The following is a 57,500-nucleotide window of genomic DNA, read 5'->3' on the forward strand; positions in this document are numbered from 1 at the left end:
TCTGGTCCCAATTTTTGGGTACCTAAAATATTTTAGTCTCTAGTGTCGGAAATATTGGCCAAAATTAGGAACGGGATGCGGCCCTGTATTCCCCCTTGACTTACTTCTTAGACGATAGCATCAAAATGGCAATCGCGAACACTTTCTGAATTTCGAGAAAAGAGGGGTAGGGTTTAAACCACTATTCCGCTGGCATTCTAGCCGCCATAACTCCGCAGGACGTATAGTTACAACAAAGCCGAAGAGTTCATTGAATACAACTCGTCGAACTCTATCTTCAGTATTAAGGACAACACTCCATACCCGCGCGTTTGGATGGGAGAGGCAGGAAAATTGGCAAAAAATTGTTTTTTTGAACTTCCAAATCAGACTTTTTTCTACACAAGGGGAACGAAGCGGCTCAGAGGCGCGCCCTTTTAACTGTAGCATCCCTGTATCTTCCCCAGGAATCACCGCAAATATCTAGCAAATGCGCCGCACTTTCTTCTAGACCCAAATTTTGGGTTCCAAAAATATATGTGTCTCTAATTCCGGAAACAATGGCCATACCGAGGAACGGGATACGGCCCTGTATTCCCCCTTGCCTTACTATTTACACGATAGTATCAAAATGGCAATCGCGAACACTATCTGAATTTCGAGAAAAAAAGGGATGGGTTTAAACCACTATTCCGCCGACATTCTAGCCGCTATAACTCCGCAGTACGTATAGTTACAACAAAGTCGATGAGAGCGTTGAATACAGCTGGTCAAACAATATCTTCAGTATTAAGGACAACTCTCTAACCCCGCACGTTTGGACGCGAGAGGCAGGCAAATTTGCAAAAAATTTGACATTTTGAGCTTCCAAGACAGACTTTTTTCTACACAAGGAGAACGAAGCGGCTCAGAGGCCTGCCCTTTTAACTGTAGCATCCCAGCATCTTCCCCAGTAATCACCGCAAAAATCCAGCAAATCCGTCCCACTTTTTTCTAGTCCAAATTTTTGGGTTCCTAAAATATTTGAGTTTCTAATCCCGGAAATAATGGAACGGGATGCGGCCCTGTATTCCCCCTTAACTTACTTCTTACACGATAGTATCAAAATGGCAATCGCAAACACTTTCTGAATTTCGAGAAAAAAGGGATAGGCACTATTCCGCCGGCATTCTAACCGCCATATCTCCGCAGTACGTATAGTTACAACAAAGCCGAAGAGTGCGTTGAATACAGCTCGTCGAACTCTATCTTTAGTATTACCGACAACTCTCTAATCCCGAGCGTTTGGACGGGAGAGGCAGGCAAAATTGCAAAAAATTGTCATTTTTACCTTCCAAAACAGACTTTTTTGTACACAAGGGGAATGAAACGGCTCAGAGGCACGCCTTTTAACTGTAGCATTCCAGCATCTTCTCCAGTTATCACCGCAAAAATCCAGCAAGTCCGTCCCACTTTTTTCTAGCCCCAATTTTTGGGTACCTGAAATATTTGAGCCTCTAATTCCGGAAATAACGGCCACACCGAGGAACGGGATGCGGCACTGTATTCCCCCTTGACTTACTTCTTAGACGATAGCATCAAAATGGCAATCGCGAACACTTTCTGATTTTCGAGAAAAAAAGGGGAAGGGTCTATTCCGCTGACATTCTAGCCGCCATAACTCCGCAGTACTTATAGTTACAACAACGCCGATCAGTGCGTTGAATACAGCTCTTTGAACACTTTCTTCAGTATTAAGGACAACTCTATAACCCCGGGCGTTTGGATGGGAGAGGAAGGAAAATTTGCAAAAAATTGTCATTTTGACCTTCCAAATCAGACTTTTTTCTACACAAGGGGAACGAAGCGGTTCAGAGGCGCGCCCTTTTCACTGTAGCATCCCTGCATCTTCCCCAGTAATCACGGCAAATATCAAGCAAATCCGCCGCACTTTTTTCTAGACCCAATTTTTGGGTTCCTAAAATATTTGAGTCTCTAATTACGGAAATAATGGCCATACCGAGGAACGGGATGCGGCCCTGTATTTCCCCTTAACTTACTTCTTACACGATAGCATCAAAATGGCAATCGCGAACACTTACTCAATTTCGAGAAAAAAAGGGATAGGGTTTAAACCACTATTCCGCCGGCATTCTAACCGCCATATCTCCGACGTACATAAGTTACAACAAAGCCGAAGAGTGCGTTGCATACAGCTCGTCGAACTCTATCTTCAGTATTACGGACAACTCTCTAACCCCTAGCGTTTGGACGGGAGAGTTAGGCAAAATTGCAAAAAATTGTCATTTTGACTCTCCAAAACAGCCTTTTTTCTATACAAGTAGAATGAATCGGCACAGAGGCCCGCCCTTTTAACTGTAGCATTCCAGCATCTTCCCAATTCATCACGGCAAAAATCCAGCAAGTCCGTCCCACTTTTTTCTAGTCCCAATTTTTGGGTTCCTATAATATTTGAGTTTCTAGTCCCGGAAATAATGGCCACACCGAGGGACGGGATGCGGCCCTGTATTCCCCCTTGACTTACATCTTACACGATAGAATGAAAATGGCAATCGCGAACACTTTCTGATTTTCGAGAAAAAAAGGGGAAGGGTTTAACCCACTCTTCTGCCGGCATTGTAACCGCCATGACTCCGCATTACGTATAGTTACAACAAAGCCGATGAGTGCGTTGAATACAGCTCGTCGAACTCTTTCTTCAGTATTAAGGACAACCCTTCTAACCCCGCGCGTTTGGACGGGAGAGGCAGGAAAATGTGCAAAAAATGGCAATTTTGACCTTCCAAAACAGTCTTCTTTCTACATAAGGAGAACGAAGCGGCTCAGAGGCCCGCCCTTTTAACTGCAGCATCCCGTCGCACTTTTTTCTGGTCCCAATTTTTGGGTACCTAAAATATTTGTGTCTCTAGTGCCGGAAATAATGGCCAAAATTAGGAACGGGATGCGGCCCTGTATTCCCCCTTGACTTACTTCTTACACGATAGCATCAAAAAGGCAATCGCGAACACTTTCTAATTTTCAAGAAAAAAAGGGGAAGGGTGACATTCTAGCCGCCATAACTCCGCAGTACGTACAGTTACAACAAAGCCGATGAGTGCGTTGAATACAGCTCGTCGAACTCTTTCTTCAGTATTAAGGACAACTCTCTAACCCCGCGCGTTTGGACGGGAGAGGCAGGAAAATTGCAAAAAATTGTCATTTTGACCTTCCAAATCAGCCGTTTTTCTACACAAGGGAAACGATGCGGCTCAGAGGCGCGCCCTTTTCACTGTAGCATCCCAGCATCTTCCCCAGTAATCACCGCAAAAATCCAGCAAATCCGTCGCTCTTTTTTCTAGACCCAATTTTTGAGTTCCTAAAATATTTGAGTCTCTAATTCCGGAATTAATGGCCAAACCGAGGAACGGGATGCGGCCCTGTATTCTTCCTTGACTTACTTCTTAGACGATAGCATCAAAATGGCAATCGCGAACACTTTCTGATTTTCGAGAAAAAAAAGGGGAAAGGTCTAAACCACTATTCCGCTGACATTCTAGCCGCCATAACTCCGCAGTACATTATAGTTACAGCAACGCCGATGAGTGCGTTGAATACAGCTCGTCGAACTCTTTCTTCAGTATTAAGGACAACTCTCTAACCCCGCGCGTTTCGACGGGAGAGGCAGAAAAAATTGCAAAAATTGTCATTTTGACCTTCCAAACCAGACTTTTTTCTACACAAGGGGAACGAAGCGGATCAGAGGCGCGCCCTTTTAACTGTAGCATCCCAGCATCTTCCCCAGTAATCTCCGCAAAAATCCAGCAAATCCGCCGCAATTTTTATCTAGACCCAATTTTGGTGTTCCTAAATAATTTGAGTCTCCAATTCCGGAAATAATGGCCACACCGAGGAACGGGATGCGGCCCTGTATTCCCCTTTGACTTACTTCTTAGACGATAGCATCAAAATGGCAATCCCGAAAACTTTCTGATTTTCGAGAAAAAAGGGGGAAGGGTCTATTCCGCTGACATTCTAGCCGCCATAACTGCGCAGTACTTATAGTTAAAACAACGCCGATGAGTGCGTTGAATACAGCTCGTCGAACTCTTTCTTCAGTATTAAGGACAACTCTCTAACCCCGCGCGTTTGGACGGGAGAGGCAGGGAACATTGCAAAAAATTATCATTTTGACCTTCCAAATCAGATTTTTTTCTACACAAGGAGACCAAGCGGCTCAGAGACCCGCCCTTTTAACTGTAGCATCCCAGCATCTTCCCCAGTTATCACCGCAAAAATCCAGCAAATCCGTCGCACTTTTTGCTATACCCAATCTTTGGTTTCCTAAAATATTTGAGTCTCTAATTCCGGAAATAATGGCCATACCGAGGAACGGGATGCGGCCCGGTATTCCCCCTTGACTTACTTCTTATACTATAGCATCAAAATGGCAATCGCGAACACTTTCTGATTTTCGAGAAAAAAAGGGGAAGGGTCTATTCCGCTGACATTCTAGCCGCCATAACTCCGCAGTACTTATAGTTACAACAACGCCGATCAGTGCATTGAATACAGCTCGTCGAACTCTTTCTTCAGTATTAAGGACAACTCTCTAACCCCGCGCGTTTGGATGGGAGAGGCAGGAAAATTTGCAAAAAATTGTCATTTTTACCTTCCAAATCAGACTTTTTTCTACACACGGAGAACGAAGCGGCTCAGTGGCCCGCCCTTTTAACTGTAGCATTCCAGCATCTTCCCCAGTAATCACCGCAAAAATCCAGCAAATCCGTCGCACTTTTTTCTAGCTCCAATTGTTGGGTACCTAAAATATTTGAGTCTCTAATTCCGGAAATAATGGCCACACCGAGGAACGGGATGCGGCCCTGTATTCCCCCTTGACTTACTTGTTACACGATGGCATCAAAGTGGCAATCGTTAACACTTTCTGATTTTCGAGAAAAATTCCGCCGACTTTCTAGCCGCCATAACTCCGCAGTACGTATAGTTACAACAATGTCGATGAGTGCGTTGAAAACAGCTCTTCGAACTCTATCTTCTTTATAAAGGACAACTCTGTAACCCCGCGCGTGTGGACAGGAGAGGCAGGCAAATTTGCAAAAAATTGTCATCTTGACCTTCCAAAACATACTTTTTTCTACACAAGGAGAACGAAGCGGCTCAGAGGCCCGCCCTTTTAACTGTAGCATCCCAGCAGCTTCCCCAGTAATCGCCGCAAAAATCCAGCAAATCCGTCGCACTTTTTTCTAGCTCCAATTGTTGGGTACCTAAAATATTTGAGTCTGTAATTCCGGAAATAATGGCCACACCGAGGAACGGGATGCGGCCCTGTATTCCCCCTTGACTTACTTCTTACACGATAGCATCAAAATGGCAATCGCGAACACTTTCTAATTTTCGAGAAAAAAAGGGGAAGGGTCTAAACCACTAATCCGGTGACATTCTAGCCGCCATAACTCCGCAGTACTTGTAGTTACAACAAAGCCGATGAGTCCGTTGAATACAGTTCGTCGAACTCTTTCTTCAGTATTAGGGACAACTCTCTAACCCCGCGCGTTTGGACGGGAGAGGCAGGAAAAATTGCAAAAAATTGTCATTTTGACCTTCCAAAACAGACTTTTTTCTACACAAGGAGACCCAAGCGGCTCAGAGACCCGCCCTTTTAACTGTAGCATCCCTTCATCTTCCCCAGTAATCACCGCAAAAATCCAGCAAATCCGTGGCACTTTTTTCTATACCCAATTTTTGGGGTCCTAAAATATTTGAGTCTCTAATTCCGGAAATAATGGCCATACCGAGGAACGGGATGCGGCCCTGTATTCCCCCTTGACTTACTTCTTACACGATAGCATCAAAGTGGCAATCGTTAACACTTTCTGATTTTCGAGAATAAAAGGGGAAGGGTTTAAACCACCATTCCGCCGACTTTCTTGCCGCAGTACGGTAATCAATGTTATGTTTTATTTAATGACGCTCGCAACTGCAGAGGTTATATCAGCATCGCCAGATGTGCCGGAATTTTGTTCCGCATGAGTTTTTTTACATGCCAGTAAATCTACTGACATGAACCTGTCGCCATTAAGCACACTTAAATGCCATCGATCTGGGCCGGGATCGAACGCGCAACCTTGGGCATAGAAGACCAGAGGTATACCAACTCGCCATTTAGGTCGGCCAACAGTACGTGAAGTGAGAACAAAGCTGATATGTGCGTCGAATTGAGCTCCTCGAACTGTATCTTTAATGTAAAGGACAACTCTCTGTCCCCGTGCGTTTGGACGGTAGGGGCTGGCAAAATGAAAAAAAAAATGGTCATTTTGACCTTCCATAATTTAATTTTCCCTACACCAGAAGAACAAAGCGGCTCAGATATACGCCCTTTTCACAGTATCATCCCCACATGTTTACTAATAATCACAAACAAAATCGAGCAAATCCGTTGGCCTTTTTTGTAGACTCATTTTTTCCATACATAAAATATTTCAGTCTCTAATCTCTGGAAATAATGCCCATATCGAGAATCGATTGCAAAACTAACGTACTATCACTGCATACTAAATGAATACACTCGGGTTGCCCGTTAATTCTCTGAGATGTAAATGAATATGGTACATAAACATTATTTTAAGAATTACAGGAAATGAATATACAGAATAGCCTATCAAGTTTTCTGTGCATAAGAAGCTAATTTAATGTTACCTGTCCTCGATTCACTCAGAAGTTACTGTAATAATATAGCATTTTGAAGAGCTAAAGAAACTACACTTTTCAATGGTGAAATTATAATTATGCAAATCGGTTAATTAGGTTCAGAGATTACTTCATACAAACACAGAAATATTATTTATATGTTAATAGCTTCCGTTTGTTGTTGTCCAAGGCTCCTTATAGACGAAGTCATTTGTTTTTATTTCATTGCAGCCCGTTAGGTGGCGATAATAAAACGCAGTGTTATTTTAAAACTCATTTATCTCATTAAATATTAGTACTATCAAAATTATGCATAGAATAAAACTTATCAGAAATCATTTTTAAAGAAACTTTTGTTATGTAACATTTTTCATGAAAATCAATAGGGGAGATATTTCGATTTATTTAACCTAATTAAGGCCCCCTTATAGCACCCCTTTTAAATAACGTATTTTAAATGCCATAAAGCTTAAAATCTAAGTTAGAACGAACTTAATTTATATTCCAATTTTCATATAAAGCGGTTCAGCCATTACTGCGTGAAAAGGTAACAAACATCCAGACAGACAGACAGACAGACGACAGACATACAAACAAAAATTTCAAAAAAGCGATTTTTGGTTTCGGGATGATTAATTATACATGTTGACACCAATTATTTTTGGAAAAGCGAAAATTACAAGAAAAATTTCGGTTACAAATTCAGGGGCGATTTCTCAGGGCATGCTATGCTTACTCAGCAAGCCCAATATTTTCTTAGAATGTGTATTTCTCAAAATGAGATTACGTATATTAAAATTTATTTTGATTTTTGGAACATTGTATAGGCGTAATACCATCCGCAGGTTGCACACCGCAAGTATCGCAATGCTTGCTCGTTTCTCGGAGCTACAGGCAAGATGTAGAAATAGCGAGAATATGATGCGCGCGCAAGTGCCTTCCCCCTTGGTCCGTTCAAGGCACACATGCTTCTGTTGTGTGTTGTTTGAAGCTCTGGTCCGAGAGCTACACCAACGACTATTTAACGTTACACAGACCGGTATTGACAGAGGGAATGTGCTGTGATTTGCGAGTGCAATGTAATTGTATGAGCGGAATGCATATGTTAGCTCCTGCATGTAGTATTAATTCTTAAACATTAATTTGAAGTATTGCAATGAGTTCGGAATTGTGTGTTATTGAAACCTTGTTATTAAATCCATTTTCCCGAAGGACTATTCAAGAGAAGACAGACATTATAGAGAATATGTGCGCTCGTTCAGTGCAGCTCAATACAGCCATATGCATTGATTTTCAGGGTCGAAAAAACTAAATAAACTGTTTTGTTGGGCATGTTTGTTATATTATATCGAACTTCTACATCTGATAAGCGAATATGATCCATGACTCACAATGATTTCATAATTATAAAATAAATTATTTAGGCTATGTGGGTCTGATTATTTTTATTAATTGTGAATTATTATATCCTCCCATCTTCCCCTATGAATAAAAGAGAAAGCCTAACTTTTGTGACTAACATTCGCCCCTGTACAGGTTTATTATTAGTATAAATAATAATAATAATAATAATAATAATAATAATAATAACAATAAAAGCAAAACAAAGAAAATCAGACTGCCAACTACTACAGCACAGCAAAGGACACAATATAAAGTCTAGTTTGACAAAGTTGCGTCAATTGAAAATTCCATTCAACGAGCTAGAATAAAATTTATTCTACCGTAGTGTGTGTTGATCCTGTTGCAGTCATTTCTTCATTAGCTCCTGAGAGGACCGGCGATGCTCCAGAGATGGGCGCAGAGTAAGGCAGTCCTGCACCCAGAAGTTCGGTCGCTCCAACATGTGCTGCCAGAGAGTTACTTCTTGGCCTGAAGCATCCATCCAGTCTACAGCCTTGCCATAGTGTTTTCCTGTAGTAGAAGAGTCGTATAAAAATGAAATTCAAAGAATATATATATATATATATATATATATATATATATATATATATATATATATATACACACACAGGGCGTTTCAAAAATACGGGGCATAATTTCAGGTATGTATTTCCCACATGTAGACAATCAAAATAGTTCATTACAACATGTGTCCGGAAATGCTTTATTTCCGAGTTATGGCCTTCACAACATTGAAATTCACTGGAACGTTTTTCTTTCCGCAGGTCGTTGGCGTCAAAGGAGACATTAAGAGGGCACTCTGACAGTTCATTCCGAGGCGAAGGTTACATTCAGTGTTGTGTAGGCGTTAGACTGTGCGACATGTATTCAAATCAAGAGCTGGCAGAGATACACTTCATGTACGGTAAGGCGGACGGCAATGCTGCGCTGGCTCGTCGTTTGTACCAGGAGAGGTACCCACAGCGACAATGTCCAGATCGGAAGACATTTATACGTCTCCATTACCGTCTGTGCGAGTATGGAAAATTTAACTCTCCTCGTTTGGAATCGAATTGTGGCATGTTCTGAGGACGTACGCAATACTCCTGGAGTTTGGGATCGTGTTCGCAGGTCAATGAGACATCGATGTGAGGTCTGTATTCAAGCAGGAGGTGGACATTTTGAACATCTTCTGTAATGACAACGACCTGCGGAAAGAAAAACGTTCCGGTGAATTTCAATGTTGTGAAGGCCGTAACTCGGAAATGAAGCATTTCCGGACACATGTTGTAATGAACTATTTTGTTTGTCTACATGTGGGAAATACATACCTGAAATTATGCCCCGTATTTTTTAAACACCTGTGTGTGTGTGTATATATATATATATATATATATATATATATATATATATATATAGAGAGAGAGAGAGAGAGAGAGAGAGAGACTTAGTTGGAAAAGAACTTTTACAGGAATTCGCCTGATCTTTTATATATCGCAAAATGGACTCGTAATGCGTGTCAGGTGGAATTCTCATGTTTCTGACATGCATAATACTTTTATTCTCCGGAACGATATTCATGTCCAACTAAACCACTGAACCACTAGTTATATATGTAATATATATGGGTGGAAGTTATCAGTCCCCTAACTGCCCATTGTGCAACTCAAACCAAGAAATGGATTCGGAACACCTCAAAATCTGTGCTTCAGTGGCCGACCATGATAATGTCTTTGAAAAATATTGGAGTGCAAGAGGTCAAATGACTTTATTGTCAAACGCCTGGCATTAGAAAACAACAACGACTTATATGGGTGGAAGTGAAATAACCCTGCAGATTTTCAGAGCGAGTAGCTCATGTTGTATGTTACAAAAAAGTGTAATACCATATTGGTGGAAAGTTCATAGTTTTGTCAGAACTACTCGGTAACTATTGCTGGGATAGTGATTTTTGTCCATAGCGATAGAAAATCTAATAAAGAATCATTTATCTCTCTGGCGTATTTCAGTAGCGTGGACGGTTTTCGTGTAAATTTAATTTAAAAACCAATAATTTCAAGCCACTAAACAATGTGAAGAGATTACAACGTTGTAGTCAGTGAGCTAGGGGGAGGTAGCTTCTTGGAGACACAGAACTGAGTTTGTTTACCTCTTACATCTGAATTACGAGAAGAGAGGAGAGCGTGTTAGCAGCGAAACTTCCAACTTAATATTCTATTCGGAATATGTATGATAAGTCTTTCTTGTGTTAAATTTTAACGTACCTTGTTAACATGTTTCGACCTATTTTGGGTCATCTTCAGAACTGGTCGTTGTTGGTCTTGGCGCCTCTTGTTTCCTGTGTGGGTGCGTTCGTAGTGTAGAGTCAAAGAGTGTATGTGTTTTGAAATTGAGTTGTGTGTTGAGAATATCGTTGGGGTGTGTTTTCGTGTGTATGTATATTTCATATTGTTCTAGTGTGTTGAGTTTCTGGCTTTTTGGTTGGATGTGCAGTATTTCCATGTCTGTGTTGATGTCTGTGTAGGTGTGGTTGGCATTTGTGATGTGTTCTGCATATGTGGAGGTGTTAATTTTCTAATTAACTGTGCATTTAATCACAAAACATAATATAGGTTTTCTATTAATTTCAGTGTACCCTATCATTCCTTTCAATCTGCAAGGTTATTTCACTTCCATGTGTATATATATATATATATATATCGATCGATCGATCGATTGTCTAGTTCAAAAGTGCAACAACTAAAAAAAAAAAAAAAAAACAAGTTTTGAGGTATCTTCAGTTGAAAGTTTCAAATAAATCACTTAGAAAGGAACAGAGTTCTGGTTCGTAACCACGACAATTAGAAATGAGTCAATATTCAGGACGAGTTTATCACAATCTTCCAGTTCATTATTAGTAGATTTCGAAATGTACTAATAATGAATTAGTAAAGTCCATAGTTATAATTATTTCTAAAGCAGTTTATTTAGTTTTTTTTTCTATATGGTTGTAAATATGACTTATCTCAATACTGAATCCGAAAGGGGCTTTCAGTAGCAGGGGCGAATACTAGTCACGAAAGTTAGGCTTGCTCTTTTATTCATGGGGGAAGATGAGAGGATATAATAATTCATAATTAATAAAAATAATCAGACCCACATAAATAATTTATTTTATAATTATGAAATCATTAAGAGTCATGGATCATATTCGCTTGAATAATCCTTCGGGAAAATGGATTTAATAATGTTTCAATGACACACAATTCCGAAATCATTGCAATACTTCAAATTAATGTTTAAGAATTAATAATACATGCAGCAGCTAACATATGCATTCCGCTCATACAATTACATTGCAAAGCACATTCCCGCTGTCAATACTGCTCTGTGTAACGTTAAATAGTCGTTGGTGTAGCTCTCGGACCAGAGCTTCAAACAACACATAACAGAAGCTTGTGCGCCTGGGACGGACCAAGGAGGAAGGCACTTGCGCGCGCATCATATTCTCGCTATTTCTACGTCTTTCCTGTAGCTCCGAGAAACGAGCAAGCATTGCGATACTTGGGGTGTGCAACCTGCGGATGCTATTACGCCCTTACAGTATTCCAAAAATAAAAATAAATTTTAATGTACGTAACGCCATTTTGAGAAATACACATTCTACGAAAATATTGGGCTTGCGCAGCAAGCATAGCATGCCCTGAGAAATCGCCCCTGTTCAGTAGTATAAATAACTAAAAAATGGCAATTTTTGAGTTGTCGCACTTTTGAACCAGACGATCGATATATATATATATATATATATATATATATATATATATATATATATATATATATATACATATATATAGGGTCATTCACGAGGATTTACCGTCACGGAGCTTATTTTCAAAGTTACATTAATTTGAAGTTGTTAGTAAACTACTTTTTTTCTTTAGTTTTGAGGGTAAAAAATATTACAAATAGAGAATGAACTATTCAGAAGTATCATTTCTTTAATTGGCTAGTATTCTGAAGCTAAAAATGTGTTGTGAATTCCATAGTTGATCATACAGATTTTTTATATTTTTTTAGATTTTTAACTACAAGATTATATTTTTCTTACGCACTTATCACAATTGTTACAAATCACGCCACTCTTGTGAAGTCTTTTAAGACTGTACAATAGGATTCATGCAGTTATAATGTCAGACTCCAAAGCAGCTAATCTATCAATCGTCTCTGAACACACACCTTCATCTCAGACAGCAGAAATAACTAAAATGATCTCTCAATTAATATCACTCAATAAAAGAATTGTATTCCAATGGATACCATCCCATTGTGGAATCCTGGGAAACGAGAATGCGGATGCTTTAGCAAAGAAGGGCAGGACTGCTACTTACAGACCTGTTACTAAATCTACGTATTACTCTGTGAAGAGATTTATTAAATCTACATACTTAGACTTCAACAAACAAAATTTGATAACACAATCCCAAGGGAAAAAATGGAACTCTCTGCATCAAAATCCACAGTTAATTCCCGATTTACCACGAAAATCGTCTGTAGCTGCATTTAGATTGGCAACAGCCCATGATTGTTTGGCTAAACACCTGCATAGAATTGGAATATATCAGTCCCCTAACTGCCCATTGTGCAACTCAAACCAAGAAATGGATTCGGAACACCTCAAAATCTGTGCTTCATTGGCTGGTCATGATAATATCTTTGAAAAATATTGGAGTGCAAGAGGTCAAATGACTTTATTGTCAAACGCCTGGCATTAGAAAACAACAACAACAATAGGATTCAAAACTGAACTGTAAAGAATCAAGTTGCTAGAAGTCGTGAGATTTATAACAATTGTTGTCCTAAGTGTGTAAGAATAATGTAATTTTTAATTTAAAATTAAAAAAAAAAAAATCTTAAGTGTAGTGTATGTAATGGGTGATGATGATAAAGCTAAGGAAGGGAGAAGGGAAAACCCAATACTGGCACATAGCGTACTCCTGTCGAATAGCACCAAGGAGGCCGCCATGCTTAACATCCCCTTCCGACGGACGAATTACTATCAACAGTGACATATGTCTTCTCATCATATGCACTGTGGAGAGATTTGGGATTTAACCCAGGCATATTGGTACAAAATCTAGTGAATAGAATTTGTGCACCGCCAACTCTCCTAGCCCTGAAGTAGAAATTTTACAGGAAAATCTCTGACCTTGCCAGGGATCGAAGCCGGACCGGCTAGCCTGAAGGCAAACGCACTACCACAGAGGTAACTTGGCGGACTAACCTAAATTACTAACTGTGATATTAATATCCAAATCAATACAATCCTTTGCAATTACATTATTTTTATTCATTAAAATTTCAAATAACTTATTGACGTCATGTTGATGTGTGAATCGATTCAATTGTCAATTGCATTGTTGTTTTGAGAGTAGGCTTTATGTAGTGAGGAATGCAGTGTTGCCAATCCTAGGGATTTATCCTTAGCTCTAGGGAATTTGAGTCCTATCTGAGGATACAGGGATAATTTATCCTAAATCCATTGTTTTATTTTCTCTTTAAAACTATTTCTTTTCTTTAATTTCTCCTATTTCAGATTTTAACGATGTAAAATTGGAGTTATTTATTGTCTTATAATCATATTTCCTAAACATGAATAAAAATAATGATAAATATATGACACAGGAGTTATTGCAGGAACAACGACAATGGCTATAATGAAATATAAATATAAATAAAGTTAGCTTCCCTAATGAAAAGGTTGCCAGATTTGACAAAGCGTATTACATACAATTTGGAAACACACCTAAAAGGTAAAATGATATACATTTGAAACGGTTAGGGAATCGAATATACAAAATGTCAGAAAAATTTACACCTATGTAGCGTTTGTGCTCATTTACAGTTAAGAAAGGGAGAAAAAAAAAATCATATATACCGCGAGAAAAATAATAATACGGATTTATTGGGATTGATATCTAAACCAATTAACAGCCATCAGTTAAAATAACTTGAAATTTCCATTATCACTCCCATACAAATGATTTCTCAATATCTGAACCAATCCTTTGACGCCACTAATGGCTATTTTTTTTTTCACAATGCTGTATGTTAGCCCCAGGTTTTTACATTTGTTGGCAAAGAAGGAGGGTATGGTACCATGTGCTCCCACCATCAGACCTATTACATCAATGTGGGACAGGCTATATTTATCTTTATGGAACGGGATTGTTGGTTCATAGATCCGTTTCTTTTCACTGTCCACCACATGCGGTTGATCTGCATGTGTCTCAAATCTGATGGTGGGATCAAGAATGTATGCTGAGTTATTCTTAATGCAATGATATCAATTCGCCGAACACTTCCTTGTGTGGCTAGTCCCTGCACCTCTTGATGGACTGTAAACCCTACTTCCTCCAGTGCCTCGGCCATGATGTTTATCAATATTAATATAAGTACAGAGAATGGAAGTAATCTCAGAAGCTAATTAACCGATTTGGATAATTCCTTCACTATTTGAAATTTGTAGTTTCTCTAGATGAATACTACGTATGAGGACTGAGGTAAGATTAAAATAGATCTTTAAGCAGAGAAAACTTGACATTCTGTCGAAATATTGTATAACGTGATTATTGCAACTTTATTTGGTCCACATAAAATACTCTAATTTTATACACTTAAGTTTCTTTTTGTTCACAGAACGTAATAGTATTTTTAAGAGTTTTGTCGTAAAGATGAGTATTTTTACTGGATCAAAAATACAGCCCATAATAAATAAGCATTTTACCATAGAGCTCACTCGAGCTCAGTTATTTTAAAAGGTGTCACGAAATGGAGGTCCTGCGCTCATAATTGACCCTTATTCGTTTTCTGTATTTCTTAAAATAATATTTATGTACATTAATTTTCATTTTTTTTTATTTACATAAACAATGATGCACAACCAAGGGAATTGGCTCAGACGGTAGAATTTGAGACTTGCATTCGGGAGGTCACAGGTTCAAACTCTGTGGCCGACCAATCTGACTGGAGTTTTTCATGGTTTCCCTTAGTCATAAAGGCAAATGTCAGATTGAAAATTTACATGCCATGATTCATTACCGCCTGAATTACAGGTACGATACACAATCAAAATCTATAATCAGTTACGTGAACACAAGCCATCAAAAACACTCTACAGAAACAAGAGTAAAAACGGCCTACTGGTATACCCACACATTCTAAACACGCGACATGACCATATGTATTAAGGCGTGTCTAAATAAACTTATCAAACAAAAAAAAGCAACAAAAACAAAAAAAAAAAAAAAGGCAGAGTAAGGTTAACATAAAAATTTTCTTCGTACACAATCCACTGTACATTGACATTAATTTGGAGTGATTTATTATTACAGGATGAAGTCAAGACTAATTTAGAAGAATGTTAAACGAATTATCCTTGCACCAAAAATGGATGTTCTCTGAATCAAATGATCATATTTCAATTATTTGCATCTAATAAAAATTAAGAAACATGTTAAAAGAATTACCCTCGTAGGAAATCAGTGCTCTCTGGACCAAAATTATGGTATTTTAATTATTTAAATACAATCTTAATTAAGTAACATATTAAACGACTTATCCTTCTATCAAACACGGATGTTTCCTGGACCAAATGTTCTATTTTAATTACAGTATGTAATTACTTTATATTTATTTCTAACAAGTGCTGCGAAACGCACGGGTATGGCTAGTCACCAATAAAATAGAGCAAATACATTGCAATTTTTCCTAGCCTTATTTTTTTTTGCCTACGCAAAATGTTTCAGTCTGTAATCTCCAGAAATAATGGGGATATCGAGAAAAGGGATAGGGTGGTGTATTCCCCATTGATATACTTCGGACACGATAGAATCAAAATGGAAATCTTGAACACAAGCTGATTTTCGAGAAAAAAAATACTAAGGTTTTAATTAAACTTCTTTTCCGCCAACATTTCCACCGCCATAATTCTGCTGTGTATGTAGTGAGAACAAAGCTCATAAGTGCTGCGAATAGAGCTCCAAGAACTCTATTTGTAGTGTAAAATTCAACCATATGCGCCAAGGCATATGGACGGTAGAGGACGGCAAAGTTTCAAAAAATGGCTTTTTTGACTTTCCAAAACAGTCTTTTCTCTACACAAGGAAAACGAAGGGTCTCAGAGATTCGCCCTTTTCACTGTAGTATCTCCGCATGTTTACTAATAATCTATACTAATAATAAATCTGTAGCCGAAATTTTTCTGGTAATTTTCGATTTTCCAAAAATAATTGGTCCTAACATATATAATTAACCGCCCTGAAACCGAAAATCGCTTCTTTGAAATTTTTGTTTGTATGTCGGTCTGTCTGTCTTGTCTGTCTGTCTGTCTGGATGTTTGTTACCTTTTCACGTGATAATGGCTGAATCGATTTATATGAAAATTGGAATATAAATTAAGTTCGTTGTAACTTAGAATTTAGGCTATATGGCATTCAAAATATTTTATTTAAAAGGGGGTTATAAGGGGGCTTGAATTAAATAAATCGAAATATCTCCTTTATTATTAATTTTCATGAAAAATATTACATAACAAAAGTTTCTTTAAAAATAATTTCCGATAAGTTTTATTCCATACAAAATTTTGATAGGACTGATATTTAATGAGATAAATGAGTTTCAAAATTACAATAACGCCATCTAACGCGTTGTAATGAAATAAAAAACAAATGACTTCGTCTATAAGGGGCCTTGGACAACAACAATCGAAAGCTATGAAACATAGCCTACAGAGAATGTTTCTGTTTTTGTATGAAGTAATATCGGAAGCTAAATTAACAGATTTATATAATTAATTATTAATTCACCATTGGAAAGTGTAGTTTCTCCAGATGGACACAATGCTATAATGCTATTACAGTACCTAACTTCTGAGTGAATCTAGGACGGGTAAGATTAAAATAGCTTCTTATGCACAGAAAACTTGATAGGCATTCGTTTCCTGTATTTCCTAAAATAATTTTTATGACTGGATCAAAATGTTCGCATTTTAATTTTTTTAATATACCCTATTTTAAATTAAGTAACATAATAAACGATTTATCCTTCTATCAAACACGAATGTTCCCTGGATCAAATGTCCTATTTTAATTATGTAATTACTTTATATTTATTTCTAATGGGTGCAGCGGAGCGCACAGGTATGGCTAGTCACCAATAAAATCGAGCAAATCCATCTACCTAAAATGTTGAAGTCTGTAAACAAAGGAAATAATGGCAATATCGAGGAATGGGTTGGGGTGTTGTATTCTCCTTGACTCGCTTCGGACACGGTAACATCAGAATGGGAATCCCGAACACAAACTGATTTTTGAGGAAAAATTATTAACTTCTATTCTGTGAACATAATCGCCACCGTAACTCAACCATATGTGTCGTGAAAACAAAGTTGATAAGTGCGGCGAAAATATCTCCTCGAACTCTATGTGTAGTGTAAATGTAAAGGACAACCATCTACTCCCAGGCATATGGACGGTAGAAGCTGGCAAAATTTCAAAAAATGTTTTTCTTGACTTTTCAAAACAGACTTTTCTCTACATAAGGAAAACGAAGGGACTCGGAGATCCGTGCTTTTCACTGTAGCATCCCCGCATGTTTACTAATAATCACCAATAAAATCGAGAAAATCCGTTGCACTTTTATCTAGCCCATTTTTTTTTTGCCTACCTAAAATGTGTTGTTGTTGTTGTTGTTGTTATCTAATGCCGGGCTTTGGCAACGAAGCCATTAGCGTTCTTGCTCTCCAATATTTCTCTGTGGTGGATCCATCAGGTAGAACTTCACAGGTTATGAGATGATCTTCAGTCATTTCTTCTTCTTTGTTGCATAGAGTGCAATTTGGATTTGTGTAAATTCCTATTTTATTCAAGTGTTTGGCCAAATAATCGTGTTCTGTAAGCAGTCTGAATTTTGCTACTGCAGATTTACGTGGGATTTCTGGAATAATTTATGGTTTCTTTATTAAAATGCTCCATTTTTTATCTTTGGCTTTGGTACATAATGCTTGGTTTTGCTTGATTTTATATTTATTTTTAATTAGTCTTTTGATGGATGTAAAAGGTAGGCTTGTATTTGTATTCTGAATTAAATTGGATCCTTTTTTGGCAAGAAAGTCAGCAGTTTCATTTCCAGCAATTCCGCAATGTGCAGGTATCCATTGCAATTGAATTCTTTTCTGTAGTTTTTGAAGTTGTTGGATCATTTTGTGACATTCTTTAATTTGGATTGACATCATTTTATATGAATTTATTGCATATAATGATGCTTTAGAATCAGTGAGAATGACAGCATTTTGAATGACCTAAAATGTTGCTGACTGTAATCTCCGGAAATAATGGCGATATCGATGAACGGGATGGGTTGTTGTATACTCCCTTGACTCACTTGGGACACGGTAGCAACAAAATGGGAAACCCGAACAGAAGCTGATTTTCGAGAAAAAATACCAAGGCTTAATCGTATGAGTGTTTTTGTATGTGGAAGCTTGCCTTTTCTACTGAAACTGCTTATGAGGAAACTGTATTGGTTCAGTTCAGACATTCAGGTGAAGTGGACTGAGGTTGTGGTGAAGTGATTCTGTGATTTGTGACTTGGGCAAATAATATATTTAATATTAAACCCGAGTCACACGGGGATAGTTTACAGTAGTCAAGTGCTTGAAGCCTCTAAACTTGATGCTATATTTGTGATCACACGGAGACATTAAACTTGAAACCATGCTTGAAAAAAAGCGCGCGCTGAATGTTGTATTCGTAGTGGTGTTAATTCTTGTATTCTGTTATAGTTAATAAAAATCAATAGTGAACTGGTATTTTTAGTTTGGTGAAACTGAAGATGCCACCGGCACATATTCAAGCATGTGTGCAGCTAATTGGCGCCTTGTTATTGTATGAATTACAAAATATTCTTGAAAAAAAGGAAAAGAGAACATGGGTTAAGAAATGGATTCGTAGAAGAATTATGCACAGTGCATCTAATACCTTGTTGAAAGAATTAGCTGAAGAAGGTCCTGCAGAATACAGGAAGTATCTCAGAATGAGTCCTGTTTTAAGGGTTTTTAACTTTTTTCGAACCACTTCTACGTCTATGTTTTCGAAACCTTGTTCCATGAGTTCACTGACTAGTTTCTGGAATAATAATTCCCGTTTGTTTTTATTGAGGTATTCTTTGTCACGTATATTCCATAGAAGTTCATACTTCTCATACACTTCCAAAAACTTTATGATATCGTTTGAATTCGACTTAGAGGCGCTCATTATTAATAGTTATTAATTTACTTCGACAATAGGCCTAAACTTACAAACTTTCTACTTGCCAAGTTGCTACAAGTTCGCATTCACACGCGGGAAGTGGTGGAGTCAAGTTGGTCACGTGACGGGAAAGTGGACACAAAAGTTGACGGGTCGTCAACTCAAATTCTGTTTTACCGCCAAGTCACAACTTGACTGTCTCGACCATATCACACGGGGAAAGTTGAAGGAAAATCGACTTGCTCCAAGCACTTAACTCCTGTAAACCATCCCCGTGTGAATTAGCCTTTAAGTAAGAAAATTGTATACTTGTGTGCAATAGTAGGTCAACTGGGAAGCTGCAGACAAATCAAATCACCCTTTAAAACTAAAGCATATAAACCTCCTTATGAAAAGTTTTCTGTCCATGAGAAGTTATTAAGCCTATGGCCGGTTTTTCCATGTATTGTTAGAAAATTTAACGACTGTTAAACTCTAAACAGTTTGTTAATTAATAAAAATTGTATGTTTTCAACACCAGTTTGGTTTAACAGATTGTTAACAGTCTGTTAATTTTAAATGTAGGATTTCGGGCAGTTAACTCGTTTAACAGTTAGTTAAATATGGCCGATGTCTCCACAGCTGTTCGAACAGAAGTTGCGAAATTAATATTTTGTGTCTCTCTGTAGGGAATGTTTAGCATATGACTGGTAATATAACATTTAAAAAATACTTTGGACTGTTTAAATTTAGCAGTGTTATTTTATTTCTTTCGTATTTCGTATCCATAATAGCAATGAGGAAATATAACCTTACTTTGTAATTATTATTCAGCACGTCACCTACAACTTTCACTTGTCAACTGTTTGTTTATGGAGCGTGGTCTACTATAACAGGTTGTCATTTTATGCAAGTTTCATGACTCACTCTATAATATAGAATTTAAAGATTAATTTTAGCCAATAAAAAATTGTCTTACATGTGTAGAATCATTACCAACTGCTGTTGAGTAGTTAAAATAGTGCTAACAGACGTTATAATTAAGTGTTGGTTATCTTAAACAAAATTATGTTTAACAAATGGAAAATACATTAACAAAGCGTTAAAAATAAACAGACTGTTAATTTAACATTCGTTAAGCAAAATTAAACATTACTTGGACAAACTAACCACTAATGTGTCATCATTCTGGAACTGTAAGGGAGATAGAAGATTAGGGATACTAAAGAAATAACAACTTACAAGTTGGTTGATTGTCTTTTATATGAACTAATGAGTGCAAAAATGGTATATGAAATGCTATAACTGACTGTTTAATTGTGTTGTAGTTGTTATTATAAGTTCTGTTAATAAAGATTACTATCCAATTTTAATCTGGAATTATAAGTTGTAATTAGGAATTTTTATTGGAATGTAGAGAAAAAAAATAGGACCTACTTTAGGGGTTTTTAATCTAAACAGGTTGGCAATACTGGAGGAAGCAATATTATGAATTAGTTAATGAGAAGGCTCCTCCTTGTTAAATTTGAATGAGAGAGATATGAAAAGAGAAATGAAAATAAATATCCAACTTACAATGTCAACCATCCTCACAATACAATCACAAACAGCATAAATGTTCACGCAATTACAGAGATCCGATAAATTCCCTACCACTTGTTACTCAAAGTTTGTTCTAACTTATTTTCGACTTTCCCTAAAGTCCATACGGATTTTCCGAGGCACACCAGTTGAAAATGGGCGAGTTAAACTGTATGTAATTCAATCAGTATGAGGAGACATGTCTGTTTCACGCACCTGTGCCCAGGTTGAAGCGTAGGCCTCCCAGAAAGTCGTTGCTGCCCAGCCGATCATGGTCCCATACTGTGAGCTCCAGGCCACGTTCTGACAACTCCTGCAGACTCACGTCCTCATACACGAAAGTATAATTCCACACGGGGTTGCAGGTCCGCTTCAGGACTGGCGTCTTCTGCTTGGAGCTGCGTCCTTTGTCAGGTAGCAAGTAGCTGCAATTCACACATTCCTCAGTTTACAGTTTATTATACTTTATTTTCTCCTTATACGATGTACGTATACGGGAATGTATTATGAAAGTCTTCAAGAAACATAAGGTTAATAATAATAATAATAATAATAATAATAATAATAATAATAATAATAATGATGTTGTTATTGTTATTATTATTATTATTATTATTATTACTACTACTATTATTATTATTATTATTATTATTATTATTATGATTATTATTATTATTACTATTATTGTTACTGTTATTATTACTATTACTCTTATTATTACTATTACTATTATTATTATTATTATTATTATTATTATTATTACTATTATTACTATTATTATTATTACTATTATTATTACTATTATCATCATTATTATTACTATTATTATCATTATTATTATTACTATTATTATTATTACTATTATTACTATTATTATTATTATTATTACTATTATTATTATTATTACTATTATTATTATTATTATTATTATTATTATTACTAATATTACTACTACTACTACTACTATTATTATTATTACTATTATTATTATTATTATTATTATTATTATTATTATTATTATTATTATTATTATTATTATTATTATGTGTATACATATTTACCATTTACAGAATGGATCAGATGTTCCGTCAGCCTTCATAGCTGTCAGATTCTTGGCTTCAGTAACCAGTACATATAAGGAACCTTGTGATTGTCGTTTTCCTTTCTTTTGAACAGGCGATGTGACATTAGGAGGATCAAACTTGAGTGCTATCAGCAGATCACCTTTGTAGCTCAGTAATTCGTCCAACTGTTCGGCCTGGAAATTGTAAAAAACTTAAATGCTTACTATAAAGAGTTGGAGAACCTGAATAAGTGGAAGTTTTCAGGTTTTGGAGGAATAAACTATGAGGAGGTGGACAAGATGGTAGGAGAAGGAATGCATTATCTCTGTTTTGTGTTATGTACTTTGAATAAAAACATATTGCTTTTTAATAAAATGTTTGTGGTTTGCATCTTTCTTCTTTGTTGAACTGAGTTACATACATAATTACACTGAATATAAAGAAACGAAATCCAATAATTTAGGAAAATTACACCGACAGATATACCGTATATTATTCTCAGATGAGTGCAAACTTTTGTAATATCACAATAAAGTTTTTTAATCTCAATATCTTGTCTTTAAATTTCGTAAATAACAAAGTTATACATGTTTTTTGAGTACCTTCTATTGGCAGCAAATTTTTTTATATATTCCATCGATGTCTTAGTTTTTAATATATGCTTCTTTGAAACAACATCTCACAATATAACAATTAATCTAACTCTACATAAAAGCAGGAGAATGCATGAATTACCCTCTCTTGTAGAGGAAACCAATGTGGCGAGGGATCGTCGAATCCCTTGTTCTCTAAAGCCAGTGTCACTTCTCCGAGAAAATCATTGCGGCCGAACATGTCTGAATGCCAAACAGAGAGCCAGAGAGTCCTCGTTTGTAGCCCGTGAAGTGTTATTTGGAACTGAAAATAAGTAAGACGTTTAAATGCAAAATATAGGACTAATAAATGTAAATATAAATATCATTACTATCACAATTATTATGTTATCACATCTGTTGATTCGAAATTCCAGCAGGAGGAGAATCCATTAGCTTTGAGAGAAATAAAGTACAGGAGCGTGCAAATTAATCCGAACACGACATACTTTACATTTTCTGTCATTGTTAGCCTCACAGCTGCTCATACCGCTTTAATTGACATCTGTAGTACGTGTAATTCCATTGTTGAAGGTCTGTCATTATTTTTTTTATAATACGTGACATTTTGTCTGTCGATTTGTACTTACAAGCATTTCAGTTGTGTTGAAGGCTTAATACTGCAATCCTGTGTACATTCTGTCGTCTTCACAAATGGATACAACTCCACGAAAACGGTCTAAAATTATAACATTAGCAGAGCATTCTTCTATGACACAGAGGCAAATTGCTGCAGAATTTCACATCGGTTTGGCTACTGTTAATTCGACATAAAAAGATACAGGGAGACTGGATCCATCACACCCCAGAAAAAAGGAAACTGTGGCCGGAAAAGGAAGACTTCACCTGCAGATGATCGTTTAATTGTCAGGAAAAGTAAATTAAATCCTAGACTAACTGCTCTCGACTTAACCCGCGAGTTAATGGCTACCACTGGGGCAAATATTCACGTCACAGCAGTGCGGTGTAGGCTTTTGGAAGCTGGACGAAGGGCTCGTAAGCCTATTAAGAAGCAACTGCTAACCCCTGTTATGTGCAAAACACGCTTAATGTGGGAAAAATTACATCAATACTGGACAGTGAATGACTGGAAGAATGTACTTATTTCCGATGAGTCTCATTTTGAGGTCCACGGCCACCGTGTTTCTTACGTACGGGAAGGATCCGAAAAAGTAACAACAGCTCATCTCCAACAAGCACCCAAATACCCCCCTAAAGTAATGTTTTGGGGTTGTTTTACACATGAAGGGCCTGGAGCATTAATACCTATCAAGGGAATGATGAATTCTGACAAATATATTCACTTATTGGAAACCAGAATCGTACCCCAGCTGCAAAAATCATTTCCGGATGGCAGAGGTGTGTTCCAACAAGACCAGGCACCATGCCATACATCTCGAAAAACTACAGAATTCTTCAACAAGAAGAATATTCAGGTACTCCCCTGGCCAGGCAACTCACCCGACATCAACCTCGTGGTCAATTTGCAAAGAAGAATGCAAAAAATGGATTGTTCTACAAAGGAGAAGATGATTTCTGCCCTCATTGGTGTATGGTTTCGCGATGAAGAAATGAAGAATATTTGTGAGAAATTAGTGGAATCCATGCCAAATCGTCTCAGAGCTGTTATTAGGAACAAGGGAGGCCACATAGATTACTGAGGTATGTCTTAGATCCTTTTTTTTTAATCCAGTTTGAGTGTTTTTGCATAAGTAATTACGTTGTTCGGATTAATTTGCACGCTACTGTATGAGGAGCAGGACAATATGAGAAAGAGGAGGAATATATTTCGTAAAGTGTAAACTATGATGACATGGGGAGATGAATGGAATGAGAAGTGTCCTAGGATTGGGAGGAATAAACTTTAAGGAGATGGATAGTATGTGTAGAAGGGGAAAAGTAGTAAGGGTTCGAAGGAACAAACTACGAAGATTTATTTGAAAGAGGTATGTCAAAGGATACATATTAAGATTGAGAAGAATAAATTGTGAGTAGGAGAGAGAGAATGACTTTCAGGGAAAATCTGTTAAGGTTGGGAAGAACAAAGCATGAGGCATTTAAAAAGATGACTAGAAGTAAAAGTAGAAGGAGAATATACACACTTAGAAGAACAAAATGGTTTTAGACCTGGGAGATCGTGCATTGATGGGATATTCACGTTGAAACAATTGATGGATAAGAATGTAGAGAGGGACAGAGAGGTCCATTTTACATTTATAGATCTGCAGAAAGCGTATGATACTCTACCTTTAGGTAAACTTTGGGAAACTTTGGAAGCAATGAACATAAAGAAAACCTATATAAGGGCGGTTAAAAAATTATATTGGGGATGTTGTTGTTGTTGTTGTTTTCTAATGCCAGGCGTTTGACAATAAAGTCATTTGACCTCTTGCACACCAATATTTTTCAAAGATATTATCATGACCAGCCACTGAAGCACAGATTTTGAGGTGTTCCGAATCCATTTCTTGGTTTGAGTTGCACAATGGACAGTTAGGGGACTGATATATTCCAATTCTATGCAGGTGTTTGGCCAAACAATCATGGCCTGTTGCCAATCTAAATGCAGCTACAGACGATTTTCGTGGTAAATCAGGAATTAACTGTGGATTTTGATGCAGAGAGTTCCATTTTTTCCCTTGGGATTGTGTTATCAAATCTTGTTTATTGAAGTCTAAGTATGTATATTTAATAAATCTTTTCACAGAGTAATACGTAGATTTAGTAACAGGTCTGTAAGTAGCAGTGCTGCCCTTCTTTGCTAAAGCATCCGCATTCTCGTTTCCCAGGATTCCACAATGGGATGGTATCCATTGGAATACAATTCTTTTATTGAGTGATATTGTGGATGTAGTAATGTTGTAAAGGTAGGAAGCCACTATCAGAAGACTTTGCAGTTACAAAAGGGCTACGCCAAGGATGCTCACTTGCTCCAACTCTTTTCAAGATTTATCTCCAAGCAATTTTGGAACAGTGGAGGAAGAAATGTGGTCAGATGGGTGTACCAGTTGGGGAAGATACGTTATATAGCCTACATTTCTTTGATGATCAAGTGCTGATAGCGGCAGATGAAGAAGATTCCAGCTATATGTTTCGTAAATTGAATGAGGCTTATAAGGAAGGGGGCCTATCAATTAATTTCAAGAAAACAAAATACATGGTTGTGGGTAGTCGCAGCAAGGTAAATTTAAATACCGGGGATACACAAATAAAAAATTCTGAGTCATTCAAATATTTGGGTGTTACCCTCAACAGTCAGGCCAAAAGTGATGAAGATATTAATAATAAGATTGGTCAAGGAAAGCAGGCCATAAGACAATTAAATACACTCCTGTGGAATGACAAGGTAACAAGGAAAACTAAGACAAGTATATATAAAACTATAATAGAACGTATATGTACCTATGGATCTGAAACTTTGGAAATGAGAGACAGGATGAAGAAGAAATTGTTGGCTCTAGAAATGGATTACTGGCGCCGTAGTTGTCAAATTTCGAGGATGGACCACATTAGGAATCAGGATGTCTGTAAGATAATGTAGGTATCAGGAGATATCTTACAATCAGTGGAAACTAAACGCCTGATATGGTATGGGCATCTCCAGAGAATGTCAGCCGACCGCTGGCCTAATAAGGTCTTCAACTGGACTCCCCTGGAAAAAAAGAGAAGAGGAAGGCCAATGGAAAAATGGAGCAAGGAGGTTCAGGAGGATATGGTCTGCAGGGGTCTACAAATGGGCGATTGGCAAAACTGGAGTACCTGGAAGTTGAGAAGCGGGAGACGGCGACAGCCGTAAAATTACTCGCAATACATACATACATAGAAGTAAAAGTTACAATTGTTAGAAGAAATATAATGAGAGGAATTCTGAAGATGAGTAGTAGGAAAAATCTATGAGAGTTGGGAATTGTAAAGTATGAGGATATGGAGAAGATGAGTAGGTTGAGAAATCTATTTGTGATGGAAGCAATAAACATTAAGGAAATGGCGGAGTTGAGTAGGAGAAGAAATGTATTGCGATTGAAAGGAAGATGCCATGAGGCTAATGCTATGTTTCATTTAACAACGCTCACAACTGCAGAGGTTATATCAGCGTCGCCGGATGTGCTGCAGGAGTTTTGTCCTGCAGGAGTTCTTTTACATACCAGTAAATCTACTGATATAAGCCTCTCGCATTTAAGTACATTTAAATACCATCGACCTGGCCTGGAATCGAACCCGCAACCTTGGGCATAGAAGGCCAGCGCTATACCAACTCGTCAACCAAGTCGACGCCATGAGGCCCTGGAGAAGATGAGTAAGAGAAGAAATCTATTATGATGGCGAGGAATAATCCATTAGGAGGTGAAAAAATGAGGAAGAGAAATATATTAGGTTTGGGAGGTATGAAATATGAATCGGTGCAGAAAATGAGTAGGAAAAAAAATATATTAGTTTCAGGAGGAATTGTGTATGAGATGAATGGAAAAACCTGGAAGATGAGGCAAAAGGGAGAAAAGTAAGTCAGTAGCAGTGGCGGCTGGTGAAGTTTGGGTCTAGGTGTTACACTTTCTGTGATGAGAGGGGTAGAATTAGTTACCTTTATCAGTACATGGTCATGAACATTATTACCAGGTAACAATTGGCATTCATACAGTCCTCTTTGTAGATTGAAAACTCAAAAAAGTTTCATATCCATTGTTCAAGAATTAAAACAGAAAATCAATATCCCGAATTTAAAAGAAAACTTACAAATTAAACCAAACCCTTTAACTCTATTAAATATAGAATATAATCTAAATTTAACAGAAGAAATACTGAAATCAGAAGTAAACACTGAAATGCTGAAACAATTGTCTTTAGAGACAATTAATATTAGGTACCCTTCACAAAACTGGCTTCATTTATACACCGACAGATCCTTGATCTCCAGAGAACAAGGTGCCGATGCAGGTGTTACGTGCTGTCTCTTTTCACTTTATAGATCTCTTGGATATGGAACAACAAGTTTTGATGGTGAAATCATTGCAATAAGTGAATGTCTCAGGAATCTTCTATGCCACATCAATAAATTTAGGAATGCAGTTATATTGTCGGACTCCAAAGCAGCTATTCTATCAATCGTCTCTAAACACACACCTTCATCTCAAACAGCAGAAATAACTAAAATGCTCTCTCAATTATTATCACTCAATAAAAGAATTGTATTCCAATGGATATCATCCCATTGTGGAATCCTGGGAAACGAGAATGCGGATGCTTTAGCAAAGAAGGGCAGCACTGCTACTTACAGACCTGTTACTAAATTTACGTATTACTCTATAAGAGATTTATTAAATCTACATACTTAGACTTCAACAAGCAAAATTTGATAACTCAATCCCAAGGGAAAAAATGGAACTCTCTGCATCAAAATCCACAGTTAATTCCCGATTTACCACGAAAATCGTCTGTAGCTGCATTTAGATTGGCAACAGGCCATGATTGTTTGGCCAAACACCTGGATAGAATTGGAATATATCAGTCCCCTAACTGCCCATTGTGCAACTCAAACCAAGAAATGGATTCGGAACACCTCAAATTCTGTGCTTCAGTGGCTGACCATGATAATATCTTTGAAAAATATTGGAGTGCAAGAGGTCAAATGACTTTATTGTCAAATGCCTGGCATTAGAAAACAACAACAACATTTTAATCCAATGCTGATACTTAAATGATTAATATCAGTAATGTCCATTCTTGTCCACGACTGTTCTCCATGAAACAAAATACACGGAAAACAAAACAGTGCGTTTTTCACTTCACAACCACAAAGCCAGTCATGATTATTGTAAATTTCCTTTCTAAAAATTCTCTTGAACTGTCTTTTCCCCGTAGTACTTGTCTGGACAATATTTAGCTCAGCCAATGGTCTACCAAGTTTTTTAATTTTTTATTTTTCTTCGTCAGAAAGTACAGAGAAGTTCTTGTTTTGTAAACTATTTACAGAATTCATAATGGTAAACGCATGTATATCACAAACTTGAAGAAAACATCACTGCACTATAAAAATTGTGATAACTACCACAATTCACATAAAACTCATTAAACTCCAGAAAAGTTCCTGTTTTTTAAACAACTTACAAAATTCATAATGTTATATGCCTATGTACCTATGTCACAAACTTGACGGAAATATCACATCCAATAAAAAAAAATTGTATTATGCAGCACAATTCACATAAAAATACTTAAATTCCAACAAAAACTAAATATTTAAAAGAGGATTAAATTAATTTCACACGATTATAAAACGACTGGACCACGTGCTCACCTAGCTACACGTTGGTCAGGAAACAGGAAGTCAGGAAGTGAGAAACCACGTGAGAAACGAAGACTCGGAAAAAATCTGAGAATTTCGTCTCAAGTCACGAGTCATCCAGCAAATGTGTCCGTTCGGAATGGTCACTTCTGCAATCTACATGGCAAATACAAGAACTATTTGCTTCCGGTTGTTGCAAGAGCTGTGCCGCGACCAGCTGTGTTAACTGCTGGGATAGGGAACTCTGAGCTGAGCCTACCTTCAATACCAGCTGCTACACGAATCTGGCTGTTGCTGGAGCCACACAACGACCACTTCTGAAGTATTCACAATTTGATGAATTTTATAAACGCTGATTATTTTATACTCGAATTCTTGAATGATCTATAAATAAAAAATTTATATATTTAAATTCGACGAGAAGGAAACTTAAAATTTGTTTAGTTATTTAATATAAACATTTTTTTTTAATGTGCGGGAAAAATCTGGTCGTTGTGCAACGCTGCAACATGATCAGTAGCCGCCACTGGTCAGTAGCAGGAGAAAGTTATGAGAAAATGAAAAAAGGCGATTTGGGGAGAGAAGAGAAGATGAGGGAAAGAACAGCAATATGACTACATTAGGGGGAAAGGAACTGGCCACCCTACCCCATTATCTCCTAGCCTAGTTGCCTCATGAGAGATGCCTTATTGGTGTTACTTATGAGGTTCAAACCTGTCTTAGGACAGTTGACTAAACAACAACAACATGACTATATTCTAATTTTATTGTACACTGAGATTACTATGATCTTTGTTCCTCACCTTCAATAGCTCATCGAAGACGGGGTTAAGCGTGTTTTTCTTCACCTTTGTCTTGCGTTTCCCACTCTTGGATTTATCTGGCAGCAAGTACACTTTCACGTACCTAAGGGACAAAATAATGTTGTCTTTGAAATAATAACTTATTACAAAATAATTTTAAATGTTGAAATATATATTAATACTGAATACCTACCTCTTTTGATTGTTAAAACAATCTTTGCACTTAAAAAGAAACAGTACCTATTGTTTGACAGTGAATGATTTTAGTAGAGATTAGCCTACATTTTCACTTGATATTTAAAAAAATGGGAGGAGTAATAGCAGGAGGAAGAAGAATAAAGTACATAAGATTTGCTGATGATATGACGTTGTTAGTAGAAGAGGAGTTGATACTAAGGGCTATGCTACTGAAGCTAAATGACAGCTGTGAGCAGTATGGGATGAAGATAAATGCCAACAAGACGAAGACCATGGCCATAGGAAGAAAAGTAAAAAAAAGGTAAACTTGCGAATTCTAAATGAGGCAGTAGAGCAAGTGGACAGCTTCAAATACTTGAGATGTACTATAAGCAGTAACATGAGCTTCTGCCAGGAAGTCAAAAGGAGAATAGCAATGACAAAGGAAGCCTTTAATAGAAAAAAGAAGCATTTCTGCGGTCCTCTGGAGAAAGAACTAAGGAAGAAACTGATAAAGTGCTTTTTGTGGAGTGTAGCATTGTATGGGGGCAGAAGCATGAACATTACGACGAAGTGAAGAGAAGTGACTAGAAGGATTTGAAATGTGGATATGGAGAAGGATGAGCATGTGAAGTGGACAGACAGAATAAGAAACGAAGCTGTGTTGGAAAGAGTGGGTGAAAAAAGAGTGATGCTGAAACTGATCAGGAAGAGGAAAAGGAATTGGCGGGTTACTGGTTGAGAATAAACTGTCTTCTGAAGAGTGCTCTGAAAGGAATGGTGAATGGGAGAAGAGTTCGGGGCAGAAGAAGATATCAGATGATAGACGACATTAAGATATATGGATCATATGCGGAGAGTAAGAGGAAGACAGAAATTATAGGAAAGACTGGAGAATGCTGGGTTTGCAGTGAAAGATCTGCCCTTGGGCAGAACACTATAAATTAATGAATTAGTATAATGAGAATTAATGTCTGAAAAAAATAGAATAACAATCATGTTCTCTCTTTACAAGAATGAGACAGACGTCATTCTGCAATATACTAAGTAATAACAGAGAATAATTACAAGTAAACAAAGCAAAATATTTAGATATTACTTTTAATATAAATTAATGTGGGGAATATAACACAAATCGCATACGTGATAAAGCAGAAAAATGTCTCTCTCTTCTCAGAATGTTAGCTGAAAAGAATGTGGATGTTAATTGGAAAACTGTGTCACTTCTTCTCTCGTTATGTACATAGGTTGGATAAAAAGTAATGGCAACACTGCTGTCACGTGACGATGGTGCGTTCGAGAGTTGCCAGCTGTGTAGACATGAACAAGGACTGTTAGATGAGTTAGTGCAGCCAGCGGCGACAGTAATCCATCAATCTACTGCAGTGTGTAGAACGTTCACTTTCATAGGGATAGTGCGAGCGTCCTAAGACCATCCTTACAAAACTAGAGCAACGTTCCTGGATCAAAATTGAAATGGCACGAGGTCATAGTGCACAAGAATGTTTTCAGGGACTGCGTGAAGCATGTGGCGATGCAGCGTTGCCATATCGCACAGTTGCACGATGGGTTAAAGCGTTCCGGGAAGGCCTTGTTGCACCGGTACCAAAGGGAAGGTGACGACTTTCTTGGACGAATCGTCGCTATGGACGAAACCTGGACTCGCTCGTATGAACCAAACTTGAAACGCCAATCAAATGAATGGAAGCATCCCGGTTCTCCTCATCCAAAGAAAGTGCGCCCTACACAAAGTGCTGTGAAGGAGATGTTCATTGTGGCGTATGGCATTGATGGGGTAATACTGCACCACGCTGTACCTCCAAGGCAGACGGAAAACGCGGACTACTGGAACATCCACCGTACTCACCCGATATGATCCATGCGATTACGATCTTTTCACCAAAGTGAAAGAACCCCTGCGAGGGACCCGGTACAATACCAGAGATGAACTTATCCGTGCTTTAGGGTGGTCAATACGGAACATCAACAAAGATGGACGCGCTGATGGTGTACGCCGACTTCCAAACATTTGGCAAAAGGTAATAAATAAGGGGGGCGACTATATAGAAGGTACGTAAATGTTTTACCCCTCTGAATAAAGCCATGTCAGAAATATCGAACTGTTGCCATTACTTTTTATCCAACCCAAGTACATACAGAATAAGCAGAACTACAGTCTCTGTTGTGAGGGTAGTTGAATGCAAGCAGCACAACTCGGAGAATGTCGCAGTTCGAGCAACGGGTAAACGTCAAGTTATGCCAAAAATTAGGCAAATCCATTAGTGAAACATTTCAAACAATCAAGTATGTCCACGGTGAAGAAGTCTTGGGCTGCAGTGCTGTTTGGAGGATGATGAGCATTCTGGTAGACCAAAAACGGTCCAAGCTGAAGGCAAGTTCGAAGAAGTTGCAATGCTGGTGCGTACCAACCGCTCCCAGTCGGTAGACGATCTTGCAGCAGCAGTAGGGATTAGCCATGGTATGTGCCATAAAATTCTGTCTGATGACCTGAACATGTCGCATGTTATCCAGCACAGTGTTCCATGCGTCCTGACGCAAGACAAACGTAATGATAGCATGATCATTTGTGGTGACCTGATCAGTAGTGCTGACGATGAGGTGACATTTCTCAGGAGAACCTTCTTTGTCTACGTCAGGCATCTCAAGACCAATGCACAAAAGTTGTTACAGAGCGCAAATGTAGATAGCGTAGTCAGCTGAAGAAATAAGTGCAATACCCGAAGATAGCCGATCACTGATTCATGTCACACACATGAGTGACCTAAGTTATAACTGTTGCGGGAGAAATTCCACAAAGCTGCACATTTGAGTTGTACTGTCACAATAGACGGTTGTTTTCGGAAGGAATAAAATCTCGTAAATAGTTTGCGGTAGTAGTAGTAGTAATAATAATAATAATAATAATAATAATAATAATAATAATAATAATAATAATAAATTTATTTTTAGTTATGTATTAATGAGTAAAAAGAAGACATCTGAAGCATGAAGAACCATACATGTTACATAATTATTTAAGCATAAGGAACTGGCCACCCTATCCCATTATCGCCTGGTCTAGTTGCCTCATAAGTGGTGCCTTGTTGGTATCATTTGTGAGGTTCAGATCTGTCTTCGGACAGTTGAGTAGACGACAACAATATTTCATTTCTAGTAAATGGTTTTTGGTATCTCTCTTTGTTTTAAGTTTATACAATATTTAATAAAATAAAATTCAATTAAATAATAATAATTAAATTGCAATTAAACTTGTTTGTTGTTAAGGTACGTATTCTTACGATACGTCGATATTAATATATTAATTACAATAATAGTTAAATAATATGTTTCGTAATGTTTTCAATAATTAACAATAACCAAAACATCTTAGAAATTCACAATTATTTTAAATTAGAATTATTCGAGTCTTAAATCTGGTCTCAAATTCTTTTCTCAAGTCCTTCAGTACTTTATTATATTTGTTACACTGGTCTTGATTCAAATTAGGTAACAATTTTAGATTAATAAAGTGGTAACAGTTATCCACTGAAACTTGCGATTCCCACTTTCCCTATGAAAGCTTTTATTTCTTCATACATATGCAGTAATAAGGACATTCTTTCCTCAAAGATGGAGACAACATTGCATCGGTTGCAGATGTCTATTCAAACGACGCGATCAATGACGTCATCCGGAGATACACGAACTGCTCCCGCATCTTGTTCCACGCTTACATAAGAAATAGAGAGAGGAGGAAGTGCTCCGAGAAGACCCTATTGAAACGTCTGGTCTACGTGATTCGATTCGTTGTAAGCGTCCTGAGCTTTGGCATAGAAAGTACTGGCTGTTGCTACACGACAAAGTTCCTGCACATCGATCTGTGCTTGTCCAAGAATAGCAAGGCATCAGGTCACCGTTTTGCCACATCCTCCATAATCGCCTGATCTCGCATCATGCAATTTTTTTCTCCTTCTCGTTTGAAAGCAAAGTTCCTGTTAATATTTTTCAGCTGTTTCAGCAGCTGTACCAACGTTGACGGTGTGCATAGCGGCCAATGGCGACTACTTTGAAGGACGATGTGGATCTGTGTGTGTGTGTGTGTGTGTGTGTGTGTGTGTGTGTGTGTGTGTGTGTGTGTGTGTGTGAGGAGATCTTGTAACTTGATGCGACCAAACAACAGTCCACGAATTTATTGACTGTACCTAGTATATGTATGTTTGTATGTATTTCCGCACGTACATAGTACGAAAAGTCACTAATTCTGAAGTCTATAAGGACATCCTACAGACAGTGAATTCCCCAGACGCTGATAACAATGTCTTGTCAGTTTGGCTTGGGCTGTAACACTTACGGATCGGATCTGTTCCTCTTGGTGTCGATAGGCGCGAGATCCCGGCACTGTTTCACGTGGATCTCCAGCGCCTCTGCCTTGTAGTTGTACTCCAGGCCAAACTCTATTTCGCCCTGAACCTCCACAGTACCATACCTGGCACTAGAGTACACACTTGCCAGAGAGTCGCTACGATGCTGAAAAAAAAAAATAATAGAATTGCTGTTCAGAATCATCTGTTAAATGAAGAAATTAGTTACGGGAAAATTTCAGTATATGAATTTCTCACTGACAATTATATCTTAAAATACTAAAAAGAGCAGATTTGTCTGCGTTTGTCGAATGCGCATCATCATGCTTACGAAAAGTCACTTTTCACTGCCAATAATTTATTTTGTGTGCACAAGGTTGGAATTTTGAAGTAAGAGGGAAAGGAAGGAATCCGTGTTCTGAAATTTATGCACTTGACATAACCTCCAAGTCCAATCGAAGTTTCGGTTAAATGATACTGTCCACGGTAATTGCAAATATTACCTAGAAATAATTTAACAACCGGTTCTTCCGAACCGGCCGAATATCACCACTGCCTTTTTTTTACGTCATGCAAAGCTTCCTTGTTTACCCATTTTAAATATACACCACACAATAACACACTTTCAAAGAACGTGGGAACATATACAAACAAAAGTAACACAAACACAGTATACCAACGTATGAACTTCAATTCCATGTTTACTAGAGTATCTCCATGGCGTCTAGATCATAGCGAACAGCCCATTTTCACGTATACTACATAACGTCTTTGCATTTTTTAGTGTCATAACAGCTAAGAATTACTCATAAAATCTTTAGAACACCAAACTACTGATTTGACAGCTGACGCCACGCCCATCTGACGCACGTATTGGCATTTAAACTTCTATATCTCCAATAAGTGACCAAATTTAAATATAACATTTTAGGGGTATGTTCAGAAAAGTGTATTCTTTAATATGAGACCCTAGATCATACTTTTCGATTGCAGCGATATTTTACTACTTAATTAACTTATTATTCCCAGAACATGAATTTTACCAGCAATCGAAAAGTATTTGGGAATAAATTTGAATAAAGAACAAAAAAAAGTTTCCTTTCCAGGCAGGATTCGAACCACGAAAGTCTTAGTTACCAGTCTATCGTGTTCTGGATTGAACAAGGGTCGGTCCGGCTTTTTTTTTTTTTTGCCACTACTGTATATACCAGACTGTGGTATTATAGTATTATATACAGTGGCGGTGCGTCAATAAGAGCACAAGAGCACGTGAACACCTTGTTTACATTTATGCACGACTAGGTTTATTATTTGATACCGTATTGACGTAGTGGGGATGTATAATATCAGAGTCGAGTATTTTAAACTTCCCGCATCTTGCATAAACTTCTTATGTAAACTTGGCAACATCCGTTCACGTAAAAGCCGTGCTCTTTTCGAGTTGGTTACAGGAATTTCACGCATGCGCGGGAGAAAATTGTCTTTAGCTGGCCGCTTATGACTCGTCAAGAGCACAAAGCGTTAAGTGAACATGATGAGTATCTATCCTACAGATGTCAGGTCCATCGATGCCTATCGTTCAAGTGCTATATCTCGAGGAGGAAATTTAATAGACTGTAGATGTCAGCATCTGACTATAGGAACGTTTACTTACGTGTACAGTGCTGCTACGAGAGTGTAGTTTGTGAATTACTATACTTCAGTGTCGGCATAATAGCATAGTTTGGCTTTCAAACACGTGCTGGCTGACTGTGGCGGTGGTATGAATTTAAGTATCTGTATGGCAGTGTATAATATTTAAGAATAATATTTACTGGCATGTATTTATAGTAATCTATGCGAGTGGGATTACAGTACTGGTATAGGCTATAGTGTATCAGTGTGTTGTGAATCAAAATATATTACTGAACACACGCGTTTGTAAATAACGAGACCGTGGTATGCATTCATTTTTAACAAACGTAAACAATGAACTCTGTTCAAGTAATTTTGAACAGTAAAGAACTGGGTAAACTGGCTTACCAAGAAAAATTGGAAATAAAAAGACTGAGTTTCATTATTATTATTATTATTATTATTATTATTATTATTATTATTATTATTATTATTATTATTATTATTATTATATGTTGTTTTGAATTTATATACGGTTTTTTTTCGATAGTGAAACATTGGAATCATGACATTTCATATGAGACTAAACGTACGATTTCAAATTCTCTTCGATTTTGGAACCACAAAATTGTGAACACACATAATATTTTATCACGAGCCGCCACTGATTATATATGATCTAGGATGAGACTAAAAAGAAAAAATCGAAACTGGTTGGTGTATGAGCCCCCTTAACTTACTGAACTTCCCACGTAATACTCACCACTGGACTAAGAAGATTATCACTAGGTGACAGCGACCATTCCCCAGAACTGGATCTGCTTGGGGCTTTTCGCCTGCCTGCTCCCTCGACGGAAGGAAGATCCTCTAAGATGCTGGCGTCATCTGTGGTGAAAAGAAAACCAGACTTAAGGGCATGCACCACTGAGTTTTGAAGCTTCCACAATTTTTATCTGATTTCAATTCAGTTCCAATCACTAAATCCTCTCATTAAGATTAGATAATATTGAAATTGTCAGATTGTTTGCTTTGTAAATTTGGCTCATAAAAAATTATATATAAAAAAGCATATCTTACTAGTAAATCAGACTGTACATGATTTTTTCATAGTTTCATAGCTTAATATTTAATAGAATAATTGAGTAATGAAACTGTGTATTTGTTTTTGTTATAATTTGTGGCTTAGAATAAAAAAGTGTTGTAAGGTCTTACATAAGAAATCATACTGGGTGTATTTTCCAAGTGACATAAAAGATAATACACATTTCCGTACAGTACAGTGTTTAAAATATGTGGTAAAAATATCATTACAGTATCTTGCTTAATTTTTTTTAGAAATCTGATTTCCTAGATTGAAAAATGTAAAATTCAATTTTGAAACCACTAACATGTGAAGAGTTCGCGGGAAAAACGATTAATGTCACATTTCTGTTATGGATTAGATAATGATCTAATTGAGTCTATAACTGCAAGATGTAGTGCTGTTTCTACAGAAAATGAAGGAAAGAATTACTGTATTCGTGGTAATAATTCTCCTTTTTACCATTTTTCATAAGTTTTTTTTTTTTTTTTTTGAGATTATAAGAAATTAGATTTATCAGCATATCAATAACAACCTCATAAAATTACTTACAAAAACACTCCCAAAAATAATATACACGTATGAAAAAAAAAACAAATAAAAAATTATTTGATTAACAATATTTTCACTGTTACAATTACACATATATAAAAATTAATATAAACATTTACATAAAGATAAAAAATTTTACAGGAGAAAAAGTTCATCCAAAGGGCTGGACTCTGGAAGAGTACCCAAAACGCTCATTGCATTTCCGCTTTGACGCAAATAAGTAGTGCAACGGCGATCACCAGTAATGGAGATCAAAATTTGGCCGATTTGAGATACCAAAACTTTAGCGTCATGACTCCAAGGACCGAAGGTCTTCACAGAAAATGGGACAAAGATATAATTGTCTAAAAGATGAGCATATTTATTGACTTTCTTCTTCACGGCCAATTCAGCAGCAGATGCATAAAACAACATTAAATTTCGTAGTGATCCATTGAATTAGATAATGACATCAACCTTACAAAACTGTGACATTCATCGATTTCCCGCGAACTCTTCATGTTTTAATTGCATATACAGATGGAAGTTGTTCCAAGACAGTAACACGTAATAAATCATTAAGGAACAGAATTTTCCTTTGATATTTTTCGTCATTTATTTTTATTTAGTGGGAAATCGACTTCATTTCTAGAAATAATTGCAACATCGCAGTAAATTCAGTAGCACTTGTCAACGTATGGAAACACTTCTCCGCAGCAATGAGGTGAAAAGGAAAAGATGCTGCTGCATATTCCAATCTAAAAACGCTCTATGCCCCACAATAATTTGACCTTAGGGCAGTGATCGGCATTGATGACGTCATATAAAATACAGTTCGCAAAGCACAGCAAATGGGGATGGTAGGAGGGAGTTATAAGGCGGGGAACACCTTCACTGTTGCAAGTTTTCAGTCCGCAGAAGCGGACAGTAAACACACTAAAATTAAGGAAAAGTTCAATTAAGTTTATATCAATGAATGTATTTGTTCACTTCTTTTTCAGTTTACTTGATTGCTTTTCTATGTTATTTTATACATAATTGAAATATTAAGATGGATTTGTAATTAACTCATTAAAATTATAAGTCAAGCTGCATGTAGTAAATTTTAACTGAGTACTTTCATTCATTACAGATTTGCAGCGATATTTTACTACTTAATTAACTTATTATTCCCAGAACATGAATTTTACCAGCAATCGAAAAGTATTGGGAATAAATTTGAATAAGGAACAAAATAAAGTTTCCTTCCCAGGCAGGATTCGAACCACGAAAGTTTTAGTTACCAGTCTATCGTGGTCTGGAGTGAACAAGGCTCTGAAATCAGCTACAAGGGTCGGTCCGGTTTTTTTTTTTTTTTTGCCATTACTGTACACTGGTACGAGCAGCAATGAGAACGGAAAATGCCTTGCTGTCACATGCTTCGTCCTTACAGGGATCATTTACGTTATCGCAATGACGAACAGTGTTGTCAATACAAGTTTAGTGAAAACTGCCAGGCAAGAATTAATTTCCCCTTAATCCTTATGCTACCAATGTAAAGAAATATTTATTCGCACTGCGAAAAGTTAAAAGTAATCGCTAATCTCTCCATGTAAACTATTCTTCTCCGTTAAGTAATACAGGCTCAACGGTGCTTTCTACATTGAAAATTCAAACACATTAGATTGAAAACTACCCATTTCCAACAACTTTTCCCTCTTTCCATTTTCGCTATCTGAACTGTGTCGCCAGACTTTTGAATCACTATACATATAGAAATGTGTTAAAATTGGAAGTATAGAAAGATCACTTTCAAAAGATACAAAGAGGAATTTAAAGAGCACGGCCATTTAAATATGACGTCATTACTGACAGTTACAAGTGTGGCAGTGTCCTGAAACCTTATTGATATACGTATATTTTAGAATCTGTAGATATATTTTTGCTGCTGTCAAAAAATCTGAAAGTTAGAAAGTTAGTTATATTACCGGTTGTTCTTTATAGTTTTGAAACTTGGACTCTCACTTTGAGAGAGGATCATAGGTTAAGGGTGTTTGAGAATAAGGTGCTTAGGAAAATATTTGGGGCTAAGAGGGATGAAGTTACAGGAGAATGGAGAAAGTTACACAACGCAGAACTGCACGCATTGTATTTGACATAATTAGGAACATTAAATCCAGACGTTTGAGATGGGCAGGGCATGTAGCACGTATGGGCGAGTCCAGAAATGCATATAGAATGTTAGTTGGGAGGCCGGAGGGAAAAAGACCTTTAGGGAGGCCGAGACGTAGATGGGAAGATAATATTAAAATGGATTTGAGGGAGGTGGGATATGATGATAGAGAATGGATTAATCTTGCTCAGGATAGGGACCAATAGCGGGCTTATGTGAGGGCGGCAATGAACCTCCTGGTTCCTTAAAAACCAGTAAGTAAGATATATTTTTTGCAGTAAAATGGAAAAGTTATTTTTGACCAGAAATGGTCGAAATTTCACCCTTCTCCCCCTTCAAAATGACTGTCATTGAACATCATCTACTCTATATAATCATTTTGGTGTAGAAATATTAAAATAAGTACCTTCTTCAAAGACACTGTCATTATCCCTGGGTGCTGGAGACATCTTGATTAGGGGAGGCTCCATTCCCCTGATTGCAGACGCACTAACTGCAGTTTTGGAATTTTGCAATAAGGCATCCTTAACGTTTACATTATCATTTTTTCTTCCTCTTTCATCTGCAGAAACGCTGCGTTGTTTTGGCTGCCGGACACCCAATCCTTTGGTACCAGATGTGCCTCTCTCTCGATCATACTGTTCCCTGTAATCAGCTGATGAGCTTCTCTGCCTCATTTTTGACGGCTCCAAATTGCTGGCTCCTGACAAACTCCTGCCTTCAGGTTTTCCTGAAATCTCTAGGCTCTTCTCAGTGGCAGAGAGGGATTGAGATGAATCTAATTTTCTGGCTCCTACCCATCCCCTCTCTGCACTAATTTGAGATGTATACTTTTTCACTGTAACTTCTTCTACTTTCTCGGATTCAGACGTTCTGGAAGTGTCCGCTTTCTCTGGGGAGCGTTTGTTTTTCTTGAGCACATCCAGACCTCTTTCTGCGGCGGAGGAATCTTGAGGAGGATCTTTGCTTTCGTCACGTCCTTGCTTGGGTCGACAACAGCTACTACAGCACCACGCCAAGAAACCCTGTGGAGGTTTTCTTGCGAGGATCTTTGTAGGAAATGCGAGATAGCCTCTTTCGCCCAACATTGTCACTCCTACCAACAGAAATTTAGCGATGTTTTGTGAGATGGAGTGGTAGCCTTCTGCAGCTGTGGATGTCAAAACGAGATTTCAGAAAGTTTCTTTTACAGTTCAAGTACTGGAATAACAACTGAATACTGATGTCCGAAATCAGAAACAGATTTGTCTATTACTCTTTTCATGACTTCAATATCATTCTGGAACTCTACCTGAAATTTTAACAGTAATACGTGGAATATGAAGAGAAATAACGTTGTGTGTAGGACAGAGAGGCTACTTGCGGTCCAAGGCACAACCCTGCGCCTTCATCCATGTGGACAGTAAACCCGACAGAATTTTTAAAAAATTATCAAAAACTGCTGTTCGGAGAAGACTTCTTTCTAAAAAGAGAACGAAAAGTTTGACAGCCTCGTCCACTTAAGGGGAGAGGATGGTATTTTTAAAAACTTTTTTCCTATTTGGTATAAAATATTAATTTTTCGTATGTAGAGAGCTCATAGCTGTAGCAACTCAACCAAAAATAAATATTTTGAAAAAAAAAATTATTTAGGGGCCCAGATTTGAAAAAGAAAACAATGCAGGATTTTACTAAAACCGATATACAGTATCTAAACCATTTTTAAAGGTAGACTCTTCCAGTTTTTTGCAATGTACTTGCAAAAGCATGCTCTACAAACTGTCTGTAACAGAATTTTGATATTTGTCCCTACGTTTGTAAATTAAACAATTCAAATTTAATAACGCTTTCCTGATTTCCTTTCTTGCAAACAAACGGACGTAGTTTTAAAATGAAATCAATTAACAAAATTCTGTTACAGAGAAAAGTTTCCTAATAGTCTAAAGAATGTGTGTTCTAAGTTTCATGAATGTATCTTTAATAGTTCAGAAGTTATGTTCATTTTTGTCTGGCAATGTAGCAAAAAAAATGAAGTTACCGTAAACCGATAAAAGGGGGCGAGTGATTTAAAAATCCATAGCGCAGGAAGTTTAAAAACGGCGTCTCAACATCCGATAAAGGCACAAATACACACGAAATGTTATGTAATGCATTCCACACATATCAAAGAGTATTTTAAGGACTTTTTTTTTTTGAAAATTCAATTTACCGGAAACAACAATAAAAGTGGGCGAGTGATTTAAAAATCCATAACGCAGGAAGTTTAAAAATGGCGTCTCAACATCTGATAAGGGCACAAATACCCACAAAATATTATGCTATGCATTCCACACATATCACAGAGTATTTTAAAGAATTTTTTTTTCATTTACTTATTTTTCACCAAAAAATACCATCCTCCCCCTTAACTGTAAGAGCTCCGCAGAGCCAATAGTAAGCGGCGAAGAAATCGAACTCCTGCGTTACTTCTCACCAAGAATTATAATTTTTGAGTTAATAAAAAATAGTCGAGGGTGGAGTCATGCCGGACACATTTCAGTTAGAGAATTTTGAGACTTGCTCCACGAGGGCTGAAACCGATGTGCGGCTGCAGAATACATAATATTCCCTGAGTATCAGTTGCTGTTTGCCGAAATAAGAAAAGCAAAAGGTGCACAAGTAAGAAGGGACACAATTTAGCGGCAAATAATAGTTCGATCGAGGAACGGTACATGGTCTTAGATTCACCCGTGACACACGTAGGACTTGGTGCCATCGACATCGGGGTCGCGAACAATGATTTATTTAAAAAAAAAAGTTACAATAGGCCTATAGTTCAGACGAATTGGTGTTTGCAATTTTAATTATTACAAGGCTCTGTTTTTAATATATGTATATATGTACATAATTAATTTTCATGTTAATGACACCAGACGTTCATAAATGTGAATCTAATTAATTTTCATGTTAATGGCACCAGCCGTTCATAAATGTGAAACTAATTAATTTTCATGTTAATGGCACCAGCCGTTCATAAATGTGAAACTAATTAATTTTCATGTTAATGGCACCAGCCGTTCATAAATGTGAAACTAATTAATTTTCATGTTAATGGCACCAGCCGTTCATAAATGTGAAACTAATTAATTTTCATGTTAATGGCACTAGCCGTTCATAAATGTGAAACTAATTAATTTTCATGTTAATGGCATCAGCCGTTCATAAATGTGAAACTAATTAATTTTCATGTTAATGGCACCAGCCGTTCATAAATGTGAAACTAATTAATTTTCATGTTAATGGCACCAGCCGTTCATAAATGTGAATCTAATTAATTTCCATGTTAAGGCACCAGCCGTTCATATGTGAAACTAATTAATTTTCATGTTAATTGCATTAGCCGTTCATGAATGTGAAACTAATCAATTTTCATGTTAATGGCACCAGCCGTTCATAAATGTGAAATTAATTAATTTTCGTGTTAATGGCATCAGTCGTTCATAAATGTGAATCTAATTAATTTTCATGTTAATGGCACCAGCCGTTCATAAATGAGAAACTAATTAATTTCCATGTTAATGACACCAGCCGTTCATAAGTTTAATGTTAAACTAATTAATTTTCACACCAAGCTTTCATAAATGTGAAACTAATTAATTTTCATGTTACTGACACCAGCCGTTCATAAATGTGAAACTAATTAATTTTTATGTTAATGACACCAGCCGTTCATAAATGTGAGACTAATTAATTTTCATGTTAATGACACCAGCCGTTCATAAATGTGAAACTAATTAATTTTCATGTTAATGACACCAGCCGTTCATAAATGTGAAACTAATTAATTTTCATGTTAATAACACCAGCCGTTCATAAATGTGAGTCTAACTAATTTTCATGTTAATGACACCAGCCGTTCATAAATGTGAAACTAATTAATTTTCATGTTAATGACACCAACCGTTCATAAATGTGAGTCTAATTTTCATGTTAATGACACCAGCCGTTCATAAATGTGAAACTAATTAATTTTCATGTTAATGACACCAGTCGTTCATAAATGTGAATCTAATTAATTTTCATGTTAATGACACCAGCCGTTCATAAATGTGAAACTAATTTTTTTCATGTTAATGGCACCAGTCGTTCATAAATGTGAAACTAATTAATTTTCATGTTAATGACACAAGTCGTTCATAAATGTGAATCTAATTAATTTTCATGTTAATGACACCAGCCGTTCATAAACGTGAAACTAACTTTTTTCATGTTAATGGCACCAGTCGTTCATAAATGTGAAACTAATTAATTTTCATGTTAATGACACCAGTCGTTCATAAATGTGAATCTAATTAATTTTCATGATAATGACACCAGCCGTTCATAAATGTGAAACTAATTTTTTTTCATGTTAATGGCACCAGTCATTCATAAATGTGAAACTAATTAATTTTCATGTTAATGACACCAGTCGTTCATAAATGTGAATCTAATTAATTTTCATGTTAATGACACCAGACGTTCATAAATGTGAAACTAATTAATTTTCATTTTAATGCCACCAGTCGTTCATAAATGTGAATCTAATTAATTTTCATGTTAATGACACCAGCCGTTCATAAATGTGAAACTAATTTTTTTCATGTTAATGGCACCAGTCTTTCATAAATGTGAAACTAATTTTCATGTTAATGACACCAGCCGTTCATAAATGTGAGTCTAACTAATTTTTTTCATGTTAATGGCACCAGTCGTTCATATATGTGAAACTAATTAATTTTCATGTTAATGACACCAGCCGTTCATAAATGTGAATCTAACTAATTTTCATGTTAATGACACCAGCCGTTCATTAATGTGAAACTAATTTTCATGTTAATGACACCAGCCTTTCATAAATGTGAGTCTAACTAATTTTCATGTTAATGACATTAGCCGTTCATAAATGTGAATCTAACTAATTTTCATGTTAATGACACCAGCCGTTCATAAATGTGAGTCTAACTAATTTTCATGTTAATGACACTTGCCGTTCATAAATGTGAATCTAATTTTCATGTTAATGACCAAAGGGCGGATCAGGGTGACTATTCTTACAAGTTTACTAACCATTTACTATAATCTGTTTATGTTGAAGCAGAGACAGTGACTCCAGAAGTACACAATGGGCGCTTACCTGCAATGTCCGTACAGTTGTATGAAAAGAATGCGTGCACTGTGCTGTGCATGACAGCTGTGAATTTGTATCCGTTATAAAACACTACTTGTATTTACGTGCAAGTGAATACTACATAGTCTGTGCATTGCAGTGGACAATAATGCACATGCGGAGATTGTCGAAAGTGAACGTTCTGCGTCTCTCACTTAAACAAAAATTATATCGTGAGAAACTCCTTTCGACATCGCAAGATGTAATAGGTGCATACGAATAATATACTATATCAGGAATATCAATATCAATATCTGATATATTTCTTTCACTGTTTGATCTCGAGGGCTCTGTTTGTTTTTTGCAGCAACGTATCTCGCACGCCACGCATAATTGAAAAACCATTATTTTTTGCTAACAAATTCTGAAGTTTTTCGTTCACATTTTTCGTAACTTTCGGCTTCGGTTTCCTTAAGTTTTACAGATATTTCTTCTATATGTTTATAGCCTTTGGCAGGTGTAAATCAGATGTTTGTAACAACGTTATGGCTTTCGGTAAGTGATAAAAGTTATTCTATATGAAATCTAAACTGCTCGCAAGATCATCTGAAATTAGGGATCACTTTCACAATTTGAACATAATATGTGGCATAATGGAAGGCAGCCTCCAGCTAACTACCCCATTATGTTATTATGGTGTTTGGTGGAAGGGGAACCCTGGAAGGGATTTCCTTGAAGTTTTGTATTCGGGAAGGTTCTTTCAGAAAAATTGTCTTAACATTGCCTATAAAGCTATCGACGTCACTATAAGAAGAGCGGATTACTTCCGCCACCCTATGGAGTCAATGTGCTAAGCAAGTAAGGTGAACCAACTTAGGATATATTATTTTTATGTCCTTGGCTCCTTTATCATATAGGGCGTAGCATCTGTGCCTGAAAGAAGTACATTATTATATCTGATACCAGCAGGACATAAAATACTCATTGCATTAGAAAATACAGTTGCCATTGTTGTGTGGTTCACATTTTCTATCGTCTCACACGTTAGTACATATTTCTTTCCAATAGAGTTAGGTATAAATGTTCCTACAATTACATTTTCATCCGATGTTGACGGATTCTCTTGTATGTATTCCCTGTGATGTCTGCTCTTGCAATGCCTAAGTGCCATTTTTTCGTAGCTCTTTAACGACACTACATACATTACACGTAATTATTTCTCCTTCACTGCTGAAGATATTACCTCCGAACTGGTGTAAAAGCGTTCACTTTTTTCACTTTGTACAAGTTTTTCTTTAGGCATTCTGACAGTTTATAAATAACAACACAAATATCACACGCTTGTTCCTAACTGCTCTGTTTAACTGTAGGTCCACTACTATGCGTAGTTCATCGGATACCTCGTATTCCCACATAATAACTTCGCATTTGCTTTCACTAGTAGTAGCATACGCCACTTGTTTCGCGAAGCGGAACGTGATGTTCCTACTACATACTGCATAATTCTTTACCCACTGCCTGTACCTAGGGAACACGTACTGAGACATTCTGCTCTCTGCCTCGGTATCTTGAAGCCACGGAACCTGGTCACTCTGATCCGCCCTCTGTTAATGACACTAGCCGTTCATAAATGTGAAACTAACTAATTTTCATGTTAATGACACCAGCCGTTCATAAATGTGAATCTAACTAATTTTCATGTTAATGACACTAGCCGTTCATAAATGTGAATCTAACTAATTTTCATGTTAATGACACCAGCCGTTCATAAATGTGAGTCTAACTAATTTTCATGTTAATGACACTAGCCGTTCATAAATGTGAGACTAATTTTCATGTTAATGACACTAGCCGTTCATAAATGTGAATCTAACTAATTTTCATGTTAATGACACTAGCCGTTCATAAATGTGAGTCTAACTAATTTTCATGTTAATGACACTAGCCGTTCATAAATGTGAGACTAACTAATTCTCATGTTAATGACACCAGCCTTTCATATATGTGAATCTATCTAATTTTCATGTTAATGACACCAGCCGTTCATAAATGTGAGTCTAACTAATTTTCATGTTAATGACACTAGCCGTTCATAAATGTGAGACTAAGTAATTTTCATGTTAATGACACTAGCCGTTCATAAATGTGAGTCTAACTAATTTTCATGTTAATGACACCAGCCGTTCATAAATGTGAGACTAATTAATTTTCATGTTAATGACACTAGCCGTTCATAAATGTCAGTCTAACTAATTTTCATGTTAATGACACCAGCCGTTCATAAATGGGAATCTAACTAATTTTCATGTTAATGACACTAGCCGTTCATAAATGTGAATCTAACTAATTTTCATGTTAATGACACCAGCCGTTCATAAATGTGAGTCTAACAAATTTTCATGTTAATGACACCAGCCGTTCATAAATGTGAGTCTAACTAATTTTCATGTTAATGACACCAGCCGTTCATAAATGAGAATCTAACTAATTTTCATGTTAATGACACTAGCCGTTCATAAATGTGAATCTAACTAATTTTCATGTTAATGACACCAGCCGTTCATAAATGTGAGTCTAACTAATTTTCATGTTAATGACACTAGCCGTTCATAAATGTGAATCTAACTAATTTTCATGTTAATGACACTAGCCGTTCATAAATGTGAATCTAACTAATTTTCATGTAAATGAAACCAGACGTTCATAAATGTGAGTCTAACTAATTTTCATGTTAATGACACTAGCCGTTCATAAATGTGAGACTAACTAATTTTCATGTTAATGACACTAGCCGTTCATAAATGTGAATCTAACTAATTTTCATGTTAATGACACTAGCCTTTCATAAATGTGAATCTAACTAATTTTCATGTTAATGACACTAGCCGTTCATAAATGTGAATCTAACTAATTTTCATGTTAATGACACTAGCCGTTCATAAATGTGAATCTAACTAATTTTCATGTTAATGACACTAGCCGTTCATAAATGTGAATCTAACTAATTTTCATGTTAATGACACTAACCGTTCATAAATGTGAATCTAACTAATTTTCATGTTAATGACACTAGCCGTTCATAAATGTGAATCTAACTAATTTTCATGTTAATGACACTAGCCGTTCATAAATGTGAATCTAACTAATTTTCATGTTAATGACACTAGCCGTTCATAAATGTGAATCTAACTAATTTTCATGTTAATGACACTAGCCGTTCATAAATGTGAATCTAACTAATTTTCATGTTAATGACACTAGCCGTTCATAAATGTGAATCTAACTAATTTTCATGTTAATGACACTAGCCGTTCATAAATGTGAATCTAACTAATTTTCATGTTAATGACACTAGCCGTTCATAAATGTGAATCTAACTAATTTTCATGTTAATGACACTAGCCGTTCATAAATGTGAATCTAACTAATTTTCATGTTAATGACACTAGCCGTTCATAAATGTGAATCTAACTAATTTTCATGTTAATGACACTAGCCGTTCATAAATGTGAATCTAACTAATTTTCATGTTAATGACACTAGCCGTTCATAAATGTGAATCTAACTAATTTTCATGTTAATGACACTAGCCGTTCATAAATGTGAATCTAACTAATTTTCATGTTAATGACACTAGCCGTTCATAAATGTGAATCTAACTAATTTTCATGTTAATGACACTAGCCGTTCATAAATGTGAATCTAACTAATTTTCATGTTAATGACACTAGCCGTTCATAAATGTGAATCTAACTAATTTTCATGTTAATGACACTAGCCGTTCATAAATGTGAATCTAACTAATTTTCATGTTAATGACACTAGCCGTTCATAAATGTGAATCTAACTAATTTTCATGTTAATGACACTAGCCGTTCATAAATGTGAATCTAACTAATTTTCATGTTAATGACACTAGCCGTTCATAAATATGAATCTAACTAATTTTCATGTTAATGACACTAGCCGTTCATAAATGTGAATCTAACCAATTTTCATGTTAATGACACTAGCCGTTCATAAATGTGAATCTAACCAATTTTCATGTTAATGACACTAGCCGTTCATAAATGTGAATCTAACTAATTTTCATGTTAATGACACTAGCCGTTCATAAATGTGAATCTAACCAATTTTCATGTTAATGACACTAGCCGTTCATAAATGCGAATCAAACTAATTTTCATGTTAATGACACTAGCCGTTCATAAATGTGAATCTAACCAATTTTCATGTTAATGACACTAGCCGTTCATAAATGTGAATCTAACTAATTTTCATGTTAATGACACTAGCCGTTCATAAATGTAAATCTAACTAATTTTCATGTCAATGACACCAGCCGTTCATATTTGTGAGTCTAACTAATTTTCATGTTAATGACACCAGCCGTTCATAAATGTGAGTCTAACTAATTTTCATGTTAATGACACTAGCCGTTCATAAATGTGAGTCTAACTAATTTCCATGTTAATGACACCAGCCGTTCATAAATGTGAGACTAATTAATTTTCATGTTAATGACACTAGCCGTTCATAAATGTCAGTCTAACTAATTTTCATGTTAATGACACCAGCCGTTCATAAATGTGAATCTAACTAATTTTCATGTTAATGACACTAGCCGTTCATAAATGTGAATCTAACTAATTTTCATGTTAATGACACCAGCCGTTCATAAATGTGAGTCTAACTAATTTTCATGTTAATGACACTAGCCGTTCATAAATGTGAGTCTAACTAATTTTCATGTTAATGACACCAGCCGTTCATAAATGTGAATCTAACTAATTTTCATGTTAATGACACTAGCCGTTCATAAATGTGAATCTAACTAATTTTCATGTTAATGACACCAGCCGTTCATAAATGTGAGTCTAACTAATTTTCATGTTAATGACACTAGCCGTTCATAAATGTGAGTCTAACTAATTTTCATGTTAATGACACCAGCCGTTCATAAATGTGAATCTAACTAATTTTCATGTTAATGACACTAGCCGTTCATAAATGTGAATCTAACTAATTTTCATGTTAATGACACCAGCCGTTCATAAATGTGAGTCTAACTAATTTTCATGTTAATGACACTAGCCGTTCATAAATGTGAATCTAACTAATTTTCATGTTAATGACACTAGCCGTTCATAAATGTGAATCTAACTAATTTTCATGTAAATGACACCAGACGTTCATAAATGTGAGTCTAACTAATTTTCATGTTAATGACACTAGCCGTTCATAAATGTGAGACTAACTAATTTTCATGTTAATGACACTAGCCGTTCATAAATGTGAATCTAACTATTTTTCATGTTAATGACACTAGCCGTTCATAAATGTGAGTCTAACTAATTTTCATGTTAATGACACTAGCCGTTCATAAATGTGAGACTAACTAATTTTCATGTTAATGACACCAGCCGTTCATAAATGTGAATCTAACTAATTTTCATGTTAATGACACCAGCCGTTCATAAATGTGAGTCTAACTAATTTTCATGTTAATGACACCAGCCGTTCATAAATGTGAGTCTAACTAATTTTCATGTTAATGACACTAGCCGTTCATAAATGTGAATCTAACTAATTTTCATGTTAATGACACTAGCCGTTCATAAATGTGAATCTAACTAATTTTCATGTTAATGACACCAGCCGTTTTGCACCCCTAGCTGCCTTTCAGTTTGCCAAACTCTCAGTACGGTCCTGCTACATGTGTCTTTCCGAGATGCCAGAAATCATGTTCGTTCCAAAATACATTTATACAATTATTTCTTTATTATTTTCTGTATTCTCTTAATAACGAATTGCTTATAACTACCTATTTAGCAGTGTTCAAATTGATGAAAATATATAGTGGGTGAAAATTTCTCGTTGACATACTAATATGATTTTTATTATTATTTTTTTTAAGTTGTTATAAACCAACTATAACATATTCGGTTATGAAGTGTATTGTTATAACGTTATGTATTATGTTGTTAACATCCATTTTAATTATCGTGGTAACTGATAGGATTTTTTGAATTTATAGTACCATGATAACTCTTTGTAGCCTACCTTATGACTTAATAGGTACCGGTACTAGGTAATTCACAAGTCAATTATAAAATCGTATTATGAAAACAACAATAGCAACAAATGTTTATGATAACAAACGTATAGTATTTCTGGCACAGTTCTAAAAAAAACACACAGTCTAAACTGTTGCAATGTACTATTCTTCTATTAAAGGCTAACTTTTTCTCTGAACGTCGGAATCTAAGTGATATTGACAAACGACATTCAGAATAAGCTCAATATAGCAAATTTATTCTGGGGGGATAAAATGTTTTGACCGTCGGAAATAAATAAAAAGTAAATTTTTTGGAAATGAAATATCAGGAAAAGCACTTTTTAGGCGGTTGTGGTACTGATAAAATTAAACCATATTTTCAGATAGGGTCATTTTCTTTCTCGGTTGGGAATGCAGAAGTTTGGGAAAAAAAAATCCATAAGGGAGAAATTCTCCGCTTTCCCCCCTTTAATTCGAACACCGTGTTTAGCTTATTTCATTACAAAAGTACGAGTATATTTAGCCACGCGAGTTTTTCCATAAACAATGTAGTCGCCATTGCAGATTGCAAGGCAACACACAAATAAATGAAAAACGTGCAGCTGTTACAGAACCAGCACAACAAAAACCGATTTACCGGCACTTGAACTCTATCAAGACAAGATTCCAACACTTCTGTGATCCAGTTTTGAGAGCGACGTCCTCAATCAACTCAACAAGTGACCTTGAGTATTACGCACAATACAAGATTCACGGAAAAGAAAAAAAAAGACGATCACACAGAGGGGCGACAATGATGCACGGCAGATCTCACTCCACATAGCAGCAAAACAGCTGAACACTTCTGTTACACCAAAACAATCGTGCCGGAAACCAGATTAATGTAGTCACTTCCGGTTGACAGAGGCGCGTGAATTGAGCAGGTCCAGAATGTCGCAATGAGTGACTGAGGATGCGGATTGTAGATACAGCGGCTGCAGATTTTCATGTACCAGAGATGGGATAACGCTTTGATCAATATTCGAGGGCCCCCAAATAAATACACGAGTAGAGAATCGCACCACAGAGACAAAAACTTGGAATCCATCTCCTCGGTTGTCTTATTTACACACTAGCTGTACCCGTGCGCTCCGCTGCACTTGTTAGAAATAAATATAAAGTAATTACCAGGGAAAGGATTTATATGTAAATACATATTTACTTATAAAGCTAATATAATTTATATTTTGCATTATCTTTATGTTTCACAATGTGTAGGGTTGAAAAATCCTACTTTTATTTTCCATATTTTTCCATATTTTAGAGTTTAGTACATATTTTCGTTAATTTCCATATATTTTCCATATTTCATATAAAACAGTCCATATTATATTAGGTTTAACAATAAAACAAAACAAAATTCCATTAACTTTTAAAAATACATTTCAACAATAGAGATTTAAACACATGTTCAGTAATCCCTTTAACATCAGAGTTATTTGAAAATTAGCAGTCCTATCAACAATGGGAAAGTAAGTTACAAAACTGTATTAATTTAATTTAAAATTTTTAACAGACTTCAGTTGTGCAGCTCAACAGTTAAATGCCAGTCAGAGTACACATAGGTTCAGTTTTGTAAATCATACTATAAAGACGGTAAATATGCCAAAAGTACGTCATTCAGTCAATTTAAAATCAAAACTAACAAGTTACATTTCAGAATTTAAAGAAGATGGTTTATCAACTGACAATAAAATATTATTTTGTAATTTGTGTCAGTGTGCAGTATCATCTACACAAAAGTTCCTGGTGCAACAACACATTACAACTAGTAAACATCAGGCCAACAAACAACTAAATTCCAAGCAGAGACAATTGTTTTTAACACAACCAACAACATCGAATGTAAGATCTGAGTTTAACATCGACCTGTGCCGTTCTCTCATCTCTGCTGATATTCCTCTCTACAAACTAAAGAATAAGGTCTTCAGGGAATTCCTTGAAAAATATACTCAACATACAATCCCGGATGAGTCAACACTTAGGAAGACGTATGCTCCATCCATCTACGATGAGACAATACAGAAGATAAGAGATGAAATTAAAGATAGTTCAATTTGGGTTTCCATTGATGAGACTCCCGACAAAGAAGGTAGACTTGTTGGTAATGTAGTTATCGGTTTGTTAAGTGAACAATATTCTGAACGAATTCTTTTACATTGTGATGTTCTAGAAAAGTGCAATAACAAAACTATAGTTAAACTGTTCAACGAAGCTATGGGTATCCTGTGGCCAAAGGGTATTATGTACGATAATGTGTTATTCTTTATTAGCGATGCTGCCCCTTATATGGTCAAAGCTGGACAAGCATTATCTGTTGTATATCCTAAATTGACTCATTTTACTTGTGTGGCGCATGCATTTCATCGTGTGGCAGAAGTGGTCAGAGACAATTTCCCTAAAGTAGATTTGTTGATTTCATCAGTGAAAAAAGTATTTCTCAAAGCTCCCAGTAGAGTTAACGTGTTGAAAGAAATGTACCCTGAAATTCCATTGCCACCAAAGCCAATTTTAACTAGATGGGGTACATGGCTAGAAGCAGTTGAATATTATGCCGAACATATAGACTCTATTAACAATGTTCTCCTTGCATTGGACTCTGAAGATGCAGTCTCAATTGATACTGCGAAAACAGTTACCTGTGACATAAGTGTGAAGAATGACTTAGCTCACATTCAGCATACATTTTCATGCATCATAAAAACGCTCAAAAGTCTCCAAAATAGGCACCTTTCACTATCTGAAAGTTTTGAAATTATAAATAGTACTGTGGAACAACTGAATCGTGGTAGAGGTAAAGTTGCAGATGCAGTAAGAGCTAAGGTGGACACTGTACTTTCAAAAAACCCTGGATATGAAGAACTACAAAAGGTTGTTGCTGTGATGAGTGGTGAATCAACAGTGAAGATTAACTTGGACTTATCCCCAGCAGACATTGTGAAATTGAATTATGTACCAGTTACTTCTTGTGACGTCGAACGCTCTTTTAGTCAGTATAAATCTATCCTCAGAGACAATAGAAGAAGATTCACTTTTCAGCACTTGAAAGAAATGTTTGTAACCTATTGTTATGGTAACAGACAATAAAAATTGTGTTTTGTTGAAACTACATTGGAAGATAAGGTACGTCCATTATATTTTTTGTTTAGTTTGATTAAAATGTACCAATATTTAACGTACATAGTCATTTTTTTATAATTTTAAGTCCATATTTAATTCCATATTTTGGTAAAAATCCATATTTAATTCCATATTTTGGTAAAAATAACTACATATATATTTACATATTTCATATATTTTTAGTCCATATAAATCCGTTCCCTGGTAATTACATAATTAAAATAGGACATCTGGTCCAGGGAACATTCGTATTTGATAGAAGGATAAAATCGTTTAATATGTTACTTAATTTCAATTGTATTTAAATAATTAAAATGCGATGATTTTGGTCCAGAGACCACTCATTTAGTGTAATGATAATTCCTTTACCATGTTTCTTAATTGTTATTACATGCAAATAATTAAAATATGATCATTTGATTCAGAGAACATCCGTTTTTGGTGCAATTTGGTCCCATCAAAATTTTGCTTGGAATGAAACGTATCGGAAATAATTTTTAAAGAAACTTTTGTTATGTAACATTTTTCACAAAAATCAATAATAAGCGACATATTTTGGTTTATTTAATTCAGCCCCCTTATAACCACCCTTTTAAATAAAGTATTTTGAATGTCATATAGCCTAAAATCCAAGTTAGAACGAACTAAATTTATATTCCAATTGTCATCTAAATCCGTTCAGCCATTATCGCGTGAAAAGGTAACAAACATCCAGACAGACAGACAGACAGACTATCAAAAATTTGCCTGGAATAAAACTTATCGGAATTAATTTTTAAAGAAACTTTTGTCATGTAACATTTTTCACAAAAATCAATAATAAGCGACATATTTCGGTTTATTTAATTCAGGCCCCCTTATAACCCCCCTTTTAAATAAAGTATTTTGAATGCCATATAGCCTAAAATCTAAGTTACAACGAACTTAATTTATGTTCCAATTTTCATCGAAATCTGTTCAGCCATTATCGCGTGAAAAGGTAACAAACATCCAGACAGACAGACAGACATACAAACAAAAATTTCAAAAAAGCGATTTTCGGTTTCAGGGTGGTTAATTATATATGTTAGGACCAATTATTTTTGGAAAATCGAAAATTACCAGAAAAAATTTCGGCTACAGATTTATTATTAGTATAGTTGATAAAGTTCCTATGGAGGCTGTGCAGTTCCAGAAAAGACTTGTCTGCACTAGAAGTCAACTGTTGAGGATACCGGAAGTCTTACGAGAAGATCGTCTTCCGCATTTTTCGATTCATAAGCGTCATCATTCAGGTGTACATTAAAGGTCAGTTTGTTGAAATGGGAGGGGTTGTTGACTGTATTTACGATTTCTACTTCATGAAACACATTAGCCTGTGTTTTGTTCACTGAGTGTCTGATTATGTACTCGCAGTTTATGTATAGTAGTTACTGTATTGATAATATGTTCTTCAAATCTTCCCCTTATCAAGCAATTTATTTTAGCTTATAGCTTCGATATAATAATTATAAATTATCACGAAAAATTTTCTCCTTATTTAGCATTTTCCTTAGTTTATTGATTTTGCAAAGAGAAAAGAGGAAAAGAAAACAAAAATTAAGAAAGGAAACTGTGAAAGAAGATTAAGGGGTTAGGTACAGCTTAAAGGTGTAAAATTTTGGAAATATTCAATTTTTTTTCTCAATTACTCTATCTTGTACAATAATGAAAATTAGTATGTGTAAAACACTGTTCTTATGCTATATGATAAACATATTTTTACGATTAAAAACATTATTTATATATGTTTTTTCAAAATTCAAAGTTTACTGTGCAGTGATGAAGCTTTTCCCTCATAACTCAAAAAGTATCCAACATTCTGTGATGAAATTTTTTGTATGTATTTATGCACGTCATATCTACAATATGATGCAAGATCACTTCTCTACATTTGATAGATTGTGTGATAAAAAATAAATTAATATTAAAAAATGGTCAAATATCTAACACAAAATAAAAAAAAAATATTGTTTATTAAGGAATGTAGTTGAAAGAGCATGATATTGTAAACATGAGTTTCAGAAATAAAATAAAAGAGAGAGAACATGAAAAAGTTAACAAGTTTATGAGTTATGAGGGAAACGCTTCATCACTGCACAGTGAACTTTGAATTTTGAAAAATAAATAAATAAATAAACATGTTTTTAATCGTAAAAATATTTTTTTCATATAGCATAAGGATAGTTTTACACATACCAATTTTCATTATTGTACAAGATACAATAATGGAGAAAAAAAATGTTGAATATTTCCAAAAAAATTATTGCTGTAAGCTGTACCTAACCCCTTAAAAGGAAATACATTGGTATAGAAAAGTGGAAAGGAGAAAAATTAGGATAGAAAAGATAAAAAGAACACAATTTGGAGAGAAAAGAGAAACAGAAAGAAGATAAATTAAAAAGGAAGCAAAAGAAGGAAAACTAGGAGAGGAAAGAGAAGAAGAAAGTTTTGGAGGGAAAAGACAAATAAAAAAATTAAGATTAGGAGAGAAAAGAGAAAACAACAGAAGAAGAAAGATTAGACAAGAAAAAAAGAAAAATATTAGGTGAAAAAAGGAGAAAGATTCGAAAAGAAAACAGAAAAAGAAAAAAAGAGAAAAATAAAAAGAACGATTGGGAGAAAAAGAGGGAAAAAAATAAGAGAGAAAAGAAGAACTGCAGAAGCAAATCGAAAGAAAAAAGAAGAAATAAAGAAGTAAATCAAAAGATGAAGAGAAGTAAGTTTAGGAGAGAAAAGACTGAAAGGAGAAGAAAGATTAAGCGAGAAAAGAAAAAGAGAAGACACTTTAGAAGAGAAAGAAGGAAAAGAAGAAATATTAGAAAAGGAAACAAAAAAAGAAGAGGTTACATTTGTCCGGATTAAATTTCTGCACATTTAAAGGGCAAAACAAACTCTTTTACTTGGTTACTTAACGACGCTGTATCAAACACTAGGTTATTTAGCGGCGATGATATTGGTGACAGCGAGATTGTATTTGGCGAGATGAAGCCGAGAATTCGTCATAGGATTACCTAAAATTCGCCTTACGGTTGAGGAAAACCTAGGAGAAAACTCAACCATGTAATCAGTCCAAGCGGAAACCGAACCCTTGTCCGAGCGCAACTCCGGATCAGCAGGAAGCGCCTTAGCCGACTGAGCTACGCTGGTTGCTCTAAAATTCCTTCAGTCATTTATTACCACAATACACTGCTCTCTTAAATTGACTAAGCATACTGGGAATTAAATCAATGGCTTTCCCAAAACAAGCTATGAAATGTTTCATATAAAACTATTTTTATCTCGAAAAAGAAGAAAGAAAAAACGAGAAAAATTGTATTGAACTTTTTTGTTTGGGATATCTCAAAGAATAACCCCTGAAATTAATGACATTACTATGGTTCAACCTGTATACTGTAAGTTTCAAATGAGCGCGTGATAATTATATTTTTCACAGCAACATGCAGCTACAAATTTTAATTCTCTTAAAACTGTACGGGTAAATGCTGAGTTGTTTCCTCTTTTGAACTGTGCGTCGATATATTGCTATAAACTTACATATAATATACCGGTATATATACCAATGCTTCATT

General features: G+C 36.0%; 1 protein-coding gene across 2 annotated transcripts; it reads right to left on the bottom strand.

Moving 5' to 3' along the window:
• Window positions 1–8,386: 8,386 nt before the first annotated feature.
• LOC138698482 (synaptotagmin-like protein 4) lies at window positions 8,387–51,515 on the bottom strand. 2 transcript variants are annotated; one of them, XM_069824437.1, is made up of 9 exons: window positions 51,389–51,515; window positions 39,993–40,682; window positions 36,586–36,707; window positions 34,199–34,374; window positions 29,671–29,773; window positions 22,691–22,852; window positions 21,953–22,149; window positions 21,108–21,316; window positions 8,393–8,577 (listed from the first exon to the last, which is right to left on the bottom strand). In XM_069824437.1, exons 2-9 carry the CDS (start codon window positions 40,672–40,674, stop codon window positions 8,414–8,416), a joined length of 1,815 nt encoding a protein of 604 aa, XP_069680538.1. In that variant the 5' UTR covers window positions 40,675–40,682; window positions 51,389–51,515; the 3' UTR covers window positions 8,393–8,413. The 2 variants fall into 2 exon arrangements, with proteins under 2 accessions (XP_069680537.1, XP_069680538.1); XM_069824436.1 differs by lacking the exon at window positions 51,389–51,515 and having other exon boundaries at window positions 8,387–8,577; window positions 39,993–40,878.
• Between the last annotated feature and the right edge of the window lie 5,985 nt (window positions 51,516–57,500).

Source organism: Periplaneta americana, chromosome 4 (assembly GCF_040183065.1).
Source record: "Periplaneta americana isolate PAMFEO1 chromosome 4, P.americana_PAMFEO1_priV1, whole genome shotgun sequence".
NCBI lineage: Eukaryota > Metazoa > Arthropoda > Insecta > Blattodea > Blattidae > Periplaneta > Periplaneta americana.

What these genes read in the sequence shown, in the direction of transcription:
- LOC138698482 (XM_069824436.1), bottom strand. Translation starts at nt 40,674, where the DNA reads ATGTTGGGCGAAAGAGGCTATCTCGCATTTCCTACAAAGATCCTCGCA. An exon ending in TGACAGTGTCTTTGAAGAAG is followed by an intron (nt 36,708 to 39,992) that starts GTACTTATTTTA and finishes TTTTCACCACAG; the next exon opens with ATGACGCCAGCATCTTAGAG. An exon ending in TCTGATCCATTCTGTAAATG is followed by an intron (nt 21,317 to 21,952) that starts GTAAATATGTAT and finishes TGTGAATTGCAG; the next exon opens with CTACTTGCTACCTGACAAAG.